Source organism: Sceloporus occidentalis, unplaced genomic scaffold (genome assembly GCF_023333645.1).
Source record: "Sceloporus occidentalis isolate IW3139 unplaced genomic scaffold, rSceOcc1.0.p SCAF_78, whole genome shotgun sequence".
NCBI classification, from domain to species: Eukaryota; Metazoa; Chordata; class Lepidosauria; order Squamata; family Phrynosomatidae; genus Sceloporus; species Sceloporus occidentalis.
The window spans coordinates 2,469,089-2,541,177 of record NW_028317058.1 but is presented as its reverse complement, the minus strand read 5'-3'; the positions used below and the strand labels follow the sequence as shown (position 1 = coordinate 2,541,177).

The following is a 72,089-nucleotide window of genomic DNA, read 5'->3' as shown; positions in this document are numbered from 1 at the left end:
TTATGAACTGCTACCAACACGTCAAACCTTGAAGCAGATGGGCTGCAGCAGCAGAAGACATCACCAGGTGCCACTCCTGTCAGCTCAGAACAGGAAACTGAGGCTACAATTCGAACAGTCTCACCAAAATTGGACAATGGAAGACTGGAAGAACGTTGCCTGGTCTGATGAGTCTTGATTTCAGCTGCGACATTCAGATAGCAGGGTCAGACTTTGGCGTAAACAACAGGAAAGCATGGATCCATCCTGCCTTGTATCAATTGTTCAGGCTGGTGGTGGTGGTGTAATGGTGTGGGGGTCATTTTCTTGGCACCCTTTGGGCCCCTTAGTACCAATTGAGCATCGTTTAAATGCAACAGCCTGTCAGAGTATTGTTGCTGACAATGCCTATGCCTTTATGATCACAGTGCCCTTATCTTATGATGGCTACTTCCAGCAGGATAATGCACCATGTCACAAAGCTCACTTTATCTCAAACTGGTTTCTTGAACATGACAATGAGTTCACTGTACTACAGTGGCCTCCAAAGTCACCAGATCTCAATCCAATAGAGCACCTTTCGGATGTGGTGTTACAGGAAATTCGCATCACGGACAAATCAGCCCACAAATCTGCAGCAACTGCGTGATGCCATCGTGGAGCAAAATCTCTGAGGATTGTTTCCAGCACCTTGTAGAAAGCATACCAGGAAGAATGAAGGCAGTTCTGAAGGGAAAAGGGGGTCCAATCCAGTACTAACAAGGTGTACCTAATAAAGTGGCCAGTGTGTGCACATTATTTGCTTATATATTTCTTTATCTGAAACTATTATGCATAAATCTGTTGTGAAAATCCCATAGTCGTAAACAATGTTGACAGCTGTTAAATAGTAAAGAACGTGCAAACATTATAAGGATGTGTTAGGGCTAAGACAGTATAGGTTTTGATATATAGAATTAACAATAATTATTATTAACATAGGATATTAGTTCGGTGCTGACAAGTACCTGATATCTGTGGAGGAGCCGACATATATCTCTGGCTATGCTACAGGAAAAAACAGAGGTTCTTTAACAATAACCAAAGGTAGGTTTGTCAAGCTGACGTGATCCTGCTGACATTCAGCCCTAAAAGGAAAAGTAATCTATATATAAGGTACAGACATTTACAGCCTGGGTGGACGGATGGTATAGATAAAGTTGAATGAAAATCTAGCAACTAAACACTGAAAACCTGAATTTTTTTCACTGTGGAAATTCACAGTGCGAATTTGTTTTACCATTATTTTCTTAATGATCTGCTGTGTTTATTTATCTATTCTGTGGCTTCATTAAAGCTGTTTGGGGACAAAGATGCCACTGACAAGCTGTTTGGGCAGAAAGATGTCACTAATAAGCTGCATGGAGGCAAAGAGGCAATCAGGGGGGAGGACATCACGAAAATCAATGCAGCATTAATTCCACAAAAAGGACTGAAAGCTAAAAAGGTAGAACAAAAAGCTAAGAATTATGTGTTCCAGTGGTTGCAGTGGGCCACATAGAAAGATAAATGGAGTGTCTTTGAAATCCTCAAAGGGTGCGGTTTTTGGAAATATATAGTTTTATGGGGTTTAATTAAAATATATGTGTCCTCTACTGTGTCTTAAATGAGATATGGATCTTGTAAAGTGATCTGTCAAAATTCCAAGTTTTAAAACTGAAATGCTCGTGTTCCACAATGTTTGAGAAACATGACTTACTTATGCTGTATTTGAGGTGTTGCTAAATACAAATAATACGTTGTTTCAGTAATTGCGTGTAATTCTCCTCTGAAAAAGAAATGTACTGAAATACTGCTTTTGTATATACTGTAATGTGTAATGGAAAAAAAAAAATTTTACTACAATATTTGGCACATATAGGTAAAATTGTTAAATAAAATGTGTTAAAATGTCAACTTTTAATATATATATATATATATATATATATATACTTTTGTTGAGTAGTTTTGTTGTTTTTGGTTACTTTTTGGGGGGGCCCAATTCCCAGTATTTCATTTTTTTTAAAATCTAGTTCGGAAACTAGATGCACATCACATATCAGGTATATGGGGTGTTTCCAAAATCAGGACAAATGTGTTTTGTTTTTCCCATTTGTATTGGCTATGTGCAGTGTTTTTGGCAAAACTTTGAAAAATATGGCTTTTCTTAATTTTTCCAACTTTTTTCAATATTTTTCATACTAAATTATTTAGTTTATGTATATAATTATCATTTCTAAAGAAAGCCTTACTTGTCTTGAAAAAAACCCAATATCTAATTTGTGTGGGTGCACTGAACATGAAGGAAGAAATTCACAGGTAAACAAACATTTGACAAAAAAGTTACAAAAATAAAGAAATTCTGGTCTTCAAGGCACATAAAATGCAGCATAGAGACTTTCAAGAAGGGATTGAGATAATTAATTTTGTCCCATTTAGAGTGAAATCCTTAGCAGTATAACAATTTATGCAATTGCTCTGCACCCTTTGGAGCCACACAAGCATTACTTTGCAAAGAATGAAATAGTTGGAAATTAAATTATATATATATATGCAACATGTTCCAAAGTGCCACCTTTGCCCACAAACAATTGTGAATGACACATTTGCTTCCAAAATAGCCTATTGGTGACATCTTAACCCCCAAAGAGCTTGTCTGTGCCATTTTTGCCTGCAAACAGCATGTCTTTGCCATCTTAGCCACCAAACAGCTTGTCAATGTCACCTTTGTCATTAAACAGCTTGTCTGTGTCATCTTTGCAGTAAACCAGCTTGTCAGTGCCCCAAAACACCATGCTTGTTCCATTTTTGCAACCAAACAGCTTGTCACTGCCCCCAAATAGCCTGCCTATGCCATAATTTCTACCAAAGAGCTTGTCAGTCCCCCAAACATCCTGCATATGCCATCTTTGCCCCATACAGCCTCACTGTGCCCCTACCAACACCTCTTACCTGCAGGAGTGGTGTGTCCCTCTTCCTCTGTGCTGCACGCAAACTTATCTTGCATTCAAGCTGGATCAGCCAGACACAGTGTGCAGCAGGGGAGGGCTGGCACCTCCTGGCTTGAGGGACAAGTGGCCCCATCAGTTCCTTGGCCTTCTAACATATGCACTGGCACACATATGTGAACACACTTACACAAACATAGACTCACACTCACTAACACACACTCATACTAACATATACTCCCTCTCTCATCACTTACACATTCATGCTCACACAATTATACATTCATGCTACACAAACACTTACATATTCATGCTAACACAGAAATATTTCACGTAACAAGGCTAAATTGCACCCTTCACCTCCAAAATAAAGAAATTTTAATACAAAACCCAGATGGTTAAAGAAAAATAAACAAAAAGGATTCTGTAGATGTAATAAATAGTGTAATTAAGCTGTTAGTCTCTAGGCTGCAGTGATATCACACTGAAAGGAATAAAAATATACAAAAAGAAATAGACAGCGCTAAAATTACTCAATGCGACATTATATTTATATAAAAATATATTTTATTCAATGCATACATAATAAATAAATCCAGATCAATAAACACAATGGAGGTATATACCAGAAAAAAATACAATATTCTAATGCTTAGTAGGATATTGCTAGTGCTTAAGCATCAATAAATATAAATTATGGTGCTTCATATATTGTAAAAATTACTACAATATTCTTTATAATAAAAATATAGTTTGTAAAACAAGATACATATCAGGATAATAATAATAATAATAATAACAACAATATAAATAAAGATACAAAAGTAACAAATAGGACCAATAACCTATAAAAACAAACCTTTTTTCTGGTGTTGTCCACCTGGCCAGGATAAACGGATGTAAAAAAAGGACACCTGCAACAGATCTGGCGACGTGCACTCAAATAAGTGACGTTCAGCTACGTAATTAGCATGGATGGATGTCTTCTCCATAGTATTTTTTTGTATATTTACATCTCTGCTAACACACAAACACATTTCTGCTAGCACACAAACACTTACACTTATCTGCTAACACACGCTTACACACCCATGTTAACACACACACTTATATATCTATTCTCATTCTAACATACTCATCTGTTCATAAACAGGACTATGCATAGGACACATGGTCATGCGTTCAGACTGGAAGAAAGGAGATTTAGACTAAAGCAGAGGAAAGGGGTTTTTACAGTAAGGACAATAAGGATGTGGAATTCTCTGCCTGCAGAGGTAGTTTTATCGGAGTCTGTACAGACGTTTAAACTGCAACTGGATGGATACCTGGAAAAACATAATATTCAGGGATATAATCTTTAATTATAGGGAAACAGCTTATTGATCCAAGGAGAAATCTGACTGCCATTTTGGGGTCAAGAAGGAAATTTTTTCCCTGGTTAGTGCAAAATTGGAAAGAGCGAAACCGGGGTTTTTTTTGACTTCTTTTGGATCAAGAGCAACAAATTAACAGATATAAGGCTGAACTTGATGGATGCATGTCTTTTTTCAGCCTATGTAACTATGTAACTATGTAATATCAATTGAAACTAATTCTAGTTATGCTACAATATAGGATGCTGATGGCACTTCCACATACCTTCCTATTTGTCACACATCAGACAAAATTCATCTTGTGTGGGGCCACCGGCTGTTTACATGCAAACGTTTAAGACTGCAGCTTTAAAGCCCATACACTTTGAATGTTTAATCCCCAATATAGCCCTGGGTATAGATATTTATATGAGTAATGATCTATCAAGTTCATAGTAAACTGTAGAAGTTAAAATTTGCCAGATGCTTGTTTTGAAATTATTATATGTTGATGATAATAATATCCCCACATAGTGCTTGAAAGATTAAAATTACTTTGATGAGTATTTAAAACCCTAAACTATAACAGGTTAATATCCTAATAGGCATACTTTGCCATAGAAATACATTTAAGTGCCTTGGAATTGTGTCTTTTCAGGTTCTGTGAAAATAGGTTGAATTTTAAAGTAAGTTGTCACATTGAATGACGATCAGCCTAAATATTTAAAGTATTGCATAGTTCTAAAAAAATTGTTGCTGTGAGAAAATCTGTTTATATAACAACTGCTGTTATGTCAGTTTTTTAGTTTAATTTATCTATTGTTTTTTTTTAGGAAATTGAGGTTAGACTATTGTTAGATGGTAAGGCTTATTCAAAATAAATAATACTTTGGCAAATGTGCAAGCAAGTTTATTAATTCATATTTTGTCTTATTATGCATGCTTTTCTCCATACATACAAAATATATATTTTGGGGACATTTTTTTATTTTTTGGCCAAATGTTGTTAACCTTTTCAAATGTAGATTCCCTTCCCCTCTGGCCATAAATCTTCCCCTTTTCTACCTTCTTACTATCTTATTAATTTCTCTCTCCCCTCTTAAAACTTGCCACCATACCTCTGCTATTTTTACTTATACTGTACATACTCCTTTTCATCCTGAAACCATTTACCCCTAATTACTGCTACAAGAGGCCTACTACTCCCTCTTTTCATCTCTCTATTTGTGTCAATTACCCATACTATTCCTATAGATTTGTTCTTGCCAATAACGTTATTGTAAAAGTACCATACCGCTAGATGACAAGCTCATGGGCAAGGATCTCAACTCCTGTTGTATTTGTATGTGTTAATGTATATTTGTTATGTATGTGCTAACCATCCCATTTAAATTGTACAGCACTATGTATTTTGTTGGCACTTAATAAAGAAAATCTTGCCACGAAAACAAGATTATCAGCGTTATTCATTTTACCTGTCAGTGGGTGCAATATATAAGGCAGCAAGTGAACATTTCGTCCACAAAGTTGATGTGTTGGAAGCAGTAAAAATGGGCAAGCGTAGGAATCTGAGCAACTTTGGAAAGGGGCAAATTGTGATGGCCGGAAAACTGGGTCAGAGCATCTTCAAAACTGCAGCTCTTGTGGGATGTCCGCGGTCTGCAGTGGTCACTGAAGGTAAACTGAATTCACCTGAAAGGGCTGACTTCCATCTATTAACACTTTCATGCTCAGAAAAGAGGGCGCTTCAACCTGCTACTAACATAGAAAGCCTCTTTGCCACTATATATATATATATAAATCTCAGGCAATAGCAAAAGTAGTCCCTACACTGAACAAACATCAAACTTCACCAAAGTTTCAAGCCAATAGTAGAACACAGCCAAAACTTTACAGTGATACATAACATATTTATAATATACTATTATAGACACTGGTGACACTAGGCGCTAGTATAGACACTATTATGGATGCTAATGTCAAAAAACATACAGACTATTATTTTATTGATATTTTAAGACAAGTCCAGGAACTTATTGGAACTGTGGGTCTATATCTCCCAAGGATCACCCATCAAAGCCAGAATCCTCCACATATAATTAGTTTTGAAATAGATTACCAACAGCATTTTCTATTTTTCTTTTGATCTAATTGTCACAACAATGTTATGGTTGGACTAGGTAATATTGCACTTTTACAGTTTATATGCATTTTGCCTAACAATGGTCTATCATTTGCTTTTAGTTGAAGCATTCAATTGCTCTGTAGATACTTCCTGACCACTCTGTATTTAATGACAACGAAAAGGTTTAGTCAGGTCCATTCAGTCTAGCCCTAGATGTCTATGCACTCATGAATCTAATTGTTTTTTTGAACAATTTTTTTTACATGGAAATATGTCAATGTAATCCTTTTTGGACCAAAATGTGTTTTAAACACAATGTATCAGTCACTATAATGCTCAAGACAGGAGCTATTTTATTAATTTTCATTAAAACACAGAAAAATGTGCTGCTATATTTTGCAGAATCCACGTATTAGTATTTAAATAGCATTTTGAATATGTAAACATTACATACTCTTTAGAAAGACTTTTGGTATGAATGCAAACCGGTTAATTGAAAATAATTTCATACAGATCACTGATGTAAACTCTGAAATCCCCTCATCACAATGTAATAACACTGAGTGCTTTAAATTTCTGCATAAACAAACTATTCTATCATCGCGTTAGGAATTAAAACATGGACTGTTCACATTTGTCCATTTTTTAACAAATACAAAATATCTGAAGGCAATTTTACATCTACCACAAATTGGGTTATGTTGTTGCCCCGAGGAGGCAATATTGTAAACTACTGGTCTTTATAAAAAGCTGCTTGTTTAAATAGATAAGGAGATATTGGTATAATGGAGTTCAAACTAGCTAAATCTGGGATGATGTCTATTTCCTTTAAGGGATATTTTTCATTAAAAAAAAAGTAGTTGTGTGTAAGATGTGTCACTAACATTAATTGCATTGATGCATTTTCTTATATTTGCATGGTTATATGTTTTAGGTTTGTTTAACTAAATTAATGATTTTGTAAAGGTGGGCTATGCTCATGGGCAGCCATAAAAATTCCCAGGGCATTAGGGGCAAAAAATTGAGCGACACATGGGTAGGGATAAGGCTAGTAGCATAAAATGTATCATCTTTGAACTAAAGGGCCCAAATAAAATACACTGAATAGGAAGTTCGGATAGGTATGTACAAGTATTAAGACTTGCCCCTTAATAACGCAAAATGCCCTGCAATGTATAAAATGCAGGTATGGACAGAGTGAAAGAGAAACAAAGAAGAAAACTAATTCTGAATATTTGAAGTTGAAGCTGAACTGTTCTTTACATGTTTGAAGTTAAAAAGAACTATCCTTTAATGATGTTGCACATGCACCATGGGAAAAATTATATAGCTGTTGTCCAGGGGGCCAAGAATAGCTACTATGTGCCACCAAGGTAAGCCAGGGCTCAGTGTCGCTGCCCATTTTCTCTTATGTTATAGACAAACACTGGAAGTTCTGCATTTTTTTAAAAAGTCCCAGGATTTCACTTTAAAAGTATGGTTAGCACTCAGCTTAATATAAAAAGAAAATGAAAATTAGACCTACCAAAACCCTGCAGCATTTATGTGGTGTCACTGCATCCTCTAGATTGTATGCTTGTTTGAGCAGGGCCCTCCTCACCTGTTGTTTCTGTAAGTCAAATGGTTATGTTATATACTACGTGTTATGTTCAGTCTACCCATTGTACCGTGCTACAGAATATGACGGCGCTACATAAAACAATAAATAAAAATCCTTATTGATGGTATAAAATAGTTAGGAATAAATTGCCTTCTTGTTATTAAAAGATACATTTTTAGGATTATTGATGACAACATTGCATTTCTGTCCAAAAATAATGTTATCACATAATACATATAATGTATGTATGTATGTTAAATTTTATTGGATTCCTGCATTTAAATTGCATGGTATGTCCCTAATGTGTAAATGTGACTCATGCAAACTTTAAAAGCTGATGTGATGTGCTAGGCAAAGCCCTGTAAGATGTGTCAGCTTGTATCAACCGGAAGTCCATTTTCCCAAAGGGAGGATAGTCATGTCCTGTCAAAATAAATTATATCATGCTATACACATTCTGATTTCCTAACTTTAAACAAAAAAGATCAGTCTGTTAGTTCACAAAACACAGTATGTTGGCTTGAGAAAACATACAGACCAACCAGTGTTATCATTTATAAAAACGAGGGAAAGCGTGTCTTTATTGTTGCACTTTTGTTAATGTCAAAGTCAGAATAATGCAACGACTGAGCTTGAAATCCTGGCTTAGTCTTAGTTTAACTCAGGTGTATGACGAGGCACTTCAAATTAGTATGAGGTTCTTATTTCATAATTGCATTCATAGAGTACTAAAATGGTGATTTAAATGGGAAGACTATAAAAATAAGGACTCCATTAAAGACATACATGTAAAAAGTTATCTCCTTTCTGTAATTTACTAAAGCTGCATTTTTAAAGGAATGGTTATTTCTGAAAACTTAAAGGTAAACAGGCAATGCAATAAAATGTGTCAAAAACCCAGTAGGGTGTCAAATGGGGGCTCAATTCATCAGGCCAAACTGAAGTGAAACACTACTTTTTGTAGATAAATTTGTTTGATTCCCTCGGCGCACTGAAGAAGTACAAGTGAATAAAACAAAATAAATAAAAAGAAATTGACTTCCTTTAAGTTTGAGGAGAAAATAAATGATCGCTTCGCCAGCAAACAAATTATTGTGAAGTCACTTATTCAGGCTCCTAACACACACTGTATTTCAGAAGAAATGACCAATAGAGTGGCTGAAAAGTTCTCTCTAAATGTGAAGAAGTTAAGAGAACTTCTGAGCATTGGAACCTTTTCCTACATAGGTCACCTAGAAGAAGCAATTAACATTTTATTAAACACATTTCATTACTCACATTTTCATCCCCAATTTTGTTTGTTACTTTTGTGTAAAAGAAACATAGTGATCCTTTGCTTATGTTCCATTTGTTACATTCTGACTGCAATGAAAATCATTATACAATACTCTATTTTTTTTTAAATAGTCTTTGCAGATTTTTTCAAAGTTGGCCTCTGTGATTACGTAAGATACTAGAATTTAAACATCGATGCATAATGTAAGAACTTAATTAAACTGGTTAGTAACACATTTTCTACATCACGTACCACCTTCTTTACCTCCAGCCAAAAACAAAAACATCTTTCATCCGTTACATACAATCCAATTCAATGCTAGGTATGAAACTATTTTTGATTGCCCCTTAATAGTAAAACGTGCTCTCTTCATTTATCAGCTTTAGTACTGTGCATTTAAAATAAAGTATATTTGAAACATATATAGATATTTAAATTACATATCTTACTTGTAGGAATGAAATATAAAGTTAAGTATATGTTTAATACCTGCTACCAACTCAGCCTTGACAATGAGTTAGCTGACGGAAGCAAGTGTGAGCGTAATGAGTCCTAAGCAGCCAGTCTTTGATTTCTGAGTGGAGTCTGTCTCTGCCAACCCACCCAAAATGTTGGTATATTGGTGCTTCATATCTCTATGTACATCTCACCCTGCCTCCCTAGCTCTGCCATTCCAGCTCCCACCTCCCATCAGAAACATATGGTGGGAGATCCAGGGAAGCACATTGCAACAGATTTATAGTGGACGGCTACTGGACCCGATTGGAGTATAACAGGCTGCAGTGGGCCTTAGCAGGCTTCTTGGTACACAAGATGTTGATAAATGTAAAATTGAGACATAAAAACACCAAGGCAGAATATAGCACTGGGGGTACTTAAAGATGAGCAGACAATACAATAAAGTGTCACAAAGAGCAAGTAGGGGTCCTGAGTTGTATCTGCCACTTTGCAGATCTCCGGTCATGCCTCACCTAGAGAATTGTGTGCAGTTCTGGAGACCCCATCTCCAGAAGGATATTGACATTTTGGAAAGAGTTCGGATGAAGGCTACTAAAATGATATAGTTTGCAAAATTAAAAAAAAATATCAGGAAAAACTAAGGCAAATTAATAGGTATAGCTTGGGGGAAAGAAGAGAAAGAGAAGATTTAAATACCAGAGGTTTAGATGTTAATGTAGAGGCTAATACAGTTAGGGAATTTAAACATCCATGGGGCAGGCATAAAGCTATCCTGAAGATAAGACAAGATCAATGACTGATTAGGACTTGAGTCTTACCTCAGGAAAAATTGGCAGATTAAATAGGCCAAAATATTTTTATCTGCAAATTCAATGTTCTTCTATGATAAGATGATCATTTTATGTTGACACTTAAGACACCTGCTGCTAATTAGTTTAATTGTTTCAGACGAAGGGAAATTTTAGAACAAGAAGTCATAATCTAAAACTAGATAATCAGTGGCTTAGATGTAATGTAGGGAAGCTTTACTTTACTGAGAAGATGGTATATAATCAGAACAGCCTCCCAGTAGACAAGTTACACGTTAATGCAATAAATTAATTTAAAAATGCATGGGTTAGGCATATGAATCTAAGAAGAGGCCAAGGACTGATTAAGGTTTGAGTCTTTAGAGCAGGAGAAAAACAGCCAACAACTAGATGGGTCAAATGGTTCTTATCTGCCACCAATTTGTGAGTTTCTATATTTATTTCTGCAAGATGCTTGTAATCAGTTTTCTGGCTTATGTATGTGAAAAAATGGCATCTAGAGTTTATCAGCTCCATAATATAACTACACATGGCTTTACATATGTGGAATTACATATTCAGAGATACAGGCATTCAGATTCACAATAGGGTAGATTCCAGGAGAGGGAGGCCCCTCAACAAAGCTTGCACGGGGACTCTAACCTTTTATAATATACTTCTGATTGTATATATGCTATATGTGTCCATTATACTAATCCATTAATATTTATTTAACTTAGATTTACCTATACTATTAAGATTTTCTAGGGTTTCACATCTGATATCACATTGTTAAGTATGAGATCTAAACACACAAGTTATATTACTTTGAAATTGATAAAAAATGCATTTAGATTTATTGCTGAAAAATTCTCTATTCAGGAGTTTAAAGCTAGGATTTCTCTAAAAACTGATTTTTCTTGAAAGAAGAGATAAAGAAAGGAAATATTCTATAAAGATGCAGGCAGTTTCATTTAACTGGAGCTTTAATATGGATCTGAAGTGTTCTCAGTCTGCTAGCAGAATACATACTACTGATTGAGCAGGTCTTTTTTTTTTACCTATGGAAGGAAATGACCGTGACACTCAGGTCAAACTACATAGAAATGAGAATAAAGGCTTCTTATTTCCAATCAAGTGACAATTACAGGTTATCAGCAAGAGCAAAATCAGAAATTATTTTTTTTCCCAATTGCTGGTTATTGAATACATTATTTCATAAAAAAGAACTTGAAGTGTATGTGTCTTATTCCATTTGGTTCTTAAAAAAGTACATAAATCTGTTTTGCCTGCAAGATCATCAGTGAAAATGATACTGAAATTACTAATTATTGCCTCATTCGCTCTTATGTACACATTTCACAAAACCCATTTGATGGACTGGAAAAAAAATGAACAAACCATTAGCAAGCAACAAAAGTAAATAAATCACTGGGTTAGATCAAATATGGTCCACAGTAGACAAAAGTAAATACATTCTTTTAAATGCCATTGTGTGCATATTTATTTATTTTATCAAAAGGATACAGTAACATCGTTGTGCATTGAAATGATAAAATGCAGAAAGACTCTTAAGGCAGGTGATGTCCAGGAGTCAAAAGATTTAAATTGTAATATGACAATGGTTAATATAAGATGTCTCAGAAAAACAAAACCTTCAGCCTTATTAGAATATTTGCTGGGTTGGATTATAAATTAAGTCAAAACATTTTATTATTATTATTATTATTACAGCAAATCTTATGTCACTGTTACACAGAGCAAAAATAGTGACTCAAATTAAACACAAAATATACTGATTCATTTGCAGAGGGTTCTCTTCCTGAAAGCTTTTATAAAGAGGGTGAGGGTAAAAAAGGGGAATATGTCAAGACAAAAAAGTATCTTGGTTTTGGGAGTCTTTTGTGCTTTAATAAAGCCCTTCTACTCAACTTTTGTATATGCCCCAGGCTGTGCCATAGAATACCAACTTCCATAGGCAATTGACATTATATGGCCCCCTGGAATGGGATGGGGGCAATATGTATTCTGTTGGTTGGGGGCAATTGGTGTTATATGGCACAGGCTAGGGGTAATTGGTATTCTATGGCACAGGAAAAAGTTTGGGGCAACTGGTATTCTATGGCACAAGATGTGGGCAGTTTGTATTATATGGCACATACTGTCTGGAATCAGTAATTTAAGGCACAGGCTGCCTGTTATATATGTGACACTGAGGGGGAATCTGTATTGAGATGTGTGGTGTTGCACTTGGGGGAATCCATATTGAGATGTGGGGTGTTGCTCTTCTTGGAATCTATATTGAGATGTGTGGTGTTGCACTTGGGGGCATCTGTATTGAGATGTGTGGTGTTGCACTTGGGGGCATCTGTATTGAGATGTGTGGTGTTGAACTTGGGGGCATCTGTATTGAGATGTGTTGTGGTACAGTTGAGGAAATCTGTACTGAGATTTGTGGCATTGTTTTACGTGGAACAAAAGTGCCTATCCTTATTGCTGTGTGCTAGTTATAATAACATATATAAGTGGCATTTATGGGGTGTAGTTGCATGGTGGTGTCAGATTTTTAGTTACGCCTCTGAATATAAGATTGATTACATTGATAATGATTGATAGGATATATTGATGAGGTTGCTACATTTATGATATGAAGGCCATACAAGTACATTTTTTTTGCTTTATAAATTTGTGACAAGCAGTTTAATTTAATAACCTTGGTTTGGTTATTTTAATTGAGCAGTCTTTAACCTCCTCTGCACATCTGCTCAGTGCTTGTTTTACACTGTTTGTTATATTATCACCAGTTAGAAATCAGATGGCTCACAGAGTCAAGCCCAAGGATTGTCCCTGCCTATTCTTCTTTTGTTTTTCCTACACATGCCTTTTCCCAGTCCATTATGGATTGAGTAACACATTACAATTAACACTTTGCACATCCCAATAGCATCAAAATGACTGGGATGTAAACAATGTATTTGGCCCAGGACCAGTCAGAAAGTAATATTCTTCGGTTTATTTCAAGTTATGAATTTCCATTCTCTGTTAATTACCTTATAGTGAACAATTGTCCCCGATCATCATATGTCATTTGAAGTGTAGCCAAGCACATGGAAAAATTAGCAGTTTGTCCGCTTGATTTCCCTCAAGATATATTTAGAGCTATGTATAACAAATAGATATAAAAAATAAAATTTTGACTGCATTTATAAATGATACACTGTGTCAGTTGCTAAGGAAGCAATCTTTTTTAATAGCAGATGATTTTTTCAAATGTAAAAAGCTTTTGTGTAAGTGTTCTAGTGTTGTCATGATACTGCAGTAGTTGCTGTCATGTAGGTGCTGTTCCAACTACTGCTGAATTTATCACTTTTGTAACTAAAAGTAGCATTAGAAACATAATTCTCAGTACTATGGTATACCCAAACTTTTTCCAGAAATAATTATTTGATTATGTAAATTCTTGTCTTGCACGTATTTTTTCCCCAGGAATACATTGCACTTTAGGATTAGGGCCGGCTGGAGAGATCATGGATCTCCTAATAACCACCCCAAAGAAAGAGAATGCAAGAACTGCTCATACAGCAAACAGCAATCTGGGTTCTGGGGCAAGTCCTATGTGTGCAATCTGGGTTCTGGGCCAGTCCTGTGTATGCACACTGGGTTCTGGGGCAAGTCCTATGTGTGCAATCTGGGTTCTTGGCCAGTCCTGTGTATGCAAACTGGGTTCTGGGGCAAGTCCTATGTGTGCAATCTGGGTGCTGAGTGTTGGGATGGAGGGCGTGATTGGATGCTGGGGAGTGCAGGAAGGGCCCCAAGCAAATGCTTGCCCAGGGTCCAATCACTATTAAAGACAGCCCTGAGTAATAGGCAAATACATATGTGGGTCCACATAAATATTTAAATGAAACACTCAGTTGTCAAATGCATTAAAGGGCAACTCCGCTATTTTTTTTTTTAAACAGTTCTAGTGTTTTGCATAAAATATTTCCTGACAACTGCATATTAGCCACTTGTATGTGTTCTAGCTATGTTATATTGGCCCAATCTAGCATACAAACATCCTCACTCCTTATCATATTGCTTTGAGGTAAAAAATAGAAGAGATCAGTCTTAATCACCAATTTTCTATGTAGACTTTGTAACATTGCCATAAAGAATTCTCCAGTGCCAGACTCGAAGTCTCCAGATAAAATAAAACCAGGTTTTTGACAATGTTGACCTTCATTATTGTATACAGCACTATATTTTATGTTTAAGGAGAAAAACATTGGGTTTTTTTAGCATACTAGAGGGCGCAATTATTATAAAACAGCCCCTTTTAAGGAAATATACAACAACATATGATAGGTACATTTTTAGGTATTCCTAACAATTACCATGGAATCTGCCAGTGGTTATTTACAAAAAGTACACATATTAACACATTTGAAATTCACACTTAATTGTACCTAGGGATAATGCATAGGTCTGAGGTTCCAGGTGGCCTGAAAACAGTTGTGCCATTTCAGGCTCCACAAGTTTTCTTGTTATATCCTCCCTGAAATTACTTATAGAGATACTTACACACATTAACACACACAGTAAAATACTTACACACACTAACATAATTACACACACGCTAACATACTTACACACACATACTAACACACATCGTAACATACTAGCCAGGGGAGGACTGGCACCTTCTGGCCTGGGGGGGGCAGATAAGGCCGAGAGCCCGCCACCCATAACTAATATACAAACTAGAACACACACTCACAAAAGACACTCACTAAAAAAGTCTCACTCTCATCACACCTGTCACACATCACTCCCTCACACATAAGACCTCACTCCCATCACATATGTCACATATCACACATCACTCCTTGACACATACAAAGGCTTACTCCCTCATCACACCTGATTATCTCATACCTATCACATCACACTCCCTCACAGTTATCACACATCACAACCCTATCATATCTATCACATATTACACCACACTCCTCACTCTCTTTCATCTATCATGCATCACACCTCACTCTCTTACATCTATCACAGATCACACCTTACTCCCTCACATCAATCACACCTCACACTTAATGAACATAATACCTTACTCTTTCAAATCTATCACACAAAATACTCACTCCCGGCACCTTCTAGCCTAGGGGGTAGGAAAAGCCAAGTGGCCACACTAACACATACACGCGCTAACAAACACACACATCCTTACGCGCACTCACTACAACACACACTTAGACACTCATGCTCATACACATTCCCTCTAACATATACTTACATATACATATTCATGCTAAGACACACTAATGCAAGCAGACAAATGCACACTTTCATGCTGACACACACACACGCCCTCTAACACACAGATTCACCTTAGATGAACTATTTCAGGCTGAGGAAAATAGCTAAATATGAATTTGTCATTTGTTGGGTATTATTTTGTTCCCAAATATAATAATTTAAGTATTGATGCAACTATGAACATTATAATTGTCTAAATAAAGATATGCTAACAAAATTATTCATTTTATTATGTATTTTTTATATATTCATATTCTGCATATTCTACCTTACTTTTTTTGGACTTGATATTTGCAATATTTAATTTAATAAAAATGTTATTTTAATAAAACAGTGTAACTGACACTGAAATATAACTGAAAATATCTATACTTGTTTAAGAAAATTAAAGTGAAATGTGCACAAACTAAACTGCATCATAAATTAAATACAGAGAAAACTATACTTTTTAGACTGTGGATATAGACCTACCACCCAAATGCTAACTATCATTACACCTTCAATTATAATGATTCTGTTACATACCTGGCAGGGAGATCCTCCGATTCTCCTGGTCGGCAACCGCAGCCGCCGCGAGGAAGGGGGAGACCCCCCGCTTCAGTCCGGCAGCCGCGAAGAAGAGGGAGACCCTCTGCTTCGGACCAGCAGCAGCAGCCTCCGCGAAGAAGGGGGAGACCCCCCGCCTCAGCACGGCAACCACAGCCGCTACAAGGGAGAGGAGAACCCCCTGCCTCCACACAGCAGCCATAGCCGCCGCGAAGAAGGGGGAGACCCCCCGCCTCTACACAGCAGCCGCCACGAAGAAGGGGGAGACCCCCCGCTTCTGCACAGCAAAGTCAGCCGCTGCCACGGCGAGGGAGACTCCCTCCTCCACGCTGCGTTCCCAGCAGCTTCAGTCGGGCGACAGGTCCTGCTCTGGAGTCCGGACCCGGCAGGTACTACATCAATTTATATTGGGAGATTACGAAATAGCCACACACAAGATGGCCGCGCAGGAAGTGACGTAACGGCAATTTGAAAACTTGGCAGGAAATCTCCAATTAGTGCCAAAACTCCTGTGCCTATTTAAGAGACTCTCTAACTCATAGCCATTGCCTTCTGATGGTCCTGCCTATCTCGGTAGTGCCTTTCTCAGTACGCGCTCCTGTTGTTTTCCTGTTATTGACCTCGGCTTATCCCACGACATTCCTGCTCTCCGGTATCCTGACCTCGGCTATATCCCATATCCGCCAATATTTTCAAAGTGCCGTTACATCACTTCCTGCGCGGCCATCTTGTGTGTGGCGATCACGTAATCTCCCAATATAGGTCGATGTAGTACCTGCAGGCCCCACTAGCGTGAAGGCGTGAGGAAGAATGTGTCCGGACACCAGAACAGGACCTGTCCTCCGGCTGAAGCTGCTGGGAACGCAGCGTGAAGGAGGTAGGTCTTCCTTGCCGTGGCAGCGGCTGCCTCTGCTGTGCAGAGACAGGGGGTCTCCCTCTTCTTCGCAGTGGCTGCGTCTGCTGTGCAGAGGCGGGGGGTCTCCCCATTCTTTGCGGCGGCTGCGGCTGTTGTGCAGAGGCGGGAGGTCTCCCCCTTCTTCCCGGCGGTTGCGGCTGCTGTGTGGAGGCAGGGAGTCCTCTCCCCAGTAGCGGCTGTGGTTGCCGTGCTGAGGCGGGGGGTCTCCCCCTTCTTCGTGTCGGCTGCTGCTGCCGATCCGAAGTGGGGGGGTCTCCCTCTTCTTCGCGGCAGCTGCGGCTGCCGGGCCGAAGCGGGGGGTCTCCCCCTACCTCGCGGCGGCTGCGGTTGCCGACCAGGAGAACCGGAGGATCTCCCTGCCCAGTACGTGACAGTAACATGTTATTTAATCCCTTTGTGACCAATGACATAACAGATATGTCATAAAATAACGCTGCCAGAGGACAGTGGCATGCCTGGTATGCTCTATGTTAAAATGGCTCCTGTGTCACCACAATTGATGTGATCACAAGGGCACTACTGTTGCTGACTGCTCCATGATCTGAGCGGGCGGGTTTTCTCAGACTATCTACCCCCTCTCCCCCTTCTCATACTATCTACCCCCTCCCCCTTCTCATACCATCTACCCCCTCTTCTCACACTATCTATCCCCTCCCCCCTTCTCTTACTATCTACCCCTCCCCTTCTTACACTATCTACCCCTTTCCCCCTTCTAACACTATCTACCCCTTTTCCCCTTCTCACACTATCTACCCCTCTCCCCCTTCTCACACTATGTACCGCCTCTCCTCTTCTCACACTATCTACCGCCTCTCCCCCCTTCTCACACTATCTACCGCCTCTCCCCCCTTCTTAGGCTATCTGCCCTCTCCCTACCCCCCCTTCACCGACTTCTCCCCGTCTAACCTCTCCCTACCCCACTCCCTTCTTACTATCTACCCTCTCCCTACCTTCTTCTCACTATCTACCCTCTCCCTACCCCCTTCTCACTATCTACCCTCTCCATTCTCACTATCTACCCTATCCCTCCTTCTCATACTATCTACCCCCTCTTCTCACAATATCTACCCCCTTTCCCCCTTCTCACGCTATCTACCCCCTCTCACCCTTCTCACACTACCTACCCCTCTCCCCCTTCTCACACTTTCTACCCCTCTCCCCCTTCTCACACTATCTATCCTTCTCCCCTTCTCACACTATCTACCCCTCCCCCCTTCTCACACTATCTACCCCTTCCCCAATCTCACACTATCTACCCCTTCCCCCTTCTCACACTATCTACCCCTTTTCCCTCTTCTCACACTATCTACCCCTTTTTCCCTTCTCACACTATCTATCCCTCTTCCCCTTCTCACACTATCTACCCCTCTCCCCCCTTCTCACACTATCTACCGCCTCTCCCCCTTCTTAGGCTATCTACCCTCTCCTTACCCCCTTCTCCTCCTTCTCCCCATCTAACCTCTCCCTACCCCACTCCCTTCTCACTATCTACCCTCTCCCTACCCCCATTCTCACTATCTACCCTCTCCCTACACCCCTTCTCACTATCTACCCTCTCCCTACCCCCACACTTCATACTATCGACCCTCTCCCTACCCCTCTCCCTTCTCACTATCTACCCTCTCCCTACCCCCTCCCTTCTCACTTTCTACCCTCTCCCTACCCCCTTTGTAGGTCACTTACCGTGCAGTCCTGTGGTGGGAGCGCAAGGCCACTGTGTCGCTGCTCTGCCGTGTGCATGCGGCTTCACTGCTCAGTGCCGGCATATGACTAAGCGCCGGCACCGAGACAGACGCCTCACGCTCCCACCACTGCAGTCGGGGCAGCGCTGAGGCAGGTGGCGGCAGGGAGCAGAGGAGACAGAAAGACGCAGAGCGGTTGCTGAAAACAACCACTCGGCACCCCTTGGGCCCCCCTGACTGGCAGAACTCCAGGGCCCGGTCGCAGTCGCGACCCCTGTGACTCTGGATGTTCCGTCACTGCAACAAACCCATGCATGGGTGGTATCAATGTAGTCAGGAGATGTTGCTAAACACATATTGGGGTGTTGTTTGACAGTGACATATACCAGGAGCTGTAAATTCATACCTAAAGTACAACATATGCAGGAAAAAAAACCTGCAAATTACTGCCACAAAGTTTGACAAAGGCTGGTAGTATAATTAGTGCATAGAAAGCGTTAAAATACTAGCATTTGAAATACCTTGGAATATATGGTTTGATGGAGGTAACTTGAACTGAGCGGCTTCAAAGATGACCCAAATAGCACATGGGGGCAGAATAACCAGTTTTGAAAAAAAGTGGGTTTGAAATAGCAATATGCTACTTGTACTTATTGCCCTATAACTTGCAAAAACGTGAAAAAAGAAAACCATAAAAACATTAGGTATTTTTAAACTCAGGATGAATAGTATAATTTATGTGGCAGTTTTTTTTTCATTAGCGTTTGTGGATGAGCAAACAATTTTTAAAAAAAAATTAAGAAAAGAAAAAATGTCACCATATTTTATATTTTGTATGGTAATTTAGATTATATAATCACAAATAATAGTATCTAAAGAAAGTCCTTCTTGTCCTGAAAAAAAAACAATAAAAAAATTATGTGAGTACACAAAATGAGAGAGAAGAAAATTATAGCTAAACACGAGCACCATAGAAATCTTAAAAAAGCCATTGTCACAGAAGGTGCAAAATTTAAAAAAACAGCTCTGTCCTTAGTGGGTTAATTTAGAAAGCAGATGGCAAAAAGTGTGCACTCATACATCCTGTAGTCTAATCACAAAGAATTATGTTGTGTCTTGTTGAATTGAGTTGCTCAGATGAGTTGGATAAAAGTCATCTGTTTACTAAAGTAAAGTAAACTAACTGTAAACTCAACCAAGTGTATATTTATAAATATTTGACCGGAGTCAAGCTGTGATTAAAAAAAGTGTTCCGACTTGACAAGTCAAGTGGATGAGTTGCCCCATGAATCCAATTGATCGAACAGGACTTTCAATGAAGAGATCAACTCACTCACAGATTCGCCGTTTAATAGCAAAGTCAGTCTGACTGACATATTTGCCAACTAACTAAATAAGTCAAGTTTAACTCTAAGGCAAAGCAACCAAACAGTGATGAAAAGTTTAACTCAACAGTACTGAATTTAACACCAGATTAAGGAAGAGGAGCAGAGAGCTATTGCTCTTGGGCCGTAAGATGATAGACAGCCCCCAGCCACTTCCTGTAGTAGATTTATCTGATTTGTAGTAGACTCGTACAGGCTTTTAAAATCCTGGTGCCGAAACTCAGCCGGGGAGACCATTGGTCTCCCTGCTCCAGGAGTTAAAGGTCCATACAAACCCCCAATAGAGACTGTTACGTTTTCTTTTGAGGGAACTAGGGAATTGCGTTATTAAAATATCAATCAGATGGATTAATGCTTTATCTACAGCATACCATCGAAAAAGGCTTATGAATGTGTTATGTGTTTAAGATTACAACTGATCCAACAACAGATACATCCAAACACATATCAATGAAATCACAATATGTATTCGGATAGATCTCCTGAAGGCTAATGTGTTTTCTAGCTACAATAACTACACTTATCCAGGTGAATGGGTATATGGATACACTTATGAAATATGCACCGATAAACCCACCCACTGGCTTATTAAGTTAAACAATCCCTGTTCTATCTCTTCTAACTATTTAGGTTTGAACTGAAAACTTTTGCTTCTTCCAGAATGCAACAGAATATTTTGGAAACAACAACAGGATATCAAAAGAATCCACAATGCGGCTATGATATAACAATACGAACTTTTACTAGATCGTTCCAAATATAAAACAATACAAATAACAGTACAATAACAATAATCCCCACATTAATTGACACAACAAATATATATATATAACTTCCTATTTACAATATTCAAACATGCATGTTCATAGTTACCTTCCCTGAGAGCTCCAGGTTAGTGGTGTTCTTTTATCTCTTTACTTTCTCTTTTCTGTGGTTGCCGCAGTTACCCTTTGAAGTGATTCCCTTTGGCCAACACCACACCCTGGGATCTTTACAATCATGGGGCAGTACAGCCAAAGATCTCCTGCCCAGATTATTGACACGTCAAGTATTTTTACAATATATTTCATGCGAAAACATGTCTTTCTTCCACACACCCTTCATCACGCATATCAGTGTTATCTAAACTAAGACAAAAGGTTTCCCAAATATTTCTCATTCCCGGCCACCTCCCATGCATGTTGATTTAACTACTATTAACAGAAACCATGATATATATATATATATATATATATATATATATATATATACATACATACACATACATACATATGCATATCTACACACATGTACATCCATACACCCGCATACAGGTGTCCATATACATATATATCCACACAACTGCTTATAGTGTAACAGAGATGCTCGTACAGACCTTTAACTCCTGATGGTGAAACCATGCCTCCGTACGAGCGACCAATAGAGTCCCCCGTACGGACCTTTAACTCTTGGAGCGGGGAGACCATGATCTCCCCAGACCAAGTTCCACCATCAGGAGTTAAAGGTCCAATGCGAGCGACTCTATTGGTTGCCAGCAGGGGCCTCCTCTGGCATCAACCAATTGCTTGATCCCAGAGGAGGCCCCTGCCGGCGACCAAAAGAGTTGCACTTATAGACCTTTAACTCCTGATGGCGAACCTAGGGATTTCCACTGCCGTTATCCCCTGCGATGCTGTGTAGATAATGGTAGTGGTAGAAAACAGGAGCCCTTTTGGCATCGGTGATCTAGGGCCCCACTTTAATTTGGCCTTGATTATGGGTTGTAAGAACAGGAGTAACTAAAGCTTGTTGATCCAGTGAGAATCTGATTTTGGACCATTTTGGTGTCAAGAGGGAATGTTTCTCCTTTTGAGGCACAATTGGAAATTAGAATGGGGGGTTTTTACCTGGATCAACATTGGAATGATGTATCTTTCATCAATGTGAATTACTATGTTTTTGTGTTATTTTTATGGGTAAGTATCATTAGGTATAATTTTTAAGTGTACACTCTTACGTATATAATAAAATTTCTACTTAATAGGAATGTTATGTCCAATATGAAATGCATCCATCATTATTCCACTAAAACATGTTTAGGAAGACTTTGGCTGTTGCTCTGGCTTTGATTTATTAGAATTGTATTTATCTAAACAATTAAAATAAACAATATGTATTAAGTTAGTTTAGTTTAGAAGAGATGGTATCTTTACCTTGTGAGCAGTCTGTAAAAAAATAAATAAATAAAAAATAGATACGTCACTTACATTTCTCACATTTTATGCTTTTAATGAACTGGAAATGAAGATTTTCTTTGGAATTGTTTCAAGGGAGCAATTTTTGCACGTCACATTAAACTGTTGAAGCAAAGGTTGCACTGTGTTATTCCATTTTTTTTTTTTACACATGGATGCTGGGCATGAAACTTTTGGATAAACACTGCTACAAGTAACATAGTAACAGTAATTCAGGTTGAAAAAAGACACAAGTCCATGAAGTTCAATGTTGCGGTTAATCCAGAAGAAGGCAAAAATCCCATATTGAAGTGATTTCCAATTGTGCCTACAAAAATCCTTCTTGACTCCAAAATAGCAATCTAATTTCTCACTAGATGAACAACAATTGACCCGTACGGGTAAAAACAGCAACTGGTAAATGGAATTTATATGTCAGGGGTGTCCACGTTTTTCTGCAGTGGGCCACTTCATTAGAAATAGATGTGCTTGGGCCACCCTCATTTTTCAGAAAATATGGCTTTTTAGCTTTGTTATGCATATTAATACAGGGTTAATTGGCAATAATTAAAAAAGTAGTCGACAAACCAGGACAGGCTCTGCCACACTTACACCCACACACACCAGGACAGGCTCTGCCACACTGACACCCAAACACACAAACCAGGACAGACTCTGCCACACCGCCACCCATATACATACCAGCATAGGCTCTGCCACACTGACACCCACATCCGGACGGGCTAAGCTACAACAGTTAAAAAAATAATAAAAAAAAAATTAAAAAAAAAAAAAAAAAAAAAAAAGTCTTTTCCACACTGCTTTGTTGTTGACCCCCCCTTTTATTTTTTGCCCCTTTTGTATCGATTTATGTGAATTAAATCACAATGCATATTGCCCCCCCTTTAGTATCATGTCAGCCCTGGCACCCAGATTGCATCCACAGGATCTGCCCAAGCATATGACTTGCCATCTTTGTCCTCAAACAGCTTGCCTGTGGCATCCTAGCCTCAAACAGCCTCCTGTGCCATGCCCCCCACTTACACTTCCATGCTATCACACACATATTCATTGATTTACTCATTCACAAACATTAATTCACTCATTCATATACTGATTTACAGATACCCATTCATTCACTCATTCATAGATACTCATTCACTCCCTCTATCACGCATCCTCATTCTTACGTATCCTATAATCATGAACCAGTCCCTTTTCTGAACCCTCTCCAAAGTATCTTTATCCTTATGGAGACACAGTCTCCAGTACTGCACACAATACTCCAGCATTATCTTGCACTTATCCACATTAAATGTTCCAGAGTTTTGACAATTTTTCTAGTTTACCAAAACCATATGCCATTTGGCTTATCCCTTCCGGAACATCAACCCTGTTGCAAATTTTTGTGCCTTCAGCAAAAAGACATACCTTATCATTCTGCAATATCACTTCTAAATTTTTTAAAAGAATGGGTCCAAGTTAGAGATTGGAAGGTTTTTTTTCAAAGCCATTTTTGGGGGGGGTTTTCTAGAAAAAATTAAACAAAATGGAGTGTGGAATTTCTTCTTTTACAATGATAAATAATATGTTTATGGCATCATTCAAACTATATCACATGAATACCTTTATGAAGGATGCAATGTCTCCACATTCGACCGGCACAAATAATGCCAGTTACTTAACTTTTTAATTTGCAATTGGTGCTAAGGTGCAAATCTGATTGTGATTACTCTCCCAGTCCAATTATGTAGGAGGAGATATTTAGGTTTTTTTGTGTTGATGATATCCTCATTTATTTTGAGGGAAAGGGGGGTTATCTGTTCTCATGCAAATTTTGTTTTTTATTTACTGAATACCCTGTACTTTATTTCAAGCATGATGCTTTTATATACACTGCATTTCATTCTTCCCAGTGTAACAATATAATTTTACATTTGTAAAACTACTCTACTTTTTTCTTTTTTTGTTTTTCCATGGCTTCAAAATTTCTGGAAATCTTTAGTCAAAGTACAGATCCCTTAGGTACCCCACTGGTAACAAGACCTTGCTTCGAATATACTTAATTGACTTCAACCCTCTGTTGTCTGTACCTCAGACACTGCCTAATCCATTCAACAATATTGGAATCTAAACTCAAAGATTGCCGATAGCGTATGTGTGATAAATGTATTTATTCACCTTTTGTAGCTGCTTTTGTGCATATAATGCATCAATATACCAATGAAGGATAATGTCACTAATAGGTCATTATTAGACTTGGGCACCAGGGGGCTCTTCGTGTTCGTCTTCGTGCTCGTCTTCGGGGGGGGAAAAATCTTCGTATTCCGCGAATATTCGCCTGTTCCTGTCTTCTCTTCGGGCGAATATTCGTGGACATTCTTCGTGTTCGGTTTTTCTTCGTTTTTTCCGGTTAAGGGGTTAATACGGGATTAACGCAGCTCTGGTGCCAGGAGTTTAAATGTACGTATGAGCAACTCTATTGGTCGTCAGCAGGGGGCTCGTCTGCCATTGGTTGATGGCAGACGAGCCCCCTGCTGGCGACCAATAGGGTCGCTCGTACAGACTGTTAAACTCCTGGTGGCGTAACTTACCCGGCACATCCCACTGGTCTCCCTCCCTGTTCAATTAGTTAAATGTCCGTACGAACGACCAATAAAGTCGCTCGTACGGACATTTAACTAATTGAACAGGGAGGGAGACCAGTGGCATCTGCAGGGTAAGTTGCAGCATTGGGGTTTTAAAACCTCAATGCTGCAACTTACCCGGCAGATGCCACTGGAAATCCATAGGTTCGCTGCGAGTGCGCCTATTGGGTCCCTGTAGGCGACCAATAGGTTCATTCGCACTGCCCTGTAACCCGTGACGGCGAACCTGCGGATTTCCTCTTCCGGGAACTGCCGCGATGCCGCGAAGACAAGGTAAGTTAGAAGGGGGGGGTTAGAATGGTAGACGAAGACGATCACGAAGATCTTCGTGGTGTGTGTCTTCGTCTTCGCCTACGTTTTACCGCTGCCGTCTTCTCTTCGGCGTGTCTTCGGAACGAACACGAAAACGCGCTCTTCGTGTTCGTTTTCATGTTCGCCCGAAAACGAATGCACAAGTCTAGTCATTATCTAATAGATATTTTTTATCAGTAAGTACTTTTCACCAAAAGATGAAATAGAAACGCCATTCATCTTACTTTCTAACAGTGAATGTTTATAACTTCCTTATTACTTATTTTTACCTACAAAACCTTTCTATATCATCTCTGGTAGAGGTAGCTTTACGTTCACATGTGTTAGAATAATTACTTCCCTTAAAACTGAACTATAATTTGATTTCCAACTGTGCAAGGTGAACTACCAAGCTTATTTATGACATTGAGGACAATGCAATCCCAGTGCACCTTAACAAATGAAAACACCTTACGTATTTAGCATAATCACAAAACAATAAACTGTTTGTAGGCACTAGAGTTTGGCAAGGTAAGATACTAGAGTACTAAGGAATTTAATGAAGGGTAGGACAAATAGTTAAATAATGAGAGCAAGTCTCAAGGCAGCATAAAAATAGAAACATAGAACGTGACATTAGAGAAGAACCATTCAGCCCATCTAATCTGCCATTTTTTTCTGATGTAAAGACTTTAATTAGTCCTTGATATTGTTTTAGATCGATGCCTGTCCCATGCATATTTAAATTTCCTCACTATATTAGCCTCTACCACTTCAGCTTGGAGGCTACTCAATTTATCTGCCCTCCTCGCTCAGTCAAGTAACACTTGATTACATTACATTACATATAAGCCTCTGACCCTCTAGTTTTATATTATGACCTCTTGTTGTTACATTTTGCTCATTTAAACAAAATTTCCCTGTTAAATGTTTTTTTTATCACATCTCCTCCCTCTCTTCTTTCCGCCACACTATGCACATTGAAAGCATCATAAGTTAATAATACACCTGGAAGAACAGGTAGAGAAGGCCAATTCTATAGAGGACAGAATATTAGAGACCTGAGCATTAAATTTGAACAGTTAAGTTTTTGTTTCCTATATGTTCTTACTTACAATCAGCCTAATATAGTTTACAACGACTATCACATAATAGGTAAAATTAAGGTACCAGGCAAGCCTATGAGCAGGGGCGTAACAAGCATGGTTGCAAGGGTCTTAATTCTGACCTGGCTGCCACTCTAAGTGCCTGAGTCACTGGTGCAACCACTTATCCCACTAATTTGCCCCTTTAAAGCCGCATTGGGAAGTATATGTGTAAGTGTGTGTAAGCATGAGTGTGTATATGTAAATGTGTGCATTAGCATGAGTGTATGTGTTAATCTGCGTTAGCATGAATGTGTATGTGGAAGTGTATAAGCAGAAGTGTTATGAGTGTATATGTGAAAATGAGTGTGTAAATGTATGTTTGAGTGTGTGTTAGTTTACTCATTTTTGTAAAATAAGCATGTATGTATGTATGTGTGAGAATGTAAAATGCATGCTAGTGTGTATGTTACAGATGAGGCCACTTGGCTTTAACTGCACCCCAGGCCAAAAAACGCCGGCCCTCCCCACACTCTCCCTACACACTGTCTGACTGATCCAGAGTGCAGGAAGTGACTTCACATCAGCTTCTTGGATGCTGGATTAGTCTGCACACAGCACGGAGGGAAAGAGACACATCACTCCTGCAAGTATAAATGGCACAGACAGGCTGTTTGGGGTCACTATTTTGATACACAGATGGCACTGGCAAGCTGTTTGGGGGCACTGAACAGTTGTTTGGGACAAAGGTGGTGCAGCCAAGTTATTTGGTGACACTGACCAGTTGTTTCGGATAAAGATGATGCAGACATGTTGATTAGGGACAGAGATTGCGCATACGCTGTCTGGTAAAGTGGGAGTCCAGTGCAATTTTTGCAATGGGGCCCTGTAGTTTCTAGTTATGCCCCATTTTGGACAATACAACCTAGAGTCAAGAAACTCACTAACCAAAGGAACCAAGTCAAAGGAGAATAGGAAAATAAAAACTGCCCAACACTGTGTGTGTAGGACCTGGAGCAAAAGGAATGGCTTACTAGAAACAACCGAGAAAAGGCTAGTTATTTCACAGTCAGTAACACTGAGGGCAACATCTGCAGCATATCAAATTAGTGGACTGCCATAATTAAAGTAATTTAGTGTATGGATTCTATTTATTGTGCTGCAGCAGTTGTCAAGAACTGGTAAACATCTTATAGTTGTTCAGTGGCTAATCAGGAAACATATAGGCATCCATGAGGGCTCTCTATATCAGTGCCTCTAAAAAAAATCAACTATTTATTTGGTCAAATGATGAGTAGAAAGCAGAATTGAATTACAAATATACAAAGTGTGCATTAATTCACATGACTGGATAATGGTATCTCATTGGAGTAAAAGTTTTTGCTGTTAATTACAAAGGTTGTAATGTTTTATTGTGCATGTAATTAAAGCGATTAAATAAGTGCTACAATTCTAAAAGCTCTGGAACTAAGCCACTGTGATGACACTTTATCTCCTGCACTGGAGCGTCAATAGTCAGCTATCAGAGCAAAGTGACACTTTGTCTGACCATTAATATAATTAATTACCTGTCCACCCTGCAGACATTCTGATTGGGAAAGGTCCAACAGTTTTTTTTTCCTTCTAAAATTACACATTTGCAACTGGTGGCTACTTCTTGAATAGAAATAAAGCATACAAAAAAGCCTATACCTAAATATTCAAATTACGAAAATTACAAAAAAGAGGCTTTGTAGCCTTGTCAGTCCAATGTGGATGGGGTTCTGTGGTGTAAAAGTGACATGATTTCACCCTATATTGTGAAACTCTGCAAAAAACGTATGGGTAAACTTTATTAACACCCTCTCCACTTGCTTTGTGTTCTTATCTGAAATCAGAGCAGGAGGTCCCTAGCCTCAATGTAATATCATGCATGTTCAACTAAAAGCTGATATGAGGAACTGAGTTCTAGAAGTACCGTATTGGCTCGAATATAGGCCGCACTTTTTCCCCCCACTTTAAGTCTTTAAAGTGGGGGTGCGGCCTATATTCGGGGTCTAGCGCCAGTCCTGGGCGCCGGGCAGGCAGCGGGGTTAGGATACAGATCCCCCGCAGCGGTGCAGGGGACCTGCATCCTACTCCCCGATACGCTTAGACAGCCTCCCCTGCCAGCACTTTCCACAGGGGGGGTGCCGGCACGGGAGGTTGTCTAAGCGCATCGTGCGGATGGTCACCGGCTGCGGAGGTTGTTTACCCGCATCGCCACAGCCGGTGACCGCCCGCACGATGCGTTTTACCTCTGCCCCCAAGACTTAACAGAGCAGACTCCCGCGTGTCTTGCGGGGCCGGCGGGGGACATCTACGCAATACGCGTATACAACTTCTGGTGCCGGCACATCAGCTGAGTGCCGGCACCGGAAGTTGTATTGCGTAGATGTCCCCCGCCGGCCCCGCAAGACACCCGGGAGTCTCCTCTCGTAAGTCGGGGGGGCAGAGTGGCAGCATATCTCGGGGGGGGAGGAGGAGGACAGTGGCAGCACATCTCGGGGGGGGGACAGTGGCAGCATATCTCGGGGGGGAGGAGGAGGAGGACAGTGGCAGCATATCTCGGGGGGAGAGACAGAGTGGCAGCATATCTCGGGGGGGAGGCAGAGTGGCAGCATGTTTTTTTGGTGCTTTTTTAAAGAAAAAAACTTTTTCTTTAAAAAAGCACCAAACTTTTAGGGTGCGGCCTATATAGGGGGGAGGCCTATATCCGAGCCAATACGGTATTTGAAGGCAGCTCAGGGTGAGAGTTCATGGGAAGTGCTTGTGAGCATCTGCCTGCGTGGAATATTCCCGCAGTTGGCAGTTTTGTGTGGAGTTGCTGGTTGATTTAAGGGTTAAAGCTATGCCAACACCCTTACCTACAACTTTGTGCGTTTCTAGGTAAAGGAATTGGGTTATGTGAGGTTACGGCTATTGGCCTAAGCAGTCAGATATTTTCACTGTTACAAAGTTTGTTTAAAGCTGATTTGTACTGCTGCCAGGCCTTTACTGGCCATTTGGCACATCATGGGGGCATTAGCTGACAATACCCTATACTTACCTGTTCTGCTGCTCCATGCTATAGTAGCATTGAAATGTAATGTGCAGCCGCTAATACCCAGCTGTCAGTCGCAGTTACTTCATCAGGTGGCCACTGGCCAGGGCTACCCCATCATCGCCAGTCTAGCACTGGCTAAAGGCCTTTCTTTTAGTTATGTGTGTGTGCCAAATGCATATGAAGCATTTCAAGGAGTGACACTGTTTATAAATATACAAGTGATTGAAGTAGAGTGTGAGTGTGTGTTTATATATTTATTTAGTTATTTAGTTTGCTGTCTTATTGATGGATATTGTTACTATTCTTAAAGCCATGATGTAAATGAAGTACAGTCTATTTCAATGTTCCGTGTTGCTCACCTCTCCAGTCTTCAAAGGGATTAAAAGTACAGAAAAGAGTTAAAATTTCAGAGTAATTAAATGTAAATTTGTACTATTTCATGTGTCGTGCAGAACAATTTTGCAGAGCATCTGCTGAGTATTAATTTTCAGTTGACATATTTTAATGTGCATGATTCTGACAGCCAGTCCATGGAATTTATGTCTCCTGTTGTGTCTAACACTTTTAAGTGTTAGCTAGCATCCAGCCAGCTAACCTCATGCTGCCTACAAGTGAAAACTGGCATGTATCATTAAACTATTGAGACTGGAGAAATAACCATTTTCTTATTTGCATTATGTTCCTATAATTCTATAATTACTGCACATTAAAAGAGTCATGAACAGAAATGTTTTAACACAACTTATGGTTGGGAAGAATAAAACAAATTTTAGTGCCAGGACAAAAAGAAAAAAAGTTTGTCTAACATCACAAAGTAAAAACAATCGACAAAAACTAGACTTCCTTATAATAGAAAATTTGACAGCAGACAAGGACTATTCCACCCACCTGGTCTGCCTGTTTTTCTGATGTAGAGTCTCAGACGTTTAGCAGTCTTTGGTCTTGTTTTAGTTTTAGGATAGCTTTATTCTTATCACCTTAAAGAAAGTTTAGCAAGAACTGAAACATCCAGACTCGGAAAGCCCCCATATACAATGACATATACAATGGACTGTGTTCACTAAATACTCAAAATTATTGTACAGGTAGCGACAACCGGGTAAACCAAAAGTTTACATGTTATTTATCATTATGTCTACATATACTTCGGGTTGTAGGATTGCCAGATATTACAGCGGATTTTCTGTAATTTGCATCATATTTGCAATAAATTTAAAAAAAAAGAAAGTTTAGCCTTCTCTCTAGAATAGTACTTCAAAGGTACTCTTCAAAAAGGTTATCATACTTTTTGGTTTTGTTCTTTAGGGATCAAGATTAAACCTTGCTGAAACATATCTAACATACCATTACAATTAAATGGATATGGAGACTGGGGCATCAATTTATGATTGAAGAAAAATGTTTCATTAAAAAAAAGAAATTACTGTATTTTATGAACTTCCTCGGTAGTGCTTTTTATGAACTACACTTCATGAAGCCCTTTTTTTGTATGTGTTTCTTGATATTAATATTTTGTATTATTTTACCAACCTTTGAGATTTTAAGGAATAATTTGCTGGCCACAAAAAGAAGTATATACGGATAAAACGTAAATTAATACAACAAAATTTACAACCACCAACTTTCCCTTTCTGCCAAGTGTAATTTTTCTGCCCTTGAACACAACATTTCAGTTTCAATAGTCTCGGGTTGTTGAAAAGCTTAACACCAATAAAGCCAGCAAATGCTGACATAGGTTTTTAGGAGGTGCAAATTAGTAAATAGCTGGAGAGTCATATTTGACTTTCCGCAGTGTTTGGCACCCACTGTCCCAGTCACACTGCTTTTTCTAAGCTGCTCTACTGTGTAATTAGCACAAGATGCAGCCCACACAGAAACATACTAGAAGCTGCGAAAAGCTGTCAAGCAGCTCTTCTCTGCATTATGTCTCCAAGAACACTTATATTGCGATCCTGTTGGGTAGAATGATGGATAAACTGACACTTTAAGCATTTTATTTAAGCAAAATGTTTCACACAACAAACTGTTCACATGATTTCCAAACATAAAGAAATGTGATCATTTGGCTTTACCTTGAAATTAGTAGGTAGGGTTAAAGTTAATTGTAGTGAAATAACAGGTGGATGTAGTAAACTGTCACAACTAGAAACTCTCCTGATTTCTCCATGAGGCTCCCTAAATCAGAGCTGAGTACTGGTCCTCAGGGTCAGTGTGTTTAGTATTTGGGCAGGGAATTGGCTTTTCACTGCTCACACTCCTTACCTCCTGGATCTACCCCATACTCGCCCAGGTTCTACCCTGACTGCCCCTTTTTTTCCTTCTTTCATATTTTGGGGATGTCACTCACCTCCTTAACCTTGACAAAGTCCCTTATACCTTCTATAAGGAGCCGAGGTCAGAGCTTGAGTTAGCCCAATTATGTGTACTGCATTTAAAGTGCCTGCATCTAAATGGTTTCTCTATAGAAAAGTGTCACACACACAGGATTTGTGTTGAGCAAGGCTGCTTTCACAGATCAAAAAGGTTTTTGTACTATTCTATGAATTCTGAAAATCATGAGATTTATAATCAATGATGAGAAAACCAACATGGAAGCCTCATCTCTTCCCAAGAACAGTGCTGTAGGAAGATACCTATTTAAGAGGGGCATCACCGCTCATATTGATTTATAATCAATGAATCACGCAAAGCCAAGTTACAATCATCTTTTGTCTGGCAACATTAGGTTTTGCACATTACCATAGAACAAATAAACTTTCTGCCTACCTGGATATTTGCATCTAAGGCCCAAAGCATGAACCTTAAAGTAAATATAAACGTGAGAAAATGAACAGATCCCTGTTCTGGAAATACAACTGGTTTACAGAATATAATAAGGACAAAGAGGGGAGCAGAGGGAGAGCTACAAACCACATTCTGAAGTCAGGATATTGCGATTTTTATATTTTTTTCTTTTCTAAAAGATTGTATCACCATAACAAACAGTAGAATGTTCTAACCAGCAGGAACATTTAACTTGCTGATATAAGACTTCTTTCAAACTTTCCACTACAATCACTTTTATATATATTCTTCATTATGTGTATAAATGACTCTCTTGATTTGGAAAAATATATTATTTTAAAATGTTTAGTTTTATATATAGACCCATGATAATTCTTCTGTTTCATATGCTATGGGCCATACTCTGGCAACCCCTTCCTATAAAGGGATACATTGGTCATCATTTTGGGACATCACCCCAGGTGCTGACTATGTACTTAAGGTAGACACTTTAAAATGTAAGATTATTTGTTTCAGCTCTTATATAATTATCATTCATTTTGAAATTGCATTGCAGGTGTTGCCTTTACACTATTTTCTACAGTACAAAACATACAGTCTGACGATGCAGATGCCATGAATTAGGTCATTGGGTGGGATCAAGTGATAAGCATCGAAATTCAGAGTAATCTGCACATTTTCTGATAGTGACAGTGATACAGACAAAACAAATAATGCAGAAGGATCTGATGTTATTTTGCCCCTGTGAACAGTGTAATATATTATTCTATTTTTTCTTTTATTAGGGAATCATGCCCATTTTTTGGGGGGGATCATTAAGCAGACACAGAAACACTACATGTTTATTTATTGCATTCCAATTTAGAAAGCCAAACTGGTGGATTGTTCTCATCTTGGAGGATGTTGTTTTCCCAGGGCACTGGAAACCCTATGGCCGACTCTGTGATTACTTTACCAGTGGCTGCTGCTTCTCTCCAAGTAGGGTTTTGGGGTTAAAACATGTTCTGAGAGGCTTTTGGTGGGGCCCCCAACCACCTCCCCACAAAGTCCTCGTACTGAATAGTAGTGTGTGTGGGTTGGCAAATGGGTAACCTGACATCCCTACACACTTTTACACCAAATTACACTATATATATGTACAGTATGTGTGTGTATATATATATATATATATATATATATATATATATATATATATATACTCACTGGCCACTTTATAATGTACATCTTTCTAGTACCGAGTTGGACCCCCATTTGCCTTCAGAACTGCCTTCATTGTTCGTGGCATACTTTCTACAAGGTGCTTGAAACATTCCTCCGAGATTTTGGTCCATCCCAAAGGTGCTCTATTGGATTGATATCTGGTGACTGTGGAGGCCATTGTAGTACAGTGAACTCATAAAGGGATGGACATTGTCAGCAACAATACTCAGGTAGACTGTCACATTTAAATGATGCTCAAAGTGTGCCAAGAAAATGCCCCCCGCACCATTACACCTGGTATATGGCAGGATGGTTCCATGCTTTCATGTTGTGTACACCAAAGTCTGACCCTGCCATCTGAATGTCGCAGCTGGAATCAAGACTCATCAGACCAGGCAACATACTTCCAGTCTTCCATTGTTCAATTTTGGTGAGCCTGTGCCAATTGTAGCCTCAGTTTCGTGTTCATAGCTGACAGGAGTGGCACCCGGTGTGGTTTTCTGCTGCTGTAGCCTATCTGCTTCAAGGTTCGTCATGTTGTGCTTCCAGAGATTATATTCTGCATACCTTGTTTGTAACCAGCGGATATTTGAGTTACTGTTGCCTTTCTGTCATCTCCAACCAGTCTGCCCATTCTCCACTAACCTCTGACATCAAGAAGGCATTTTTGAACAACTGCCGCTCACTGGATATTTTCTCTTTTTTGGATCATTCTCTGTAAATCCTAGAGATGGTTGTGTGTGAAAATCCCAGTAGATCAGCAATTTCTGAAAAACTCAGTCACTTAAATCCCCTTTCTTCCCATTCTGATGCTTGGTTTGAATTGTCTTGCTCATGTCTACATGCCTAAATGCATTGAGTTGCTGCCATGTGATTAGCTAATTAGCTATTTGTGTCAACATGTAATTGAACAGGTGTACCTAATAAAGTGGCCAGTGAGTGTATATATGTATTCGTATATTAGTGTTTGTTGTTGGATAATGTGTACATGTACAGTACTGTGCGAGAGTTCTAGGCAGGTGTGACAAAATGCTTTCAAAAATAGACATGTTAATAGGTTAGTTTTATCATTTAACAAAATGCAGAGAGTGAAAAAAACTAACTTAAATCAATATTTGGTGTGACTGCCCTTTGCCTTCAAAACAGCATCAATTCTGCTAGGTACAGTTGCACACAGTATTTTAAGGAACTCAGAAGTTCTTCTGTGTATTTAGGCAGCCTCATTTGCTTCTCTCTCTTCACGTAATCCCAGACAGACTCTATGATGTTAAGATCAGGGCTCTGTGTGGCCCATACCATCTCTTCCAGGACTGCTTGTTCTTCTTTACGCTGGAGATAGTTCTTATTGACTTTGGCTGAATGATAGGGGTCATTGTTATGCTGCAGAATACATCAAATACTCATCCATCATGCAATCCCATCAGATTCCTCCCTGATGGTTTTGCATGATGGATGAGTATTGCCATGTACTACATTTTTGAGACCATGAATTCTGACCAAATCCATTTGCAGAAATGCAGACCCAAACCATGCTTCACTGCTGACACTAATTCTTCTACTACTCTCCAGCCCATTGGCGAACAAACTTCCTTCTGCTACAGCCAAATATAAAAAATGTTGACTCATCAGTTCAGAGCACCTGCTGCCATTTTTCTGTACCCCAGTTCCTGTGTTTTCCTGAATAGTTGAGTCACTTTTTTTTTTTGGCCGGCTTCTACGTCTATGATCCTCAACAATTTTTGTGCCTGTTTCTTTGTGCTTCTTTAAAAGAGCAGAACATCTGGAAACCCATGTTTGCCTTGAAATTTATACATTGGAGAGACCTTGCTGATGCTTTGCTCAGTCTTGCCATGGTGCATGCGTTCCTCCTATGCAGATGTTTCCATTTCAGTTAATGATTGTGTTTCAATCTACATATTAAATTGATAATCATTAGCACCTGTTTTGCACAATTGTTTTATCATACAAAATCCCTGACTTTGTGCAAATGTATAATACAAAATATACTACGCTGCTACTACCTGTAGGAGGAACAGGTAAATTTATTTTGGCTCACACTTTGTGCAAGTGTACCTAGAAGAATCGGCACTGTTTTGAAGACAAAGGGTGGCCACACCAAATATTGATTTTGTTTCGATTTTTCTTCCTTTAACTCACTTCACATTTTGTTAAATATAAAAATAAACCAATAATATTAACATGTCTATATTAAAAAATATTCTTATTGCACAGCATTTTTCACACCTGCCTAAAACCTTTACACAGTACTGTAGGTTGTTTTAATAAATCAAACTAGTAACATGATAAACTATATATTACTGAAAATCTCGATAACATTTAATTTGCAAAATGATTGGCAGAATTATGTTCAGTAAGCAGAGTCATGGTATCACTATTATGGATTCTCTTTTCTACTTTTTTTTGTTGTGTAATAAAATAAAAAAAAACACTATGCATGATATAATCAAAATATTAAAATTCTGGGAATACATTCCTATTCTGAAATTTACAACTTGTCTTTATTTTCTCTGCAACCTTGTTGGTCAAATAACTATATCTATACTTGAGTTTTAATGGTTGTTTACATGCTTTTTCATGGGAATTTATTATTCATATGTGTCATGCTGCAATACAGTCAATAATCACATGCAGTGATACTAACTATGCCATGCCAAGGGTTTTATCAATACTTTCAGGCAGAGCCAATAGCTAGGCTTAGGTAGAAATCACTGGATAATGTTGATCCTTAATGTAACTTGTTTTAAATAAAAAATAATGTATACCCTTTTTACAATAATTTTTCTTACAAAAAAAACCCTTGACTATAACATGCTAAAACCTACCAATTTAGTTTAATATAGCTTTTGGAGATGTCATTTTTTGTAGTAATAACTTAAAACATATATCTTAAATATAAACCATACATATGGCATAGTAGTTTTGAGCTTAGTAATCTAATGGAATGTTCAGTTATGATTGTTTAGTATTGTATAGCTATGACATATGCCCACAAACAACAGTAAAGTGTATGAATAGGGAAAAAGTGTACGTCTAGATCCAGTAGAGAAAGTGCAAGTAAAAACCGTCGTAAAATGAAAACACTGAATATGAATTACTCTTACATGAAATAGCACATCGAAAGTGTAAAAGTCGTTGAACATGTCTGTTGTATTGTTATAAGAACTCCTGAAAGGACCCAATTAAAAGAACTGTATATCTATGATGACTGAATCGTGGGCTGCTCTGTCATATTTTAATAAAATTAACAATATTGGGAACCCATTTTATGTATAGCATATGAGTAGATAACTTTTTTTTCCTGGGACATAAATATTTTCCAAAGCAATCAACTTATTTTTGTCAAAGCAGATATTTTACCAAAGCACTTTTACTAAACCCTTTCACAGTACTGTATACTAATTAAGCCCATGTTATGGTCTTTAAAACAATCAGTGGCAGGAAAATTATCCCATTAAAATAAAAGGTGCATTTTTTGAGCATGTTCTCAGAGTGTTCACTGAGCCAATGCTATGGGTTGACTGATGTATAGTATATCACACGCAAGCAGATGTGTTTGCATGAACACGTCTTCTGCATGGCAAATAGCTGGGGGTTGGGCAAAGGGACAAATGTATAAAGAAGGATTGGGTAGAATCCATTTCTGAGCTTGCAAGAGGGACACCATGAAAATTTAAAGGGACCTCTCAGCTATCATATTCATTAAAGCTCATATGATGGCTGCAGTGTCACTTTAATACCTCCAAGGTGTTGTTTTTGTACCCCTCTGCTGAATACACTTTTACACTTAACTTTTCCGTCCCACTCCTGTCCAGAAATAATACTTATAACTTATTAAATGTTGCCTCACTTAGGTTGTCTCAGAGACTGCTTTATTTAACAGATTTAATGAATGCCAGCAGTTCTATGCTCAATTTACTTATGAATTTATTGAAAGTAAGTCCTCCCTTTTAATGTTCTAATAATATCTAGATCACACATCAAGACCTTAACTTACTGTATTATGAAAACAAGAAATGCCATGGTCTGTTAACTAATTAACATTTATGAACAAACAACCTAAAGCATTCTTCGCTGTGTACATTGTGAACAGGGAATATGCATTGAAAAGACATAATTGGGATTGTTCAGATTACAGAAGTGTAAAGTTCCCTTGGAGTACATGGAGATCTCAGATGACTTAACGTTAAAGTTGGAGGGGTCCATTTTGCATTGGAATCACATTAAATTACTAATGAGGCTGAATTAAATGATGTATACTTGTGTTAAAAATTGTTAGATTTTCTGAAGTTTGGAAGACACCTATTCACCTGGTTTAAAGACCCCCTGAAACCAATATGGAATATATCATTATAAATTTGCTATCTTTGGTAATAATTGCCACAATGCAATCTGAAAAATGAATTTGATAAAAGTGGAAACAAATCCTATCATTGAATGTACATAATAGTTAATTAACAGGAACTTGGGAATAACTTGGCCTTAGTTTCTAGCAAAACACACATGCAAATATGTTCTAAACATATTTCTCAAATAATTCTAGCTTAATTATAATTATATCCAAGCAATATGAAATTGACTAAATACAAATGCACTCAAGAATCATGTATCCATAAACCAGTGGAAGTACCTGTTACACATAAAAAAGTATTTATGTGAAAGGGGACACACATCTGTTTCCCCATTCATGAAGGTTAATCCTTATATTTCTCATATTGTCATAAACCCAATCCAGTAAATGCCACTGACTATATTTGACACCTTTTTATAACAAGATATCAAAATTAATATAGAGCCAAATATTGTGTTCCAAATAGAACAGCAACTATGTTACATAGTTACATAGTATCTAAGGTTGAAAAAAGACCATCAAGTCCATCAAGTTTAACCCTTCTACCTAACCTTCCTACTCTTGATCCAAAACACGTTAAATGAATGTCTCAAACAATAATAAAGTATATATATATATATAATTATTGTTTGTGTAGAAGGTGTATGCATTTATCTTAAACTATATTGGTATTTAGGTATTTTAGCACATGGTTGGTTCTTTTTGTTATTTGTAAGCATTTTATGTTACTTAAATACATTACTAGGCTTTTTAGAGTATAGAATAAACTACCATGCTAGCCACACAAAGGTTAAAACAGTAATGCGATCTGTTGGTCTTTTCAGCTTACAAGAAAACTATTGATTTCACCTTGGTCAGAGCTGAGACCAGCTGGGGAAGTCATTTTACCTTCTATAAGATCTCAGGAAAAAAGACTTCTTGGGATTTATTTTGTCCACTTGGATGACTAAAGAAATCAGTCAGCTACAGGATATAGGAATGAATTGAAGCAGATAGTGGAAGATACTCAGTCTAACACTTGCCCCTGCTTACTGGGTTACTGGCTGGCTACTTGCATTATCCTTTCTCATTTCTGAGACATGTCTTTGAAATCATGCATTATGACATGTACTGTGTACCTCTGTATGCCATTCCTATTCAACAAACGAACCAAACCAAATATTAATAAGTGGCTTGAATTTCATACTATACCCCAAAGTACTTTAATGCATAAAGCACATTAATCATTAATGATTATATTTCCCTTTTGCTGCTTCAAGTGTTACAACTCTTAGTGCTATTTTATGTTTTTTAAGTTTCTTTGAGTGGACACCAAGCCTGTGCTACTTAATAGCAGGCAAGTCATAACTAAAATGCAGAATTAGTTAAAAATATATCATTCTATTAATAGGATGCTTAAACTTGATATATTTGTTTAAAATGGGATTGTATGATAGTAAAATAATGCATACTCATTGCTAAATTACGTAGACAAGGCACTTCTGCATGTAGAGTTTAAAAAAGTCTCTACCAACTACTTAAAAGTGATAAAAAATATTTGTAGAGTATGTCAAATGACATGACATGCATATTCCATATAACCCCATCTCCCATGCCTTTTTAGCTCTGCTATCCCATTAAGCTAGATTGTATGCCATAATAAAGTATGGATATTAAAACATGCATTTGACAGATACCAAATAAAAGACCCATAACTAGATCAAAAAACCATTATATCAACATTTTGCAAACACCAGTATGTAAGCATAGATTCTGCTTTACAAAAGAATCATACAATGAATGTATAGGTGCAGATTTGGCACTAGTGTTAGGGTATACTGTGTCATGGGAACAGACGCACAGTATTTCAAATCTGTCCACAGCATTTGTTGTGACCCACTTGATATGACCCACAAGGCAATGCCAGCTAATAGGTATTTTACATAAAAGCATGGGTCACCAGCAATATATGATTTAACCGTTTGTGTTCCACATGGCTGTACAACACAATGCTCCTGCATATATTACTCAAACTGTATAAAATACATATTTTAAAAAAAATGAATGACATTAAACAGGTCCCTTATTTTTTAGATTTTAATGTTGCTGAATCAAGCAAGAAGCCAAATAACTTGTTAACACTGCAAGGCAAAAATGTATTTGCAATTAACTTGCAATGTATGTGTTATCATATCACCAGCGAATATTGCGATATAATACTGTACATTCAGGCCATAATTACATTTCTACATACAATACTCACTGTTCTAGTGTGTCTTTAATTTTTTTTTTTGACAATCTTCCTCCATTTAAATAATCATGGACAGTTCAGTTAATGCATAGGATGAATTGATATTGGGAAAAGGGCATAATGGAATTTGCAGACACCATAAGCAAATATCTACAAACCTCATCATTCCCCCTAAAAAAGCAACTGGGGCAAAATATGTTGTTACATAACATCAAGCATGTGCCAGTTGCATTTGTACCATGTCATCTTGGTGTGCATTGATTGACAAAGCAACAGTTTTAGCAGAATTTGGTCCTTGTAAAGAGTTTCAGAAGACCTCCAGGACTTGCAATAATTCACACCTCATTGTATTTTGGAGAAAAAAAACAAAAAAAACGAATAGTTTTAGAAATGGCAGCCGTATAACACAAGTTAGATTTCTAAAATTGCACACAATCCTAAGAAGTTCTCAAGTCAGAATTTAACTCATCGTTCATCTTGGGTCAGGTGGAACCTCGAGGCTTTGAAAGACACAATCATGTCAATGGGCATTGCAACGAGGAGACAGGCAAAGACTGAAGGGGGTCTTCATGGTCTACAGAATTTGCACTTGATTATTTTCTTAAAAGCACTTTGGAAATCTTTATTAAAGTAAGCATATATGATGGGGTTAAGGAGAGAGTTTGAGTAGCCAAGCCAGTTAATGACATCAAACAGCAAGGGTGGCATATGACATGTTTCACAAAATGGCAAAACTAGAGCCACTATGAAGAACGGCAGCCAGCACAGGATGAAAGTGCCCATGATGATGCCCAAGGTTTTTACTGTTTTCCTTTCCCTAGCCAAAGCCACCTTCCTTTTAGCGTCTGTGGTCCTCTCGTTCTTTTTGTCAAGGCATGGGGCAACTGGGTTGTCGCTTGAGTGGTTGGGCAGAGACAGGTGGTTTTTGGAGTTCGTGTAATGCTGAACCTCTATGATTTCTAGAGCAGCTCCATCCTCACCATGCCGTACTGCTCCATTAACACAAGCGTTCGGCTTCGGTTCTACACTCCGTTTCCAGTTCTTGCTGGGCTCCCCGTTGCTTTTCCGTTGTATGGTTGCTGGGGAGACCGAAAGACAAGTGTCTGCTATTTTCTTTTTTTCTGTCTTTTTCACAGTTTTTCGGATCCTGAACCTGGCTGCTTTAAATATCCTGCCATACAATACCAACATTAATATCAACGGTATATAGAAAGCCCCAAACGTCGAGTAGATGGTGTACCCGTGGTCTTCGCTGATTTTGCAAGCATCTGGGTCAGACCTGTCTTCGGATGTCCTCCAGCCCAACATAGGTGGGATGGATATGGAAAAGCCTACAATCCATGTCAGGCTAATGAGCACTGCAGCCCTTCTAGGAGTCCTCTTGTTAACGTAGTCTATGGGATCTGTAATAGCCCAGTATCTGTCCAATGCTATAGCGCATAAATGGAGAATAGACGAAGTACAACACAGCACGTCTAGAGAAATAAAAATATCACATGTTACCTGTCCGAGAGTCCACTTGTTCAACACTTGGTAAAGTGCTGCCATGGGCAATACCAACACGGAAACCATCAAGTCTGTGACAGCCAGGGATCCTATGAGATAATTGGCCACGGTTTGTAGAGTCCTTTCCAATGCTATGGCTGCAACCACACAGGCATTGCCAAAAATCGCACAGAGAATGAGAGTGCCCAGAAACAGAGAAGTGACTATCTGGTAGCTGAGGGCTACCTCCTCGAACTTTGTAACATTCCCCTTCTCTGAAGAGTAGTCCGAAGAGGTAGTGTTGTTAAAAGCATCCATCCCCGAGCCAAGAACAGGACCAGGCGGAGGGGATTAGGGTAAATATTAATATCTATAGAGGTGGCCCTGCACTTTTTGTCACTTCTTTAGAAGGGACGCCTTCTCTCCAGCTTTGCGTTTCTTCAGGGCAGGCATAGTTTCAGAGGTGATGGATACCACTCCAGCCTGCGTTTCTTGGTCCTGTGAATCATTGGAGACTGATGAAGAGTTGAAATGCCACCTTGGACAGCAGCAGAGGGGTTTCTCAGTGGTTATGGGGTCATCACCTTGAGCAGGACGGGAAAACACATGGAGCTCTACAAGATGATATCCATTGCCCTCAGGTCCTCCAGCACTGACACTACTCCGGAAAAACCAGATGTGAAACAGAAAAAAAAGGGATCCAATCACTATCTTACCACTAAACGAACTACAACTGCATACTGTGGGAGTCTTTCCCCCTCGCTGTGCTGGTATTGTATTTTAGTTCCTTTCATCAGTAAAGCAGGCGGAGCTATACAGATTGGCATTGGGGTTTTGCGCTCCCGTGCTCTCCAGTTATAAGATCATTTATTGTATCAAGCCGGCTCAGCTTCATGTGGCAGGCATGCACTCAAACATTATACCCCGTTACCGTTTTGGTATATGCTTTGTTTGTATTACACATGTAATCCAAAACCCCCAAAAGTTTGTTAATATTATTGAGAGACAATATTTTATATATTAATATGTTGCTGGAGAGATAAAGGCATGGTATTGTAGGCAATGCAATAGTTAAGTGATGTCCAAAGGAATGTAGAGTAATCTAAGGGCATACATGCTGCCTTTTTGATTATTATTATTATTATTATGTATTTTAGAAGACTTAACCAATTGTTAAAATGTTGTCAGTTCACTATTGGAAATTATGCCTCCTAATATAACATAAAACCAGTATGCACTGTTTACTTATCCCAGCAATGTAAAGCATTTTCAGCAGATGTGATTCAGGACCATGGACAGCAGCGTGCAAGGTGCAAAGGTAATTTGGCGCCATCTACAGGTCAGCCCGGGAATAAGGTCAGCAGGAACGTACGCGTATGAGATTATGCAACATCTACGGTTTCCATAACATTATTTACAAAGATTAGACAGAAGATTAAATATGACGTAATTTACCCCGAAATGTGCTTTCCTATTTCTGTTATCCAGATCGTGTTTACCACGAAATAGCTGAAATCTTTAATTTGTCAATTGGATGGGATTGCATGCAAGAGAAACACAAAAAAAGGATATTCCCTTATTTGATAACATAAGGATCTAGTGAATTTTACGTTACTGTGATTTACAAGATTTACTCATAGTAAATCCCAGCATGATGGTCTTTGTGTCAATATAACCACACAAAACACACTTTTCTTTCACTTGGTCCCTTAAGGGGTTACATTTATATAGACATTTAACTCATGTGCTTCCGCAGAAGACCAATTTTAGAAAAACATCCTTCTTATGTCATATCATATATAATCATATTATATATCATATTGATATTATAATCACCTTTCTCTTACCACTACTTGGTTGTCAAAACATGACTTTACTAGTTATTCATATTACATTATTATAAGCATTTACTCGTCTGCTAGAAAATATATTCTAAGGATTTTAATTTGCTATACTGATGATATGCTATGCCAAATTATAGGTTTTGACATAAAATATAATCAGACTAGTTGGGTAATGGTTCTATTGTGTTATTTAACTAAATATCTGTGATTGATTTAACTAGACAAATATGAATTAATTGCACTTTATAAAACTTTCTATCACTCTGGTGATAGTGGAGTTTAAATATTTAGTTTTTTAAAAACTTTAATAGAATTTTAAATTTTCAGTATTTGCAGACAAAGTAATGTTTTCTGCAAACTGGATTCTATTTTGAAAATAACAATTTTCATTTAAAACAGGTAAATATCATGGTTTAGTGCAGGTTTCTTTACAATAAACTTGATTTAGTTTATTCAGTTTATTCCACATGTACCATCAATAATTCACTCAGGGCTACTCAATGTACCTGTGCAGGACAATGGGGTGTGTCAGATAAAAAGTTATGGAATGTATACATGTAATGTTGAATGATAAGGCTTCAGTCATACGTCTAGATGAATGTATCAGATTGTTCATTTGTGTCAAGAAAAATATGTCAATTATGCATGATGGCATTCTGCTAATATCAGATGTCATGTCATATACACCAGTGTATCAATGATATACTCAGAAGTCTGCAAATTCCAAACACACATGCAGTAGGTAAGAAATGTGTCCAGGATTATTTCAGCTCTGAGGCCCATCTGTTCCTCAATCAGCTTAAAGACATTTCCAATTCCAATCTATTGCAAACTAAGTGAATAGCGAAATCTTCTTCATCCAAGGCAATACTGAAAAAAAGCAAATATGAAATAACACATTTGACTTTACCAAGATATACCGTATGTATCTGCTGTTTTTGTATGAATAATATTTTTTGTTTATAAAAGAGTCTCATACAAGAATAAACTATATTTTTTTTATCCATAAAGTGGTAGTAGAGGGTTCAAAGTATTATTGGGTTAAAACACGTAATATGCATTCTATAAAAATGATATGATATGATATAAATATACACTACTGTTCAAAAGTTTGGGGTCACTTAGAAGGTTTCTGAAACAGAAGCAAATTTTGCCCATTCAAGTAACATGAAATGGATCAGAAATACAGTGCAGATGTTGTTAATGTTTTAAATGACTAGTGTAGCTGGAAACCGCTGATTGTTAATGTAATATCTTAATACGTGTACATCGGTCCTTTATAATCAACCATCAATACTGAGCTTTCATTTGCCTATAATTTAACCTTTCATCTGTCTATTATATAAAAACATAAAGATTAAGCAAGGTTAAGCAAGACTCTCTCCACCTAGTGTATTGGTTTGTCTTAGTCTGTTAATTCTAGTCTTATCATACCCCTTTAATATATATATGTATTGTAAAAAGTGCTGCATAAATTGTTGGCACTATATAAATAAAAGATAATAATAATAAACCATTTATCAAAGGTAACCTAACTGTTAACACATTTAGGTAAGAACTTTATTGTAACTATTTTAGTAGGGAATAGTTTTTCCAATTTAACATGTATCACTTCTAAAGGCCCACATACTTTGTTGTTAAACTACGCAATAATCAAGGTCATGAATCTTGGGGCACTGGAAAAAGCAAAGAGCTTTAACAATGTGTTCATTCAAATTGAACTAAAATAGTTTTAAAAGAATTATTCAAGGATCTTAAGAAAATATTTTAGAATGTGGTAGTTTGAAAACAAATCAAAAAAGGTACTTTTTATTTCTTATAAAAGGCAATGTTAACCTAATCTAATCTTGGTAAAGTAACCAACATATATAAATAAAACCCATTCAAAATGTAGAAATAGCAGATTATTTTACTTTTGTTCTAACATCATCATCATGGCAAACATATTCATAAATGTAACATATATATGTCACCTGGTCCAAGGTTAGTGTCAGCTGGAGCTTTTCCCATCCGTAGGAAGGAACGTATACACTGACCTGCAGTGGGCATTATCTATACCATCTACAAGGCATTTTTATTTGGGGCACCAAGAATCTTTGTGCCTTGGCTCATTTTCCATTTTGTGAATGACACTGGAAACATAGTATTTAATTTCTATAACAGCAGAAAATGCAGTTTGTGACCTTGGAGAAGTGCATTATAAAATAACATGTTTATTTCAATGTGACTGAAAATGAAAGCTTGAAAGATCTCTACAAAGAATTCCACCATGGAAACTATTTTAAACTATTTCTAAATTAGTTCAAACGGTGGCAGTTTGAAAACGGGTCAAAATTTTATTTTCTTACATAATGACAATGAGACCTTAAAGAAGCTAAGCAACGTAACCCCACAAAAGCCATTGCATTTACATAATATAACAAACAAAGAAATACCAACAAAACCTACAACTGGTGACAGATTAGAAACATTTGATCTATCTAGTCTGACTTTCTTTCTGTCAGCCTTATGCCTTTCGTGTACTTTTAATTGCCGTCACTACATTTAGTACAGCAGAGGTCTGGCAAGAGAGACAGGGAGGCAAAGCAACCTGGGAAGCTCCGTTTTTAAGATTTCGGGTGAATGCCTAAAGCTTTATTGTGTGTTTTATCTGCAATTCCCCATACATCTACCACAAAGTAACAAGGACTTAAAGGGACAGTGTTAATGTCCATGACACCCTTACCATAGAAGAATCCATATTAAAGTATTCTGCGAGGACCTTAACATGTAATATTCCAAAATGAAAATATAAGCATTTACCTGACACAGAAACAGTAGTCAGACTGCAAAATCTTTTTTATTCCTCCATTTCTTGACAGTTTAGCAATAGTACTTCTAATGAAATCAGTAGGACTACTACTAGTACTACTACTACTTACGCGGCCAAGCAGTAGCACACACAGACCTCTTCAAGCCACATTCAGCAGAGCCATATGATGGCTGTAGTGTCCCTTATAGAAACAATGTATTCATTGACTGAATTCTTCTTGTGCTCCCTTTAAGTGTTTTTATTAACCCCTTTCTGAAATGTATTATAGAGAGACTGTATAGTATGTTATCTTCCAAGGCTTTGGCCTATTTTATTACTAGCCCCCCTGGCAAAAATTGCCCTCCCTTGAATTTTAGCATCAAAGAACTCACGAGTTTAAAATTGATACATTTAGCAAGAAAAGATCTAAATATATTCTCCATTGTTTAATAGATATAAACAAGGGGAAAGCTATTCTGACTCAACCTTTGAAAAATAGCATTGCTGTCAATCATCAGCAGGCAGTCAAAGTGTGAAATAGATTACTGCATGTGTGGTAGGACTAAATGAAGACATACCAATCTTTTAATAACGTAATAAGGGAGCTGAGAATTTAGAAATAGATAAAAGGGTATTTTGTAAAACAAAAAACATGATGTTATAGTGAATGACTGGGTGGAGAAACCATAGAATTTGACAGCCGATGAAAACCATTTGGCCGGTCTAGTCTGTTAGTTTAGTCCTGAATCGGTCGTAACTTTATGTATATTGTATTGTATACATGTTTAAATTTCCACACTGTATTAGCCTCTACTACTTCTGATAGGAGGCTGTTCCATTTAACCAGTATCTTAGTACAATTATCTTTATCATAAATCAGACTAGGCATGTATCTAGAATTCCTCTTTTTTTTGTGAACCATGGGGAGATGGAAGACCTCAAAATCAACTTAACGCTAACTAATGCCTAAGGTGTACCCATCCAACCGTATGCTTACCAATTTTCTGTATGTATCAGTCTGGCAGCACCTATTCTTAAAGCCTTTTTTAGTGCCTCAGGAGCCTAGAATGTAAACCTGGCCCTTGATTACATACTGATATAGCCATGTAATACTTTATTAGACCTCATTTTTCACAGTGATAACACTTATAGCAAATCATTGGATGTTGAATACTATTTTTTAATATTCTCGAAACTGGGAATGTGTTGAGGAATACCAAGCAAGTTGATTCTCATTAGTTCATATATCCATCTCAGACTGGTAACACTTTTCTTGTTTCTTCATATCTAGATTTAGAGCGAACATGTTTCAATGCGGAATGAATAAGTCTTTTTGTAAGACCTTATGCAGAGAGCAGCATGACTGCTCCTTTTTTGTTAAATTTAGGAGAACTCTACTAGCATTTCCTAACTCATAGCTATGTGACCCTGACTCTATTCTTTTGATGGTACTTTAGCCTATTTAGCATGGTAACATGCGTTATGTCTTATTGGCACAAGACTAGACGCCTAGACGCTAGACGCCTCAGGGCCCGGGTGCCAGAATCTGTTAAGGGCCCCCTCACCCCCTCACCCCCCCCCCCAAAAACATGATTTTTACCCAACAATTTTTTTTCAACTAATTCAACAAATTCAATTTACATATTGAATCATATCTGTAAAAAAATCAAAGAAAAAGGGACGCATGTACAAAGGGCATAATCCAGGGGTGTCCAAGTTTTTTCTGCAGTGGGCCACTTCATCAGAATTGTATACGTGCGCGGGCCGCACTAATTTTTCACTGTGACAAAAAATATGGCCTTTAATAAAATATGCAGATTAAAATAAAGTAAAATGACACAAAACCTTTACTCTTCCTCTCACTGATTTCTGGGCCTTGAAAATTTTGCGACTACAAATTCAGGATTCCCTAGATTTATTCTAGGGATGAACTAAAATGAAAATTCTGGACCAAAACATTCAGGGTTCACTTAGCCAAAACCGAAAATGACCCCCACCTTTAAAAATAATAATAAAAAATCACATGTTTAATAAAAGTAGGTAACACACAATTGGACAAAATTAGCAATATGACTTGGCATGATAGGAGTGTGATTGCTAACAGCAATCACACTCCTATCATACCCAGGCAACCAGTAAATGCTGGTACCTAGGCATGATGGGACTGTGCTCGCTGTGATTGCTGTTAGCAATCACACTCCTATCATGCCAAGTCAGCCAGTACATGCTGGTACAGGGTGGCTGTAAGTGATGTGCAGACCCCATACTGCTGGCAGCATCACTACACAAGGGGGGCAGCTAGCTAGGTTTCAGCATGTACTGGCTGACTTGGCATGATAGGAGTGTGATTGCTAACAGTAGTCACAGTCCCATCATGCCTAGGTTCCAGCACTTACACATCCATCCAGTAAATGCTGGAACCTAGGCATGATGGGACTGTGCTCGCTGTGATTGCTGTTAGCAATCACACTCCTATCATGCCAAGTCAGCCAATACACGCTGGTACAGGATGGCTGTAAGTGATGTGCAGACCCCATACTGCTGGCAGCATCAATACACAAGGAGGGCAGCTAGCCAGGTTTCAGCATGTACTGGCTGACTTGGCATGATAGGAGTGTGATTGCTAACAGCAATCACAGTCCCATCATGCCTAGGTTCCAGCACTTACACATCCATGCTATCACACACACACACACACACACACACTCATTTATTCATATAATCAATAATTCACAGATTCATTCCCTCAATCACACACACTCATTCAAACACCCTCCCCACCCCCTTACCTGCACTGCAGCTCCCTCGATGCCGCTCACAGACTTCAGCAGGGGGCGCGGCCTCCCTCTGCCTTCTCTGCCAAAGCACAGAGGAAGTAGGATGTCATGTAAACTCCGCTTCCTCTGTGCTGTCCAGAAGACCCTCCCACAAGTAAGTAGCAGGGCTTGAGGTGCGGTTCGTGTAAGATCGGTTGCCCTGGCTGCCGATCTTACGCGGGCCGCACCTCGAGGTCTCGCGGGCCGCATTTGGCCCGCGGGCCGCATGTTGGACGCCCCTGCCTTATTTTAAAAAAAAAAAAACGTAAAAAAGATTTCGGGCGGCCCCTTGGCTTGGGCCCCCCTGCCGCCGGGGCCCGGTCGCAGTCGCGACCCCTGCGACCACGGTAGATCCGCCACTGCCAGCAGGCCTGGTGTTGTTCCCTGTTTAAAGGCGGGCAGTAGTCCTATAAAAATGAATGAGAAATGAATGAGAAGCATTTATAGGGCAAATACCCAGTGGACTGTTAGTCTGTGTTTCTTTTTATTTATTTCTGAACATAACATAACGTAAGAAAATTAGCAAAAAAAAATACATGATTATTGAGTGAATCTACTTTATTATTATTAATAGAAACATAACTTGATGGGACCTTTCAGTCCATCTAGTCTGTCTTGCCTTAGATTCAGGATAGCTGTATGCCTATTTCATGCATTATCTCACCTTGGTAGGCTGTTCCACTTATCTACCACAATCTCAATATAGTATGGCTATTTATATAAGATATGGAATCCTTGCCAGATATTTTAAATTGTGTTATAAAGTAATTTCATAGAGACAAATCCTTCTCAGACAGAGTTGTAAAGGAACTTGTTTCAGGATTTAATCTATAAAGAGCATTTTTGTAAAAAAGTTATTTCTGTACATAATTTAATAACAATTAACAGAAAACATTCCATTGAAATGTTATTCGTATTGAACATGAAGCTGCAATATCACCTTAATGTCTCACCCACTAGCATAATTGTTTAAAAAATAAAAAAAAAAGCAAATAAAAACTAAATGTTCCATTACATTCTATATTCCATTAGTCTTACGTACAATGAAACTAAATGGAACGTGTAAGAAAATGAACAATATAATGTAAATTCAGTTATTTAATTGTAAACTTTTTTAAAGTTGTATATTTAACCCCTTAAGGACAATGGGCGGTTCCTAAACCAATTGAAAACCATGCATTTTGAGCCTGTACATGTATAGGCTTTGTCATTAAGGGGTTAATGTTGTCCAGCATTTGCAACTGAAACAATTTTATCCAACTTGCAATATCAGATTAACTTGGTCTTTTTATATATTTTAACCTATATATTTATGTACGTTGAAATGATTTCCATGAGGGTCAACATATGTTCCTGAAGAAGCAAAAACTGCCAATATCATCAATAATTTTTGGATCAACATTACCTTTACTAAAATGAATGTGTTATAACCCTGAATACCGAAGTTAGCTAGTTAGAAAGGCATCTAGCTTTATTTTGAAAGTAGTAAAACCCACCAAAACCAGTTCAGCATGCATTCTGCAGCTTAACGGCCTTGTTGTAAAAAGGTTTTTTTCCTGTAATGGAAACATGGAATTTGACAGCGGATAAGTACTATTTGGTCCTATCTAGTCTGCCCATTTTCCTCATGTGGAGACTCAAACAATAATCCGTCCTTGGTTTTGTCTTACATTCAGATTACCTTTATGCCTATCCAATGCATGTTTAAGTTGTCTCCTGTATTTTGTTAAATCTCGTTATGTATTTAAATGTTTTCCCTCTCTCTTCTTCCTCCAAGCTATACATTAAGATCCCTGAGTTGTCTGTAAAGATCTATGGGGCGAAAGGATGTCCGGGGTGATCTTGATATTACTCATATCCCCATGCAGACATCTTTCCTCCGAAGGAAACAGACACAATTTGAAAAGTTTGTCTTCATTGCTGAGATCATTCATTCCTTTAATTAATTTTGTTGCATATCTCTGAACCCTATGCAGATTTAGGATGTTTTTGTATGTGGTGGTGCCAAAAACTATACTGCATATTCAAGTGGTGGTTTTAGCAATGATATATGAAGGAGCATTTTGAATTTTCCCTATTAACAACTAACCTCTAAATCACGTACTTGCCTTTGGTAATTGCCTGAGATTGCACACTTTTAGGAGGTCTTTTATCGATAACCACTCCCAAATCCTTGTCCATAGTGAATTTTTACAATAAGTAAACAGCCAATTTATAATTATCATATTCTCAAATGTAGAATTATGTTTTTTGTTCAAACACATTTTGCCTAAAGGGTACTATGTAAGGCATGATTGTGGCCCTCAAGAACATAAACGTATGTATGTGGGGAATGTCCCAAAACATGCAAGCAACAAATAACAAGAAGAAACAAAATATGAGAATTTTTTAAACTCTTCTCTTTCTCTACCGCTGGGCCTGCATAATTCTAGCCTCCTGGGGCCATTTTGCATCAGGACAGAGCCTTGGGGCACACCACTTGGACAACCTCTCCCTAATTCATCCAAAATGCTAAAATAAAAAAATCCAAAACCAAAAACCTACATGCATTTAAAAGTTTATTAGTGTTGTTGCATTTTTTTTTTTAGTTTTCCTTAGCCTTAAAAAGTTAGATAACACAAATTAAATAACTAAAACATTTTCTTTTGCCTTTTTGAAGATTCCCATATCATTTTCTGTAACTTTTCCCTTTGATTTAGTTCCAGTGTATCTTAATTTTGCAGTGACAGGGGGAATTCACATAATTTTCTTTGTTTGATTGTGCTATATGTTGTATGCTTTGCCAGAGGAATGTCTTTGAACCTCGTTGAGTAATCCTTAGCTATATGCCTTAGAGGTATATGTTCGGACTCCTTTAGGCACCCTGCTTTATTTGTTGGTTGTAAAAAGCTCCATCCTACTTCATGTTTTATTATTTCCTATAATATTTCTAAAATTTCAGTTAAATTTTTGCATTTTGATGTTTGTGGACTGCCTCTATAACTCTATATTTTGTTAAAAATAAATAATTGTCCTCCACATTACTTTGTTCTTTAGTTTGCTCACATTATTCCTTCTTTGTGCATATTTTAGCCTTACTGTTTGGCCCCGGAAAGACAATTTCAAATGCTCCAAAAGAAGATGTGCTTTTGTCAATAAGTATATTAATTGATTTATTTCAGTTTGGTTACTTTAACATAAAGGAGGTCACTGTACAAAATATTGTAATGTTAAAGTCCTAATGGGCTCAATAAGTAGCATAGAACCAGAGAGAAACATTTCTATTTTTATAATTGTGTTTGGTCAATATTCTACAAGATGTGAAGGTTGTTCAGTGTCTGGCTTTTTAATCATTCCTCAGACCACAAAAGCATATGCATCTGGAGCAATAGGTTACACAAAACAACCAAGGAGGTAAATTCCAGTAAAATACATTTTACTGGAATTTACTAGAGAAAAAAGGCACCATGACAAATATCGTGCCAAGTTGTATCAAATAAACATATATAATGCATACATATTCTGCTTATTCATCTCTTCTTTAAGCTGATGATAACTCAACCTTAACAGTTTCTAGAAACTACATAAAAAGTTCTTCTTTGTAAATATATTCCTTCTGGTTGCTATCAACTTCTGTCGAGGGTTAGTCCAAGCTACAAGCTTTATCAGCTATGCATAAGCAGTGTGCAGTACCTGTGTACCTCATCTAGCACCGGACATATTTAAAGGTGCTGTTCCAAAACATCAATTGCAGTGTCTAGTATGCTTAGCAAATGCTCATTGAAGATCATTTTATTAATTTTCTCTAAAGGTTTATTCACGTAAAAAGCACAGTTATGGCAACAATCCATACCAGTTTCACTTTAACATGACAAGTAAGTGTTCCGGTCAAAAAAAGTGAAATCATTATTTCTGAAATATTAGGAATTGTGTTTTTTTATGAACCTACAAGAGTGTTACATTCAACAGAGTAGGTGTCAAATTGAAGTGCATATCCCCAAAATTTAAGGTATCACTGGGCTACGTGGGACGCTGGGACAGTACTGTATAATGAAACCGGGACTGTTGAGAGTACAATAATATCACAATATCTAGATTTTTTCCAGCATTTAATGTGCTGAGAAACTTAGCTTCCTATATTGATCAGGCCCGATATGTCTGTTTTATCAAATGTGCAATAAACTATTGTCTCCCCATTTCTTAAAACCTGATTATTTTATTTTGTAGCACCATGCAGATTGGAAAGGTTCAAAAAGTATGAATTTTATTGCAATCCTCAAAATGACTATTTAAAATGGCATTATGGGTAAATTACAAAATGTATACCTTAATTTTCTTTTTATACACAATACAAGTTAAATCATTAACGTATTCATGAGGCGTCCATTTATTTATTCCATTACCTTGAAATAATAATTTTTGTTTATGGGCTTTACATTGCAGATCTCTATAACACCAGGCTTGGACCAGGCCAGGTTTGCATTTTTCCAGTACTGGAAAAACCTCTGCTATTCTTAGGTAAAGTTGTAAAATACATTTTGCCAATATACAATTCCTCAGTAACAATTTGCATATACATCTAGTCTGGTCTAGCCCTTTAGGCAGGCTCTTGCCCCATGGCCTCAGCTTTAGAAGGGCCCTACGGTGCTGCTGCTTTCAGCTTTTCCCAACTTTGATGGTCTGTCAAAAAACATGTTTTGTTTGAAGAGTTACAAAGTTTCTAGCAACAATATTCCACTGATACCTTTTGTTAAATATATTCCATATTACTAAAGTTGCAGTTTTTTTCTATGTTGAGTCTTTTGTTTAGACTTCCAGTCCTCCAGTATCACCAAATGCCTTTGCAGAGAAGGAAAATCTATTCCAAATGTATCACTCTAAATAACTTTCCTCAGAGCCTGTTATTGGCACCTGGGTTCTCGATTTCTTTTCTCCCCCTCCCTCAAAATGACAAGACTTTAGAATTAAGCTGCATTACCCCAAAACCTCCAGCACAGAACTCTTGCCTTGGGTGGAGCTTCTAAAATATTACTACTGGGACACATCAAGACAGGACCTTGATTTGCTCTAATTAACATTTTGCTCCCAACAGGGAATTACAATGATCATAACTCTTTGTACCCTGAATATATATATATATATATATATATATATATATATATATATATATAAACACACACACTTCATAGATACAAACTATCTTTACCACTTATAAGGCTTTGATTGTTATTGTTTCTATAGGTAATTTTTCTATGGAATTTGAAGGATGAAAGTAAAATTTCATTTATAAAAGATAATCCCTCAGTTAATGTCAGAGTAAAGTAATGTACATTTTCATTTTTATTTTATCTCTCAAAGTTCCCATGAGAGCAGTGAGCATTAAGTACTTTATGCTATGTTCTTTCTACAATAAAGCTTTTTATACAATATGCCTATTTGTCTACCTTTAGGTTCATTTTCTACTTTATAATCTTTTGCTTGCATGCTTTTTAGATATATAAACATATTATATAAAGTACCTTTTTATATTGTTATTTTATTTGTGCAAAGAGTTGTTATAGACATTTGTACGAACCCCTTCTTCAAATCTACAAACCTCTCCATTATGGGTTAATAAGGAAGAGGTCTGGTGCATGGGAGATGATATGTAATTTAAAAAAAAAAAATGCCATAATGTGTAGACTATATAGATCATGTTTACATACGCGAACATATCATCAGTATTGAACATTTCCACTAAAAGGAAGTGTTGTCATGAGCCAACTTTACTTCACTATACATTGTGAAGCTCCAATATTGAGTCTCTGCTGCAAAAAGCACTTGGCTGGCCCTGTATAATACATAGTTAAATTGGGGAGATGACTTCAGTCACATTTCCCATTGAATCATGCATTATACAGGGCCAGCTCAGCTCTTCTTGGAGTCCGAGATTTGCATTAATGATTTGCACAGTTCAAGTAAGCATTCTCCTATCACTTTGATGACTGAAAGTAACCCTGCAGACTCCTTGTAATGGCCTTTGTATTCTGTCAGGACTCGGGTGATCAGGTCGGGTAGGAGCCCATGCGCAGGGGATACTTGGGGTTCAGTCTGTAACCCACGGTGCATGATTATGCAAACAAAGACACCACAAGCAGAATTCCAGGTAATGCAGTGTATTTTATGTATATAACAGGACCAGCGAATAAGGGTAATACAGTCTAAGCAAGAAACCGGACGTATGGCAAAATAAAATACCGGTAATAAGTCTTTTGGCAGGGAGCCCGCTTGGAAGGGTACGAAAAGGCACACAGCCCACAGCCCACTTGGAAGGACACAAAGCAGGGAGTCCACAAAGCAGGGAGTCCACAAAGCAGGGAGTCCACAAAGCAGGGAGTCCACAAAGCAGGGAGTCCACAAAGCAGGGAGTCCACAAAGCAGGGAACCAGGAACAGTACAGGTGCAGAGCCACAGCAGGAAGGTCCATAGCCTTCAATACAAAGGCCCTGACTGAAGGGCAGGGCAGGTTCATAAAGGCAGTATAATCCAGGTAACAAGGCCCAGCTGGATGTATGGACTAGGGCTCAACCCAGGTAACAAGGCACACCTGATCCTAGTAATAGAGTTCTGAGTGCTCCAGAGGGCACAGGGTGGCCACTAGTGGTAGCAGATTTAAATGCCACAGGTATGAAAAAGCCATGGTTCAGGCAGTGAAAAAGTGGTTCCTGACAGTACCCCCTCCCCAAGGAGCGGCCTGCGGGTGCTCCTGGGACTGTAGAGAGGCAGTATCAAAACCTGTGGTAAGAACTCTTAGCCCTACCACGTAGAGCTTTTTCAAATACGTGCAGGTCCTCCTTTCTTACTACAGTTCCGTTAGACTGCGTCATTGCCTCTGAGGAAAGGTCATCTGCAGTGCAGTTGTAAGACATAGTGGTATTGGATGCTGGATACATAGACATGATGGCATTGTTCCGTACTCGTTTTCTTTCTTGGCTGTCCATGCACCAGGGGTCACGAAGCTGCCCTGTACCCAGGGCACCTCTGGGGGCAGGGGGGTAGTACCCGAACTGCACTGGTTCAAGGCTGGAGTGGCAGGCTTAACAGACTTCTGTTCACGCAGCTGTTGCTCGTAACGGTTCAGTTCTTTCCTATGCACAATTGTCCCGTCAGATGCTAGGATGTAACCAGGAGCCCCTAAGGAGTGTTTTGCTGTTTGGGGTCTACGATTCTTTTTCCTGGGAGTAATGGGAGTGGTGGTCCCAACTGCACAAACAGCCGTGGGGTTATCAGTTGCGGGTGTGTCTGTTGTATCAGCAACAGAAGGGTCTGAAGACACACTGTCCATATCAGACCAGTCGGTTTCATCAGAGATGGTCTCAAGGTCATCCGACATGGCTACAGATGGTGCAGAAGTGTCAGGTACTGTGGATTGGTTAACCCCAGGATCACCAGGTTGGGGAAGAGATAGGGTGTGCTCCAGCTTTGATGAGTTGCTGTTGTCACATGCAGGTTCCTGGGCTTGGGGTTTGTTGGTGTGGGTTGCAGAGGGTTTAGCTGGTTTCAGAGGACATTGGGTGATCCAGTGTCCCTTTTTGCCACAGTAAAAGCAAGCTTCCTCATCACACCTTTGTTGCAATTCGGTTGCGGTAAGGGGTTCATGTTTCCTAGAAGATTCATTTTTAATACTGGTAACAGGCTTGTTGGATTTCTCAGGTGATTTTACAGGTGTAGGTGAATGGTCTTCATGAGAGTGCATTAATGATTTGCACAGTTCAAGTAAGCATTCGCCTATCACTTTGAACGTAACCCTGCAGACTCCTTGTAATGGCCTTTGTATTCTGTCAGGACTCGGGTGATCAGGTCGGGTAGGAGCCCATGCGCAGGGGATACTTGGGGTTCAGTATGTAACCCACGGTGCATGATTATGCAAACAAAGACACCACAAACAGAAATCCAGGTAATGCAGTGTATTTTTTGTATATAACAGGACCAGCGAAAAAGGGTAATACAGTCTAAGCAAGAAACGTATGGCAAAATAAAATACCGGTAATAAGTCTTTTGGCAGGGAGCTCGTTTGGAGGGGCGCGACAGACAGAGAGCCCGCTTGGAAGGGTACGAAAGGCACACAGCCCGCTTGGAAGGACACAAAGCAGGGAGTCCACTTGGTCAGGACACAAAGCAGGGAACTAGGAACAGTACAGGTGCAGAGCCACAGGAGGAAAGGTCCATAGACTTCAATACAAAGGGCAGGGCAGGTTCATAAAGGCAGTGTAATCCAGGTAACAAGGCCCAGCTGGATGTATGGACTAGGGCTCAACCCAGGTAACAAGGCAAACCTGATCCTAGTAATAGAGTTCTGAGTGCTCCAGAGGGCAGAGGGTGGCCACTAGTGGTAGCAGATTTAAATGCCACAGGTATGAAAAAGCCATGGTTCAGGCAGTAAAAAAGTGGTTCCTGACAGAAAGAGACAATGGAAGTTTTACAGGCAATACGGGGTTACTTTTTAAGCTGTTCCCCTAATGGAGTTTCTTTTGTTTCATAGTATTTGTTTAGAGAATTGGAAATAAAAACGATATAAACAATTATTGTTTTCATTTTGGAAACATTTGCCAGTGTTGGCTTTTTTAATTAATAATGAAGCGAGTGAGTTGAAGCTACAATTCTCGTTGTAGTGAAAAGACACCCATGACCGAATTGTTTAGTTATACCTCATAGCAATTCTACTGATGTAGAGAAGATAAACTTACCATCTGGTCAGGATGCACCACAAATATTGCTGGTTTGCAAATACCTGAGATGTATCATAACAGCTGGAGGAAACAAAACATGAGAGGCACTTACCCCGATCCTGGAAATACAAAGAGGTCCACTGCAGAAGCAGCAGGGGAGGGAGAAACAGTAGGCTAGAGTATGTTAACTAGACATAGAAGTTTTTATTTAATTGTATACACCCATCTGCTGTCAGAGTGGTTTGGTCTGCTATCTCCCTCTAGCTGCTCTTGTCCCCTTTACTCTAGTAGTTACTTCTTCACAGCTTGCAGGCTGCAGGCACAAGGTAGTTTAACATGTATAGCAGCTAGGGTTACTTAATACTCCAGCTCCCAGGACTCTCAGTCTGTCTGGTACATTAAGCATCATGGGAAAGTGAGTACAACTGGATTGTCAAATGTTAGTTTTTATATCATTATGAATTGGGACTGTTGCTGCTGTGGAATGTATATTTTATGATTCTCAGCTATACATTTGGTTGGCTGAATATCATTAAAAAATGTAATAACAGTACTTTGAGTGCCAACTGTTACCATAACTGAAGAACTACCAAGTGTCCCATTTTGATTCCTTTATGTGACTTTTTTTCTAGACTTGGGCGCCGGCCAACTCTTCGTGTTCGTCTTCGTGGGGGAATATTCGCCCATTCCTGTGTTCGGTTCGGGAGACTATTCGTGTACATTCTTAGTGTTCATTTTTTTCTTTGTTTTTTTTGCTGTTTTTTGTAGATGGGGCTAATACGGGGTTAACACAGTACGCACTACACAGCAGCTTTGGCGCCAGGATTTTAAATGTCCGTACAAACAAATCTATTGGTCGCCGGAAGGGGCCTCCTCTGCCATCAACCAATGAAGTGCACCTGTACTTAATTGGTTGATGGCAGACGAGCCCCCTGCTGGCGACCAATGGAGTCGCTCGTACAGACTTTTAAAATCCTGGTGCCGCAACCTTGCCGGGAGAGACCACTGGTCTCCCCACTCTAAGAGTTAAAGGTCCGTATTTTGCCCCCCCTGAAAAAAAGCCTGGGGATTTCCATAAATGTGACCACACGTGGGATTTAATAAAACCTTACATCCATTCTCCAATAGCAAATATGGATTAAATGTGTTGGAGTTTCCAAATTATAACAGTTTATACAACATACACAGATCATACCATTAATGACAAAGATGCACATACTGCATGGTCATGATAAGAAGATCGGAGAAGGTCATACAGTGAAATGAAAACATTGATTATCTATCAAAATAAAACAATCAGTCATCTTGTTTTGTTCACATTTATATAGATGACATGATGCTCATTATTCATTGGGCTTTGTCAGCAGTTCCAATAATTAAATACATTAAACACTTTGTATTAAAATTATGTGCAGATTTTGTAAACATGCCGGCTTCATTATTTAGCTTTTAAGTGTTTTTAATAGGAAGTATAGATTCAAATTTATTTTGCTTTTAATAATGCACTGGATAGAATTTTCCTGAAAACTTTACAAATTTATACATAGTTGTTTTGTCTGAAGAAATAACAATTCGAGTTTTCGAGAGCTGATTTAAAATTCTAAATTGAAATACATTTTATTAATTGTATTTCTCCTGGTAAAACCATTTTAAATTGAAACATACATAAATCATCAACCATTTGTCATTGATGAACTGTGCTGGACTGGTGATGGCGAGGTGGCCCTGGCACTTTTAGGTTGCCTGATGACATGCAATCAACGGCTAATATGCCTGGCCGCACGCTGCCTTTTTATGCAGTACCTGGTCTGATTGCAGATTCTGTGACTGTGTGATGCCGTTGGCCAGCGTTTTCCCGGTGTATCATATGCCCAGTCTGGGCCTGCTGATAGATATTATAGTATTTTGTCATTTTATGGCAGACCAAAACTTATGATTCTTCTTATATACAAAACAAACTGATGTGATTAACCAAAAAAGTGTCAGTTAAAGATACCTATAGCCAAATGTTTTAAATAGTGTTTCAATAATATTTTGCACAGTATCTCTCCATCAGAATAACAAACTTTTTCAATTTCTACAACAAGATAACGGTTCACTGTTGTACATTAAACATCTCAGTCAAATTTTATCTACTATATTAAATTTGACAAAAAACATCAGATTAGGGTTTCTGCTTTATTAAATGCATAAATACAGTGGTAAACACAATAAAAAAGCATAGAGATTGCTATCACTTTTCTGCTCAACAGCAAAAAGCATGTAAATCTTGAAGTTTTCTTATATTAACTATGTCTTCTTTCACACATTGATTTTTGTTATCATTAGTGAACTGAGCACTGTTGATATTGTATATGTATTGTATATGTGTGCAGGATTGTTCTATAATGAGAGTAATGTAAATAATTTTCTTGCACATGTAAGTCTTCATTATTTGCCTTTGGACATTCTAGACACTGCTTAAGGGCATGGGCGTAGGAACCCCTAAAAATCTGGGGGGACAGCATTTCCCCCCATAAGATCCCCACTTTCTCCCCATCTCTCACACTATCTACCCCCTCTCCCCCTTCTCACACTATCTACCCTCTCCCTAACCCCCTTCTCACTAGCTACCCTCACCCTACCCTCCCTTCTCACTATCTACCCTCTCCCTAACCCCCTTCTCACTAGCTACCCTCACCCTACCCTCCCTTCTCACTAGCTACCCTCTCCCTATCGCCCCCTTCTCACTAGCTACCCTCTCCCTACCGCCCCCCTTCTCACCAGCTACCCTCTCCCTAACCCCATTCTCACTAGCTACCCTCTCCCTACCCCCCTTCTCACTAGCTACCCTCTCCCTACCCCCCCTTCTCACTGTCTACCCCAGGGGTGTCCAAGTTTTTTCTGCAGTGGGCCACTTCATCAGAACTGTATATGTGCGCGGGCCGCACTCATTTTTCACTGTTAGAAAATATGGCCTTTAATAAAATATGCAGATTAAAATAAAGTAAATGACACAAAACCTTTACTTTTCCTCTCACTGATTTCTGGGCCTAGAAAGTTTTGTGACTACAAATTCAGGACTCAGGATAATTAAAAATTAAATAGTTCTATTTATTCTAGGGATACACCGAAATGAAAATTCTGGACCAAAACATTCACGGTTCACTTAGCCAAAACCGAAAATGACCCCCCACCCTTAAAAATAATAATAAAAACTCACATTTTTAATAAAAGTAGGTAACAAATGTTCATTTTTAGCTCAACATAAATGTCTCGTTTTTTAATCTGCCCAATGTTCAGTTAAAGATGCACAGTTAAAGATGAGTTCTGTTAGTGTCATTTTGTACTTGCTTACTGTATTTAAAAAAATCTGTCTGTTACATTTAAAACAGAAGGAAAGTGAGCATACCGTATACTAAACACGTCCCACTCATAAACTCATAGTACACCATATGTGATTATTCAACTCACTGCCAATTCCAGACAAGCTTGCATATTATTTTCTGATACTGAAAAGAAATATAGAAATATTTGCTTAGAAATGCTATAAAACAAACCTTACTCGTGTTTGGCATGATCTTTTGTATAGTACTGTGCAGGTGTGGAAAAAATGCTGTAAAGTAAGAATGCTTTGAAAAATAGACATGTTGCTAGGTAATTGTTATCATTTAATAAAATGCAAAGTGAGTGAACAGAAGAAATCTAAATCAAATCAGACAGACTTGATGATGTTGAGATCAGGGGAATACTATCACTTCCTTGTTCTTCTTTACAAGTTTGGATCAGATGCAACCCTGATGGTATTGCATGATTGATAAGTATCTGCTTGTACTTCTTAGCATTGAGGGGACCATGAATTCTAACCAAATCTCCAACTCCATTTGTAGAAATGCTGGAACAAATTTACGTGGCCAACCTCTGCATTTATGGTCCACAGCATTGTCCAGTTATTTGTTCTTCTCAAGTCGACAAAACATCTGGAAACTCCTGTCTGCCTTGAAATTTCTGCCCGGGAGAGACCTTGTTGATGCAGTATAACTAGCTTGTGTCTTGTTGCTTTGCTCAGTCTTGCCATTGTGTATGTGTTTTGACATTAAACTGTTTTCAGTTACCTCACCGTGTTAGAGTGTTTGGCTGCTCTTGTTTCAGTTAATGGTTGTTTTTCAACCTACATATTAACGTAATCATGATAATTAATCGGAAGGCCCTGTCCACAAAGAAATGGATGAAGAATGAAGACACAAGGAGCAACAAATGAAGAAGACAGAGCAAGGAGACAGGGACTGAAGCGGTCGGCAGAGAAGGTAAGTAGACATTCAAAGGGAACATGAGAAAACATGAATGAGAGTGTGAGTTTTGCTGTTTCCTTCTACCTCTCCTTAACCATGTTATTCCTGCGTGCTCATGACAAACGTGCCCCTGCTCTGCCGCATTTGTTCTGATCTCTCATGTATGACTTGGCTACGTTTATGATCCATATTTGTGTACCAGGGTCCGGCGTGTCCCGTACTTACCTACTTGTCCACCATTACCAAGCCGTGTGCCCTGCCTGAGGGCTTCCAAGCCGTGTGCCCTGCCTGAAGGCTTCTAACCCGTGCTTCTGTTGTGTGCCCTGCCAGAGGGCTTCTAAGCCGTGCTCCTGCAGTGTGCCCTGCCAGAGCGCAACCCTGGATACATCAGCCTGCCAACAGCTATACTCTGAACCCAAACCTGCCCCTGTACCGAGACTCTTACCTGATCTGGCACCCAGTGCCCTTACAGAGAGTGAAAGAACCAATGGAATTCAAATTCTGAGCTTTTTGCTTTGTTTTTGTTTGTTTTGTTGGGGGTCCCTCTCTGTTATTGGGGATTTGTACAAGAATTGGCAAAATTTGTTAAAATTTAAATTCATTTGAATCGATTACACAAATGTACTGTACAGTCAGATATGCTATAATTTATACCAATATCACACCATCTGCACCCTGTATGTCATCCTTTGGATGCCTTTCTTAATTTTGGGGAGGAGGGGTTTAGTTATGGGTGAAACTAATGTAATGCAATCTATCTGTCCTTTGTGAGGGTCTCAAGGTATGCAATAAATCAGTAGCAGTAGCTGTTAGCAGTTTTCATCTGATATCAATATAGCCCTAAACATTGCCACCCCTAGGAGTTTCCACACATGAACTTTCTCTGTAACGATGATATTACAGTAAGCAGTACCCAGTTTGAACATTTAGCAACCTGTGAAGAAACCAGGGAAGGAGGGAGGCAGGGAGAAGGCAGGAACTGCTTCATGTGTGTTTATAAGAGAGGGCAAGTACAAAGTCTATGTGAGAAGGAACCCTATTCTAAAAACAATCATAAAAGTACAATCCGTACAATCATCTTGACAAAGAGTGGATCGGTAATATACATTTGTTAATCTAATAAAATTATTTTATATACTGACCACAACAGGCAGGTTCAACATGTGAAGCAGCATATACAACCAGCAGGGATTATAAAAACCGAAGAAAACCCATGTACTTTGACTCAGCTACTAAATGACGGAATTCAAAACAGGCTGCCTATGGAGATTCTTTGTTTATGCAGGTAACATGGAAAAGTACAAAAAGCTGAAGAAAACACTTGATGTGTTTCGCACCTAAGTGCTTAACCGTAAGGTGTCTTGGATAAATACATCACTAATTAATACTTAACATAACACACATTTGCATGATTATGAGAAAAGACCTCTTATCATTGTAAGTACATTGTATCACACCATTAGATATTTTTTGTATATAAAGGAAAGGGTTAAATTAAACTGACATTATATACTTGCCTGTACTTAGGGACCTAGGAATTAAGCATACAAAATATAACTTATATAATAAAAAAAATGTAAACTGTAAAAAAAACTGTTCAAAGCATATTTTTTTATATGAAAAAAAGATTGATAAAGTATATCAAAGAATATACTTTTCTTACTGTGGTAAAATTGAAAAAGGAAATTACATAATATACAATATCAAAATGTATATCAATAAGAAGATAATATATATGCGGGAGTAATTTAATAATCTAAAAAACATATAAGAATCAAAATAAATAAAATACAGAAGGAAGAAGAATATTTATTTTGAGAATTTGTTAAGCAAATTATTTTAAATTGTAAGAAAAATACTAGGTCCAGTTCAATACTAACAGACTGACTACAAAATGTAAACCCTATACTACATGAAATGAAAAACATTTTGTATGAATAAAACTATTAAAAACAAATGAATATAAATATATATCAATCTCAATATATATAAAAACTATTTCCAAGGATTGTACATATAAACATGGATAGTACTCATATTTCAGTATAACTTTAATTAGCTATATTTAATTTAGAATTAACAAATAGAGTGGAAGAAAACCATATAAAATTATGGTATAAATGTTAATTTGCATAAATTACATTATCAGTATCATTGCCATAAAATAACTAACCATTTGTTGTAGCTCTTTGGATTATAAACAAATGCCTTTAAATTTTTATGCGTGAGCTCGGTGATAGGGTTAAGCTTCATCTAATAACTGGGCCATGCTTAAGGGTAATGCTTCTCAGTTTCACTGTCCTGATTAACGTATCCTTTAACGTAACATCAGGAAAAGATTAGCAAGAACATGAAAACACCATAAAAGCTTGATTACATCTCTTATGTTCAGTAATCTTTTTAAGAGTGTTCAAATGTGAGATTTTCCAATGCTCAAATTCTCGTTGACTACTGGGAAATTTGCAATTTAAAAAAAGCAGCAATCATTGACGTTTCTAAACATTTTTCTTCAAAGCGATAATTATTTTCCATCAAAATGTTCTCAATTTAATCATTCTGATGAAATATATTAGATTTATTTTTCTAAATGTATTCTAATGCATTAATGGGGAAGTCCTGTGATGCAATCAATATTTTTCTTTGAGATTTAAATAGGGTGTGACAGGACAGGATTTGTTTAACGGTGCTCCAATAAACTTCCCTTATCTTTAGATTTTGAGGTCACCATTGTTTTCACTCAGTGAAATTTTGGATAACTTCCCAACACATTGAACTGATTTTTTTGGGGATTGATATAGAAGTCATGCTCATGCTTAGGAGGTCCCTTCCTAGTAGACCTTAATAAATTTTAAGGGTCCCTCTTGGTGATTTAAAACTGAGGAATTCTATTATCTACCACAAGGCAGTGTGTCTAAAATATCGTGTACAGATAACAGACCTAAAAACATACCAAAAGAACTGTTACGAATCTCATATTTTTTTGAATCAGCAAATGATGCTAAATCTGTTTAAGTGATATTAACATTGAAATAGAACCAAAGTTATGCTTGGTGATGCCCTTTAATAATATTTTTGCTAAATCCAGCTTAATACTTCCCTTTCAATCGTAGTCCACAGACCACTCATGGACACTACAAAATTGTCCTCAGTACGATTCAATGGCATGTAAGGGTTTAACTGGCCAATAAAAAACTTACAAACAGAATAATGTCAACTAGACTGTACAAAATTGTAAAATTGGTTCAAAAACATAGATCATAGATTAACCACTGACAAATTGCATTATCCAACATGTATTCCAGTGCAGCCTTTAGCTATCTGTGTGTTTTTTGCTATTATTTTCTTATCTCTCCTCACTTAATGTCTTCCACCCTCACATACATTCTTCCATACCTTCCATACTTTAGTTTTTTTGCCTTCTGATGCATTCTATCATACTTACTACTATAGTACTAAAGTTCTAACTTCCAATATGTTCCTTGTATCACCTATTCTAGTCCCCTAAGCAGTCATTTATCACTCTTAACATTTATAGTTCTAGCTCTCATATTATTCTGGTGATCTTCTTTATAATAAGATCTGTCCTACTATCTTCTTCTAATTGTGTCAGGCTTCGCTATATTGCAGCAGTGCCTGAATTCTTCCATTCATCTAAATCCTCTCACACCCTTTTGAGAAGACTTTCACCTTAAATGATATATTATCACTCATAGATTCCACCACATGCACTAAAATTCCACTTGCTTTCTGGTACTATGATATATATATATATATATATATATATATATATATATATATATATATATATATATATATATATATATATACGAAAAGGATATTTCCATGTTGTTTCCAGTGGAGATAATATGCTTATTACACATTTTAGTGAAAATTTTTCAACACTTTTTTCTAGCATATAAATGAATAAGCCATGACAATAATTTTCTTAAAAACAACACATTGTCTTAATCAGTGCAACATACAAGCTAAATTGAGCATGTATCGATTCCTAATTACCTAAATGTAACCAAAATATTAAGGTCAGCACAGCTCCAAGCAATGTATGAAAACCAAAATGATATAGGTCTACCACAGGATTTTAAATATAATAACGTAATTTACTCGCAATGCATATAATATTTATTTTGGTTATATATATAGGCATGGACATGGTTCATGGCAGACATTTTCACAGCAAATACTCACTACCATTTTTTTTATTAGTCTACTTCGGTTAAGATGTGTAAAAATTAATCATTATATCGTCTTTAGGTGAAAAATATAAATAGTAAGGGATAGGCTGTCAAAATACAGATTGCCCTTACAAATGCCTGCCTACACACACACACTATATAACTGTACTCAAGTTCACCTGGAAAACCTGAAATCCACCGTGACAGAAACTGCCATAGACTGGCCTGTCCTTGTAAGGACAGGGAGTGGTTGGGAGTTTCACTTGGCCAGTTTAGCCCTAGGAAGCTAAGCATGAGCTGAAATGACATATGGACGTTATCTTTTATCATTACATGGAAATCAGGATAGCTAGGAACAGGTAAGTGATATAGGAACCAAAAGCAGAATTCATGATCGTAAGACAAGATGGTCGGAACACAGGTAACACAAACAGAGGTACAGAATCACAAGTCAAAGGGTAGTCAAGCAGGCAAGGGTCAATAAACTGGAATCAGCAGCACAATCTCAGGAACGCAGGTAAAAGACCACAACAGGGTGCCCGTAAGTAGCACTACCGGGTTTTTAAATCCGGTGCCACTCTAAAGCCCCACTTCCAACCTACGTCATGGCCAGACGTCCATCACGTCCACAGCACCAGCCATGAGGATTAGCCGTGCCCCCTGTGGAACGACAGGAGACCGGACACACTAGAAAATAGCCAACTCAATGGTCATGTGAGGAAAACCAGCAGGCTATTTTTTTGTCTTCACATATGGACAAGCCTGCTGGTTTTCCTCACATGACCGTTGAGTTGGCTATGTTCTTGTGTGTCCACCTTACCTCTGTGTCGTAAATTTACAAGTTTTGAGTAGAAATTAAATGCTTAATCACATACAAAAAGGTAATGTGACTGCTGTGTATATTTAATGGATGCTAGCAATAGATACCTATACACAAAGCTCTACATTGCAAGTTTCATATTTAAAAATAAAGTTGCATAGAAAGGCAGCATTTCAGTAATCTCTTTAAAGTTTGAGTAAAAAGAAAATAACTTCAAGTATTTTCCATTTTCAGACACGTGCAAATGGACCAAAAAAGATTCAGACCAAAAATTCAGTTAATTTTTGGCCCATTTATTTTCATAATTACTTTTCCTGCTATTTTGTTTTGGACACAAATAGGGGGGGTTAAATTTGGAAACAAAATTTGTTGTCAGATGCCCACACTCACTCAACTCTTTCACACTCTCTTTGAATGGCTCCCTACCTTCTCCATCAACCCCTTTTGCATCTGGCAGCCCTGTTTCTTCTCTAGCATTCTCTTCATCTTCTTATTTAACTACATGCTAGAACCCTTAGAAAATGGGTGTTTGTGTGGACCCTTTATTCATTCTATAACACTAACAACAGTAACAGTAATGGATAGACTGTCAAAATACACACATATACTCTACCTTTAGAAATGCCTGCCCATAAACACATACCTGCCCATACACACAGACATACACATGCACATTCATGATTTCCCCTACACATAAACATCCTAACTTACACTTGCCCTTGTATCCACACACTTGCTTGCCCTTAGACAAACCTGCCCTAACATACACTTTCAAAACACACTCTATCTCCCCTTTTTCATAATTTCTCACCTATCTAATTATCTTTAACCTTTCCTATTAACCCCTTTATCTCTACCCTTTCCCTCAATTTGTCCCCTTCCCTTTGATCCACTTTCTCATTATCACTTTCTCATCTCTCCCTTTTCTCTTTATCTCTCCTCCTGTTTTTACTTAAACTCTTTCTCGTTATCTCTTCTTTCTCTTTATCTCTTCCCTTTCTCATTATCTCTCCCTCTTCTGCTTATCTTTCATTATGTCCTCTCTCCCTCCCTTGTCCCTCCTACACATTATCTCACACTAACACACATCAAGACACACACATTCAGACACTCGCACTAACACACACATACAGGCACTCAACAGTAACTTACATGCACCCAACTAACTCAAAGTAACACAACCAGATATACACACACTTGCATATCCAAACAAAAACACATGTTCACACACTAACATTCACAGACACACATACCAACATAGCCACAGACATATGTTACCACACTAAAATACCCACAAACATACACTAATATACCCAGGCACTCACACTAACACACCCACACAAAGACAAAGGAGAAGACTTACTTAATAAAGTTTATACACTGTAGATACTCAATAATACATTAAACATGTTATGTGTGTTAACCAACAACATGTGAATATGAATCCTGGACAAAATGGCAGATATTGCAACCGTAGGTTGGTCGCAAAAGACTACGTCATTCTTTGATAATTACATTGAACAATGTAAACCTAGAACAGTTCCCAGACCACAGTTTGTCATCTTCTCTTTATAAGTAAACAAAATTTAAAGCCGCACTTTAAATTAGCTCTTGGTTTCAGTCAGTAAAATATGACTGTCATAACTGCATTTGTATGCAAATTTGTATTCATATTGGTGTTTATTTCAGATAACTGACATTGCTGAATATATTAGGTATGTAAATTGTTATCTGGGTTATATCTCCCTGTCTTTTGTGTATGAGGGTTGCATTTAATACTGTAAAGTTTTATTTCCTTGATCCATAAATTAATATTGTTGAGGTATCAAATATGTGTTTTCAGGAATAAAAACAAAAACAAGTTATTAAATGAATACAAATGAAACTAAACCACTTTTTCAAAATAAGGTATATATATATATATATATATATATATATATATATATATATATATATATATATATATATATATATGGTATATCTATATATTTATGTTTGGAGTATGTGAGTATTTTAGTGTGAGATCATGTGTCTTTGTCTGGGTATGTTAGTGTGTGTCTAGGTATGTTAGTATCTATAACAACACATATAACGTGAGTGACCACAAAAAAATGAATCTCAATACTGATTTAAATTCAACGCACTGAAAAAAGTAAATATAGATATACTCTATATAAATGACACTAATTATTAGACTTGGACATCGGCCAACTCTTCTTGTTCATCTTTGTGGGGGGGAAAATCTTCGTATTCCACGAATATTCGCCTGAACCGAACATGTACATTCTTCGTGTTCGTTTTTTTCTTCTTTTTTGTAGAAGGGGTTAATATGGGGTTAACACGGCACGCACTGTACACCTGCACCTGTACTTCATTGGTTGATGGCGACCAATAGAGTCGCTCGTACAGACTTTAAAATCCTGGTGCCGCAACTTGGCCGGGAGAGACCACTGGTCTCCCCGCTCCAAGAGGTCAAGGTCCGTACGAACGACCAATAGAGTCACTTGTACAGACCTTTAACTCTTGGAGCGGGCCCCAGGCCAAGTTGTGCTGTCAGGAGTTAAAGGGCCGTGCGAGTATATAGAGTCGGTTGCACAGCCCTTTAACTCCTGAAGGCGAACCTACGGATTTCCGCTCCCGTTAACCCCAGCGATGCTGCATAGATAATGTCGGCTAGATGGGGAAGGGACCAGGGAGATGAGTAAACGAAGACAAAGATTCTTTGTGTTCTGTGTCTTCGTCTTTGTATACATTTCGCGGCCACCATGTTCTTATCTTCGGTATTTGGGCTGAACAACGAAAACCCTCCGTGTTCGTTTTCGTTTTCTCCCGAATACGAGCGCACAAGTCTACTACTTATACAGACGTGTATATTCTTCCTTTGTACTGGGATAAAGACTTCAATTTCTATGAATCTTATGCACATTTGTGAGTAACTGGAAACAGACTCACATACTGCTCCTTGTAAGCGTGAATTCTATTTATTTATTTATTTGTTTGCATTTTTTTTTTAATCAATCTACTTATTTAAATATTTAGTCTATAAATCGTATATGAAGAGTTTATATCATATCCGTAGAAGGCTCTCACTTGGGCTCATTTAGCACTGTCAAGTGCTTCATCTTCTAGTAAGTAGGATCACATTCAAGATATTGGGGATCCACAGTGTATAAACTTTATTAAGTAAGTCTTCTTTTTTTAGACATAAGACAACTAAGAATGACTTCAAATGGGCAATGTTTTTTTTTAACAATTATTAATATATTAATTGATTTTAGAACCCATTGGTGAGTTTAAATGTTGCAACAAAACTACAAACTTGTATTTTGGATCAAAAATTTTATGTTGCACATCAGGGGACAGCTGTTATTAAATATACCTCTTAGTTAGTAGAGAAGGCTATTGTGTGACTTTCTAATGTATTCTTTGACCTCTAATGCAAATGCTGTTTGTTTGCTCTATGCAATTCATTATAATCAACGTTTAAAAGTTTAAATATTGCAGCTGAAACCAACATATCTTTGGCAAATTAACATTTTACATCATATATATCTTTTACCCTTACATTTTATTTGTAGCCCTGAAATGTCTCCTAGTACTCTAGGTGGCCCTATGATGCTTAAATTGAAATAGAAGGGAACCATGTTTGTTGAGACTGCATAAATATTTCAAACTTTACATTAAAATGTTGTTTGCTATAATCAGCAGATGAATGCTGCCTACATTTTGGCATTGGGGTTTGATCCAGCAGTTGATATCTGTGTAAGTGAAAATAAAATCAAGCAGCAGTAATCTTTTGTAGTACATCTCTAGATTTCCCTATGGGATTCATATGAATAACTTTAAAACATAATTTTTCTGCTTAAACAACCTTTAACAGTGAGCAGTCATCTAGTCAGTTTAAGTCTTTGTATATTGCCCCTTGTGCAAAATGTACTCCAGACATCAATCAGATATGAGTGTCCTTTGCAATCTTCTTTCTGGAAAACTGATTAAATATTTGCAAAGTACTTCTCATATTTATCAAGAAAAGTGTTCACCCGTTAAAAGAGGGATGCTCACCAACTATTTTTTTGTTAATAGTATAACGGCTGTTTATAAATATGGTATCATTTTATGCCATAAAACAATCATTGTTTTCACATAATACAATATTTTTGTCAAGCACGCATTCTGTCTCTATTATCTGGGTAGCTCAATCTATTCATACAGTCTTATGGTAGGATTAATCTTCATCGATCGGTTCGGCCTTCTTTCTTTGTCTTCTGCTCCTTGTGCCTTCTTTCTTCATCCACATCTCCTTGGACATGGTGTTCTGGTGAATACCTTCAAAAGGGGTCAGCGTCTGGGCGCCCTAATTTGCATAACAGGGACAGGCTGTTTCTATGGCTCTGCAGAAGTGCAGAGAGAGGACAGACGAGAATGAGAGGTGCAAAAATGTTTCTCTTTTGCAGCAAATCGGTCTTCATTATTCTGGCTTCCTGGTGAACTAATGCAAAATGGTGGAGCTTCCAGGCACACCCTCTCTCTAATTGGAGGAACAAGGAAGGCTTCACTGTAGGCTCTTCCCCTTTTCCAGAAATTCACCAGAAGGCCATACCCAGTTGTACATGGTGAAGAGGACAAAGAAAGAAAACTTTTTAGAGCAGTGGATAAAGAAAGAAGACAGAAGAACAAGAGTCAAGAGAAGGGGAGCTGGGAGGTAAAGAAAGGAGGAGGTAGGGAGACTTTAAAAGAGAGCGAGAGTTAAAGAGAGTGTAAGAGAAAGCAAATGACGGTGTGAGTGAGAGTGTGAAAGTGCATGAGAGAGTGAATGATAGTGAGTGACCATGAATTTCATTTCTCAATGTAAAATGCCCTTTGATTTTCCCCCCAAACCAAAAGGGCAAGAGACAAAATTTGTCGTCTGTAAAC

General features: G+C 38.1%; 1 protein-coding gene across 1 annotated transcript; it reads right to left on the bottom strand.

The window, feature by feature from the left end:
• Window positions 1-40,835: 40,835 nt before the first annotated feature.
• On the bottom strand, window positions 40,836-42,071 carry LOC149285518 (5-hydroxytryptamine receptor 1A-like). The gene has a single exon (XM_089495277.1). The coding sequence runs from the start codon at window positions 42,069-42,071 to the stop codon at window positions 40,836-40,838; it is 1,236 nt and encodes a 411-aa protein (XP_089351403.1).
• Window positions 42,072-72,089: the final 30,018 nt, after the last annotated feature.

Excerpts from the sequence above, each read along its gene's own strand:
- LOC149285518 (XM_089495277.1), bottom strand. The coding sequence starts at position 42,071 with ATGGATGCTTTTAACAACACTACCTCTTCGGACTACTCTTCAGAGAAG.